General features: G+C 53.7%; 4 protein-coding genes across 9 annotated transcripts in view; all 4 read left to right on the top strand.

Annotated features, from left to right (window-relative positions):
• Positions 1–244, top strand: part of RAB7B (RAB7B, member RAS oncogene family) — a 3,819-nt gene extending 3,575 nt beyond the window's left edge. For all 3 annotated transcript variants that reach the window (XM_032133393.1, XM_032133391.1, XM_032133392.1), the window contains exon 6: positions 1–244. This exon is cut by the window's left edge and continues 432 nt beyond it. The gene's annotated coding sequence lies outside the window, so the exon portion shown is untranslated.
• Positions 245–9,658: 9,414 nt separating this feature from the next.
• SLC26A9 (solute carrier family 26 member 9) lies at positions 9,659–30,099 on the top strand. Its single transcript, XM_032133405.1, has 21 exons — positions 9,659–9,733; positions 16,123–16,249; positions 16,847–16,986; positions 17,169–17,279; positions 17,534–17,709; positions 18,035–18,199; positions 18,702–18,854; positions 19,199–19,281; positions 19,541–19,688; positions 20,364–20,477; positions 21,085–21,162; positions 21,654–21,749; positions 23,632–23,738; positions 24,252–24,321; positions 24,410–24,502; positions 24,920–25,036; positions 25,562–25,879; positions 26,094–26,148; positions 26,536–26,681; positions 27,445–27,522; positions 28,118–30,099. The coding sequence occupies exons 2-21, from the start codon at positions 16,125–16,127 to the stop codon at positions 28,163–28,165; spliced, it is 2,421 nt and encodes an 806-aa protein (XP_031989296.1). The 5' UTR covers positions 9,659–9,733; positions 16,123–16,124; the 3' UTR covers positions 28,166–30,099.
• A 754-nt stretch (positions 30,100–30,853) lies between these two features.
• On the top strand, positions 30,854–43,010 carry PM20D1 (peptidase M20 domain containing 1). The gene is made up of 13 exons (XM_032133310.1): positions 30,854–31,049; positions 32,721–32,807; positions 33,360–33,592; positions 35,130–35,216; positions 35,957–36,090; positions 36,533–36,652; positions 37,417–37,492; positions 37,704–37,765; positions 38,002–38,080; positions 39,077–39,148; positions 39,674–39,842; positions 40,538–40,637; positions 41,391–43,010. Exons 1-13 carry the CDS (start codon positions 30,854–30,856, stop codon positions 41,518–41,520), a joined length of 1,545 nt encoding a protein of 514 aa, XP_031989201.1. The 3' UTR covers positions 41,521–43,010.
• A 5,203-nt stretch (positions 43,011–48,213) lies between these two features.
• SLC41A1 (solute carrier family 41 member 1) lies at positions 48,214–65,646 on the top strand. 4 transcript variants are annotated; one of them, XM_032133210.1, is made up of 11 exons: positions 48,214–48,569; positions 49,850–51,026; positions 55,672–55,779; positions 58,697–58,768; positions 59,206–59,350; positions 59,440–59,586; positions 60,273–60,420; positions 60,501–60,580; positions 61,323–61,457; positions 61,926–62,074; positions 63,110–65,646. In XM_032133210.1, the coding sequence occupies exons 2-11, from the start codon at positions 50,649–50,651 to the stop codon at positions 63,293–63,295; spliced, it is 1,548 nt and encodes a 515-aa protein (XP_031989101.1). In that variant the 5' UTR covers positions 48,214–48,569; positions 49,850–50,648; the 3' UTR covers positions 63,296–65,646. The 4 variants fall into 4 exon arrangements, with proteins under 4 accessions (XP_031989101.1, XP_031989103.1, XP_031989100.1 ...); XM_032133212.1 differs by having other exon boundaries at positions 48,214–48,579; XM_032133209.1 differs by lacking the exon at positions 48,214–48,569 and adding an exon at positions 49,287–49,332.
• The last annotated feature ends 1,545 nt before the right edge of the window (positions 65,647–67,191 follow it).

Below are 67,191 nucleotides of genomic sequence, written 5' to 3'. Positions count from 1 at the left end.
GGTATGGGCTGGCCTGGGGGGGGACAAGTGGGGCTGGTGGCCTCGGCACAGGGCCCTCCTGGGACCAGCCACTGTGGAGGCAACAATTCTGTGCCTCAGTTTCCCCTGCTCTCGCACATATCCCCCATCAAACACCTTCCACCTCCCACCTCGCTGGGGAGGATTCTCAAAAAAGCACTTTGTCAGGGGTACTTCTTTTTTTTTTCTGTTTTAAAGGAAATTAAATATTTCATTTTTATTTATATTTATGTGTTGCAAAACGCTCCCCAGATCCTGCAGCAGGAGGATGGGATGGGGGCTCCAGATTCTTGTGCTCCAGACTTTCCTCCCTGAGCCTGTTCAGCTTCTCGGGGCTGGGGGATGCATTTTGGTCTGCCTTTTTCTTTTTTCTTTTTCTTTTTCTTTTTCTTTTTCTTTTTCTTTTTCTTTTTCTTTTTCTTTTTCTTTTTCTTTTTTCTTTTTCTTTTTCTTTTTCTTTTTCTTTTTCTTTTTCTTTTTCTTTTTCTTTTTCTTTTTCTTTTTTCTTTTTCTTTTTCTTTTTCTTTTTCTTTTTCTTTTTCTTTTTCTTTTTCTTTTTCCTTTTTCCTTTTTCTTTTTCTTTTTCCCAGTGCAAATTTCGGGTCAGGGGAGAGAGGAGGTGCACAGTGGCTGTGCAGAGGTGGCGCGGGCACCCGGCCGGGGCGGCTGTCGGCAGAGGGAGCCCGCTGGGAGCAGAGCCAGGCTCCGCTTCCCTTCCTGCATCCATCCCGCTCCGCACCGGGCACCTTCCAGCAGCTCTGTGCGGGCACCGCCTGGTGCCACCCGCGGCTGCAGCATCCCCCTGGCCGGGTGGATGGACTCAGATGCCCAGGGAGGTCACCAGGGACCTCCTGGCCTCTCGCCATCCCCCTCCAGACCCCCCCACGCTGACCGCAGTGGTCCCACAGAGCCGCCCGGAGGCTGCCTGGCATCACCCGGACCGTCCATGGGGACAGCACCCATGGGTGGCAGTGGCAGGGCAGGGGGGTGGCAGGAAGGGTGAAACCTGAGCGAGGGCTGCAGAGCTGGAGCTGGACCACCCGGCTGCGGAGAGGAACGGAGAGTTCCCACCCTCGTCCTTTCGCAACGCTCCGCCTGTTTATTTGGGCACCGGGCCGGGGAGAGGATTTGTCCCTTCCTATTGGGAGGAGAGGGGCATTAACTATTTCCTCCCCACGTTCTGCACGCCCTTTCCCCACCCTGGGCCTGCCCGGAGCCCCCCTCGCAGCCAGCATCCCCCAGCCCCACCCTGGCACGGCTCCGGGCCGGGCACCGGCTGGGGCTGTCTGGACGCGGTGCTGAGCGCTGTCCGTGCCAGCAGCGATGTTGTTTCTGATCACGCCCTTTCCTCAGAAGCTCTCAGCACTGGCAAACAAAAAGCTGATCTGTTTTACAGCAGTTTGGACACCCAGGGCTGAGCAGGCCACACAAATGCACCCGGTGGAGCGGGTGCTCCCTCAGCCAGGGCTCAGCAGCCTCTGGCACCAGCCCAGGGCTGCTGTGGGTGCTGGAGCCTGTGCGTGGCCGGAGCTGGAGCCAGGCAGGAGCTGCAGACTTGACTCAGGGTCCACCTGCAGCCCAGGATGCCCAGAGAGGGACAGGCAGGAGCACCCAGATGGGCTGGGGTCAGACCTTGAGCTGCAGGCACAGCTCGCCCCAGAGCCTTTGGGCAGGCTCTGAGGTGCTGGGCTCAAACTGAGCAGGGCCCCAGCACTTTGTGCATCCACAGAACATCATTCCAGGCACGGGAATTAAGCCTGTGAAGGATGCTGCAGCCTTGGGAGCTGGCAGGATCTCCAGTGGCATCACCACCCTTTGGAATTCCTGGCTAACACACCTCGCAGATGTGCAGCACCGTGCTGGAGCCAGCTACAGCCCTCCAGCTTTTCTTCTCCCTCCATCCCTCCTGGGCAGGGTGTCCTGCTGGCCAGGCAGCCCTGGCACAGCCAGGAAGGCCAGGAGACCGAGCAGGGTGGCACGGTGCCAGGCAGGATGCTGGCAGGAGAGGCCAGAGGTGCTAAGATGGTAACACTATCCCGTGGCCGAAACCTGATAAAGGACAGGGGGAGGTTTGCAACGTGTGGGATTAACAAGGTCAGGTCGAGATTTTCTCAGGGTGAAAATCAAAGGGGAAAATATTTGCCTTGTGTGACTCAGAGAGTTCCTGAGCAGCCACCTGAGTGCCTGAGCTCACCCCGGCACAGGGCCCGGCCTGTGGCCACTGCTGAGGAACCAAACCCAAGCCCTCCTGCTCTCCTGCCCACAGTGCCCTGTTTGAAAACCAGAGAGATTTCCCAGCTGCTCTGCCATCTCTACAGGTTTTCATTCACTCACTGAAACCACAAAAATCAGTAAAATCCCACCCCTGATGCTGTCACCAAACAGGGACCATCCCAACCCTGTTGCAAATCTGCCCTCGGTATTTTCGGAATTAGCACCCCACACTCTCTCTAAATCCCTGACTCCCAGTTTGCTTCAGTGTTCTGAGGTTTAGTTACCACTGCTCCTTCCTGAGACACATCCCAGGGACAGGCAGCAGTGCCCAAGAACCACAGAATCCATAATTTATGTTGGAAAATCCCTCTGAGGTCATCAAGCCCAAGCCCACCATTAAATCATATCCCTAAAAATCCACCTACCCCAGCCTGTGGCACCGGGAGCTGGGTGGGAGTAAACTCATCCATTGAAATGTGAGAATTAAAATAAAGGCACTGGAAAATACCTTAAAAAGCTGCAAAGAAAATTTTAAAACCCCCAAGTTTTCCTATTTGGAAACAGAAGCCCCATTAACCTGGAGCTGGGACTGAGAGCGAGGCAGTGGCTGCAGGCACTTCAAAGCCGACCTGATAAACCCCAGAGGTTCAAAGTTCCAGGTAACCTTTCGAAGGCGTCAGACATGAAAAACAAATCCACGGCATCACGCAAAGCCTTATCTGTGCCCCGTGGTGCCAGCGGGCCGCAGGGCAGTAAACACCTCCGGAGGTGTCAGCACAAGGCTCTGCAGCCTCCCTGGGCCACCGTGGCCACTCCTGGTCCCTTGTCACCTGCGGCAGCGCCACTCACCCGGGAATGAAGGGCTCGGGGTGGTGGCCTGGCCTGTGGCACACCGAGATTTCTTTCCAAGAACACTCCTGGTGCTATTAACGACCTGAATGACTGTTCTCCCTTCCCTCAATCGCTGCCCCGGTGTTCCACCCCAGTGAGAGGGTGACGCCGATGGGATCGGTGGGACTGTCCCCCCGAGGTGTGATTGTCCCCCCAAGGGACACACAATCAGCCCAGGTTTGAAGCACAGCCGTGCCCTCACTGCCCACCCGGGCACAGCAAACGCTGGCGCTTCTCCCGCAGCCCCAGCCCACGGCAGCTGCTGGCACCGCGTCCCACCCCGTGGGGCTCTGCCTGGCCCCGGGGCTGGGGACAGCGGGGTCTGGGGACATGGCAGGGCTGAGAGCCGGCACGTAGGGAGGATTAGGGGCTGTGGCCGGTCCCGCAGTCAGCTCTGGGACATGCTGAAGTCAGCAGCCAGCCCGAGCCTCGGGCGTCCTTCCCGCAGCTCGGGACAGTAGCAGGATCAGCCCACTGGGATGTGGGGTGGGCAGGGTGGCCCCAGCCGGCCTGGCACGGGGCTGCCCCGCTGCCCCACCCCTCGCTGCAGCCCTTTTGTGTTTGCAAAGCCGTGCAGAGGTGCTGAGTGCTGTGGAGAGGATCCCACCGCCGGACAGACCCCAGAGCGGGAATGACAGCGGCAAAAGCACCCGGAGAAATCCGTGGAGGGCTGGTTCGAACAGGATGGGATGGTCCCTGTGCCAAGTGTCCCAGGCAGCAGCTCCGTGGTGGCCGAGGCAGGACCGAGCCACAGCAGGGCTCACGCGGGAGGGGTGTGCCCCTTGGCACGGGGATGGACACCACCTTCCCTAGGGAATTCCAGTGTTACGGGTACCTGGAGAGCAGCTTCAGCCTCCTGCTGTGGGTCCCTGCTGCCCGAGGAGGAGCTGACTACCCTCAGATTCCCCGATTTTGACTGGAGATTGTTTGGAAAGTGTGGACTTGCCTCCTCTCGCTGCCCTGGCTGAGCTCCCTCAGGTCTGCGTGAGGCCACCAGCGATAAATAATAGATAGAACAGAAATGTTCCGTTTTTCTTCAGTTGCTGAATGGAGTTTAAAGATCAAATGCTTCAAATTGTGTTAGGAAGTTTATTCCGGCCGATTTCCTTATCACCAGCATCCCTGGGGATGTGGCTGGACCAGACCAGAGCCAGGGCACCAACAGAGCCTCCCTCAAGCCCTGGGTGAGGCTCAGGGCAGTGAATCCTTCTCCCAGCAGATTCCACTTGGACACTGCATCCCTCTGGCCCCAAATGCTTTATTGAACTTTAACGCCCTTTAACCACCGACCCGCTCAGGCCAGGCTGGCACCTGAGCTGCCTCCCGGCCTCGTGCCACGGCTGCAGCACCAACACTCCTAAAACTCCTAAAAAAGGCAAAGCAGGCAGCGCTTTCATCTAAAATCTGGCTGCTGATCTCTCTGAGCAGGGGCGACAGGACCTCCTCCTCCTCCTCCTCCAGCACCGCGTCCTCACGTCCAACACCTGGGCTGCTCTGCAGGCATTGACCTCGAAGCCTGAACAATGAGCGGGCTCATTTCAGGGCTTATCTCCCTCCGTGGCTGGGCCTGCAGCGTTTGGGCCTTAATGAGTTGCCCAAGGGCACATAGCAGCAGAGATGGGACACAGCAGCAGAGATGGGACCACGTTCCCTTTCCCTCCCTGCTCTGCCTTGCACAGAGCTGGGGGAAGCAAGGAGAAGCCTCACGTTCTCCTCCACGCACCTTCCCACATTTTTTTGGAGGAAAAATTCCTTTTTTTTTTGAACTAGAAAACCTCCCTCCACAGGAATTCAATGGTTTAAGCGAAAAAGCCTCGTTTGGGTTTGACTCTCCTGGATCAGAGCGGGCAGAAAGCCTTGAGGGGTGGGGGAGGCAGTGCCTGGAGCCAGCCCCCAGCCCGGATTCCAGCAGAATGGGATGCTCCACGTGGCACCCCTTGGCCTGGGGGCCCCCAACGCTGCGGGGCTGCTCCAAGGGCAGGAATTTTTGATGCTGAGGCTGCTCCCACCCTGCCCCAGCAGCTGCTGAGCGCTGCTCGTGCCCCTGGGCCTTGGGCAGACCTTGCTGAGCACATTTGGAGTTCCCCTGGAGAAGGCAGATATCTTACACCTATTTCACAAATAAGATAACAGCCCTTGCTCAAGGTGATCTGAGGGCTGTCCAGAGAGCACTGGCCAGCCCCAGGTGAGGACACACAGCCCAGTGCCAGGCGCTCTCTGCGCGCTGGGCAGGGTCTTTTTGGGGGCGACGATTCCTCTGGAGGCCCTTGTGATGCCCCAGACAGAACCCGGGGTCGGTGCGGTTGGCTCTGACCACCAGAACGTGCTCTGCTCCCTGAGCCAGGATGTCTTACCCTGCCAATCCTTCTGTTTGGGGACATGTCCATGCCAGCCCTGCTGCTGCAGCCCCGGGAGGGGATCCCCCTATGAAGAAAAGGGCCAGCAGCGCTGTGGCAGGGCTGGCTCCACAGACACATACAGGTGACACGGTCTTAGCAGCAGGGTGGCCCTCCTCTTGCCTCTGGAGATGTCCCCACAGGGCTAAGGCAGGCTGGAAAGGCCCCAAGCAGCTGTGACCCAGCAATTCCCCCGGCAGACAAACCCCAAAGGCCCAGAGCCTCTCCCCAGCCCCGAGCTCACCCCGAGAACTGAACGGCCCCAACGCCCACGCGCTGCCGAGCACGGGGGCAGCTCTCCGCAGCCTTTCTGCATTCCAGCCTTCATCTTGGGGCTGTAAATAATCCTGCTGCCTCCCTCTGGGACATCGTGTTCCTCATTCCTGCCAGGATCAAGCCGCTGTCCCCTGTGCCAGCCGGTGACACCGAGCGGGCACGGCAGTGCTGGCGGTTCCCTTTCAGGTGGGAGCCGTGGCTCCAGCCCTGGCACCACAGAGCCAACGGCTGGGCCACCTCTGCCAGCGGGATGGTGGCACCCGGCCCGGGCCCAGGACCTGCATTCCTGGGCGAGCAGGAAACGGTGATAACCAGCCCCAGGAATCTCCGAGCTCCAGCCGGGCTCTGTGGGGTGACACAGGGTCCCCACGGTGACACTGGGGGTGCCAACCCCTGCCCACCCTCCCAGCAGCTCAGAGCATCCTTCAGCACCGGGCAAATCCATCACCTGCTCCTCCTCCACTACCTCATTCCCGTAGGAATTTGGCAGCCTGCATCTCTGCTTTCCCATCTGGCTGAAGGATTTTAAAAGCTCCTGAAGGGACAGACAGACAGACAGGGAAGCAAGACACTCCACCTGTGGCTTCAGCTGTGCCCTGTGCAGGTGTCACAGCCTGAGCAGCACATCAGCCATGAGGAACAACCTCCCAGCACGTCTCAACCTCTTCATCACCTCCAGATCATTGTGGAAGCACCAGATTCCCTCCTCAGAGGCTGCCCCGCTCCACCTGCAGCATCTCCACCCCAAGGCCTGCCTCCTACCCACGCCTGTGCCTGCACAAACCCCGTTTCCTTGGCAAAACCACCCTAAAGCAAGGAGCAGCTCTGGCTGCAGGTCTGGGGATGGGAGAGGGAGGGAAGGACGGAGGGAGGAAGGCTCCCTGCAGGTCCCATCGCCTCTCAGGATCCAGCCTCCTCCGCCCCAGGGCATGCGCTGCCTGTCCCTGCTGCCCCCAGCCTCGGGGCTCCACTGAGTTATTACCACTGAATTATCGCTCCCATTAAGTGCTAATATTAATCTTCTGTAAACAAATCTATACATTCCAGCACATGGAATGCTGCTATCGGCCCAGGAGATAACCAGCTCTGCAGTCTGTGTGTCTGAGGAGCCCCTGGGGTGTCCTTCCATCTCCCAGTTCTCCCCTGCTTCCCGGTGCTTCCCAGACACTCCTCCATGCCTTGCACACCATCCTGGATGCTCTTTTGGTGGACACAACCTCGGGCCACATGTGGGGAGTTTGGCCAGAGCAGAAAGAGGCAGCATAAGTTGTACTTATAGGTCCTGCAAATGGAATTTGACCGGACTGTGCCTCCCACGTCAGAAATGCCCCAGGACCATCGATGGTGCATGGGGCTGGGTTCTCCACAGGGCAAGACCTCGTTGTATCCCGATCACACCCAGCAGGACTTTGGAATAGCAGGTCCTGCCACAGGGAGCAGGAAACAACAGGGAATCCATCTGTGCAGGAGGGACACCGGGGCAGGGAAGGGACAGGGAGAGCCTGAAGTCATTCCCTGTGGGAAAATTACCTCGCACAGGATGGAGAACTTCCTTGGGGGGTGCAAAAATCCAACCAGCTGGACTCCAGCCCTGCCAGCATCCCAGTCCCAGCGCCAGCAACTGCGGCACGGAGTCACTTTGGGTTGGTTTTGTGTCCCAGTGTGCACAGACAGCTCTTCACCGCCTGTGCCAGGGGTCAGTGGCATTCCCACGGACCTGGCATTCCCACGGACCTGGCATCCCGCTGCTGACCTTGCTGGGCCCTACATGTGCCTGCCCAGGGCACAATGCAAAGAGCAGGTTGGAGGATGAGGAGCACCAGCTGGTCCTGTCTCCCTCATGCCGGGAGCCAGCTTTGGAATTTTACCTTTCATCTTTCCTCAGTGGAGCTTTGCTAGGAAAAATGCCATTCACTGATGGCAGGAGTCCATTTCAGCATGAGCCTCATAGCTAATTAACCCTGCACATTAGCCCTGGATGTTAATTAGCACCATCCAGGATGCTGTTGCCCCTCTTTCTGTGGTGCCTCGGGAGCAGGATCCCTGTGGATGCTGGAGCTCTGTGTTCCCGGGATTTGCCCTGTGACAGGGACCTCCGGGAACACTCGTGGGCTGCTCCCGCTGCTGTGTCACGCGCTCCTGTCCCACAGGGCTCCGCACGTATCAGGCTGCCCTTTAAAAAACCCACTCGATATGAGTTATTAATGATATCTACTGCTTGGCAATTATTACCTCTGTCAGTCAGATGGCAATGAATCAGCCCCCTTCCCTCTGGCACCTCGGGCAGGGTGTTCCTCTGGCGTGCTCCAGACACAATGATTGATTTGCATACGATGAGGTTTCTTGGCAGTAGCTGCCGATGCCTCGAGCATGCACAAGGTACCGGGAATTTTTCCTCTGGGAGCGAGCAAAGGCCACACCGCTGCCTTCTCCTTTCTCCTCACCCCAGCCGCGTGTTCCCTGCCCTTCCATCTCTCTCCCTGCTCCCTTTCCCCATCATTTTCCAGCGCTCGGAGGTAGCAGCACATCCCGGTGGGGTGGGTGACACCCGGAGGAGGGAGGGCAGCAGAGGCACCCCCGTGAACACCCCATGCCAAGCTGCCCTTGGGGACAGAGATCAATTCTTCCACGGCAGTGAACCCCCTGTAGCTTCCTTCTGCTGGCCAGTTCCTCTGGGGACATGTCCCTGTCCATTTCCTGCTGGTCCCATTCCTTGCCCCATTCCATGCTGATGTCCCTGTGTATCTCAGCACCTGCAGCATCCTGGCCGGTACCTGGCTCCTGCACTCTCAAATCCCTCTGGGAGGAGAGGAGAGGAGTCCAGGATCCTGGAGAGGAGTCCAGGAGCCCGGAGATGAGAGGAGTCCGGGATCCGGGCCCCAGCTCGGCACGGTGGCGTTGCCGTGGGTTGGACACGATGGCAGGAGGGGATGAGCCCTGTCCCCTGCTCTGAGCTGGCCGCTCCCTGACCTGTCACAGGAGCTTTTCCAGTCTCAAACGCTGCCTTTCCCAAGGCACTGGCAGCTCCCGCGCCAGGAGATCGAGCAGGACCTCAGGGGTGGCTCCCGAGCTGCAGCTCCCGGCCGGCCCATCCCGGCCCCTCCCCGCTCCATCGCTGTCCCCTGCCAGGGGTGTCAGAAGAACCTGCCAAACCCTCAGCGCAGGAGCGCGTGGCCAGGTGTGGCTGCTGCCTGGGGACCGTGCCTGCGAGGCTGATGACAGATAGCCCAGCCGAGCCTCCCGCACATGCCCGCGCCGCGGAGAGCTCCCACCGCATCCCCACGCCGGGACACAGAGCCCGACCCTCTCCCCTGGGCAGACAGCGGGGTTCGCCTCTCTTCCCCTCTCCTCTCATCCCTTTGAACCTGGAAATGAGAGAGACTCCGCTTTCCGCTGCCGATCCCATCCCCGGGCCGGCGCGGCGGGGTCGGGCGCTGGCACAAAGCGCCCCATTGTCCATCCCGGGGGCGGAGAGTCGGCCGGAGCTCAAAGGCCGGGCGGGCGCTGCCCACCGCGGCCAACAAAAGCATCTTCTGCTGCCCCCGGCCCGTGGCAGGGGAGGGAGGGGGCCCGGGGTGACGTGAATATGGGTTATTGTCACCCAGAGCATGGAGGGACCCGCAGAGGGGATCAAACGGCCCAGGCCGGAGAGGGAAGGGGTGGGGTGAGGGGGGACATCCAAAAAGGCTCTTCTCCCTCTTCAGATCTCTCCTTATCTCCCCTGGCTATCTCCTGGGCTCAGCCCGAGTGTACCTGCTCGCAATTACCTCCTCAAGCCAATCAGGCGCCGAGCACAGCCCTCGGTCCCCTTGACTGAGGTGATTTATAAATGACTCACTGGCTCGTTTGAGCGCAGACCTCTGCACACCTCCTCGGGAGCACCTCTCCTGCCACATCTGCACCCCCCTCGCAGGATCGGCCGCTCTCCCGAGGCGCAGGTAACTCCAACAATCGGGCTCTTTGTCTGGGTGGGCGTGGGGGATTTACACTCCGGTTGCACAGCCACTGGGTGTGAGTCGCAGTATTTGGAGAACTGCTACTTCTTTTTTCTTTTTTCTTTTTTTTTCTTTTTTTTTTTTTTTCCTTTTTCACCCTTCTCTTTTCCTCCCTCCCTCCTTTCGCCAAGGGGATTTACGGCAGCAGATTTACTCAGGAATTAGCAACACCAACGATCCAGCAGCTTGATTTATTATGAAGAGAGAGGCTGGAAGAGCCAAATATGTGAATTAATTATTGCTAGAATAAATCCTGCCATCTTATCCTGCCTGGTTCCTGCTGAGATGTGTGGAGGGATTTGCCTGGCATAGGAGAGGCAAATGATGAGAGACACTCGGTTTCTGGATTCTTGTTATGAGCAGAACTTTCTGTGCATGGGACTGTGGAAAGTGGTCCCTGCCCTGAGGATGTTGCAGCCCGAAGCGGGTGTTGCACATCCCGGGATGGACGGAAGGGATGTGGAGCCGTGTGCCTGCGGGCAGCGGTTGAGAAGCACTGGTTGTGCACAGGAATCCAAGCCAGAAAAGGGGATTTGGCTGTACTGGGCATCCTGGTGCTCACAGTCAGGTTAGGAGGGAATTTTAAAGCTGGGAATGAGGAGTGCTCCCAGATTGAGCCCTGTCACACCGGGTGCAGGGTCTCCAGCTCCTCCCAGTGCCGTTTCATGGGATGTTTAGGTCCAGTTTGGGCAGGCTCCTCCATGTATAAGCAAGAGGAAATATCCCCTCAGTCTTGCTCCATGGGGAAAAACTCCTGCAGCTGGGATGCTTTCTGCTCTGCCCTGATAAAATTTGTCCACACCTTATTTGTAAGCAGGCTGAAACCTGGAGCTGGGGACCTGTCCTAAAGCCCTTGCAGTGACATTTGTCCTGGTCACACAGCGTTTCTGCCTCGGGTCAGAGATTCCCGGTACAGAAATGCCGTCCCATCCTCCACCTCCGGGACAGGATGGACGGGATGACCCCAGAGGTGTTTTTCCTTCTCCGAGAGTGGATCCAGAGGGGCGGGAGCACGTGGAGGAATGAGGCCTCAGCAGGCATCCCAGATCAGTGCTGCAGGAATGCTGCAAACTTTTTAATTCCTTTGGATTTGCGTTGCCCACCTGCTCTTCAAAGGCAAGGGCAAGGTCGGAGACACGTGGGGAGCAGAGATGTGGCAGTGAGGGACAACAAAGTCTCACTTCTCCTTCCTTTAAATGCCCTTCCCAGTTCACTCCTGCCCATCCCAGCTTCTTTTTGCACAGGAAGGGGATGGAGACAGCACTTCCAGGGATTGGGCTGAGATGCTCTTGGGATCAGGCACCGCTCTGCCACACTCCGCAAGGTGACAGCCCTGGGGGACAGCAGGGCAGGGAAGCTGGTGGCTTTCAGAGGACCATGATGGGGTGTCTGGACATCCCAAAGCACAGCACCCCAGGCCGTGTGCCTGATGCCTCACCCCAGCCCAGCCCTTCCTCGCAGAGCCGCGGCGCTGGTGCGGCTACGACAGCAATGGAGAGTCGGGGTGGGGTTGGGAACGAGTGGGGAAATCAAACAAATCCCAGGGAAAGTGGGTCCCACCCGGACTTTGCTGCCCTGGTGTCAGTGCAGGGCAGATCCCCTGTGCCCACAGCGTTTGCTCCCTTGCACCAAAGCGCAGGAGCCGAGCTGCTGAATATAAACATTTCACTTAATAAACACCCTGTGAGCCAAACACTTTGGCTTCACCTTCAGTTGCTGGCAGATGCCTGCAGATTTTATTACTCTGGTTACCAGGCACAGAGCTAGTTTGGTTAGAAACTCGTGTGAAGTGGTACATCAAACATTGGCACCGGCCCAGCGCAGGCAGCACAAGAGCTCTGCCCGCTGCCTGCGCTGGGCTGGGTCACTCACAACGAGAAAAGGGCCATCTGCCTGATGGAAATCACCCATTTAACACTCCAAATGTTGGGTCTGAACAGAAAGAAAACATTGATTTCATGCCTGGCTGCTGTGTGGTGAAGGTGCAGGAGTGGAGGAATGGGATGGCAGATCCCAGGGGGAAAGAGGCTTGGGGCAGTGGGATGGGAGGCGGGAGCTGGAGGGAGGCAGAGGTGTCTCCTCCTGGCCCTGCACTGTGGCACAGGATCCATTCCATGCCTGCCCAAGATCCATCAGAGCCCGCTAGTTCCTCCTGGCTCCTCTCACCCCCTTCTCCCTCTGGCTTTTGTTCCCCCGGCCATCACGGTGGTTCCTCATGGAAAAGGGACTAGAACAGCAAAGTTTTGGCTGAACTTTATGGATTCTGGCATTTTGCCTTTTCTGAGGCATGGATATTTTTCAAAACTGATTTATACTCTCTTCTGGTGTCTTGCTCTTCTGTTTCTAATGAGTAAAGGTTAAGAAAAGGTTAAACCCTTTAACAAATGTGTGTGCCCAGTGCGTGGCACCAGCCCCTGAACACAACCCCTGCTTCCCTGCCTCAGCTTCTTCCCCCTTCCCAGATTACAGGGAATGATTTTTCCCCCAAAATACTCGTGCCAGAAATGCAGGACTATAGATGTGGCTTTACCACTGCCAGGTTCTCTTCCTGAATCAGTTCATTTGTAGGTGAAGCCTGCGGCTATCCATAGCCAAAGGTAAAACAAAACTAAATCAACCACATTTTAAATGTGAAAAAGAATTTGTGCCAAAATGCCCCAGCTGAATACTCTGGGGTGCCTTGGTGGTGAGCTCCTGGTGTGGGCCATCAGCTGGACTCGCTCCTGGCATGTCCCCAATGCCAGGACGTCGCAGGGAGTGACCAGGGAGTGCAGGGGCGGATCTGCCGGGCTCCTGGTGCCTGATTGCAGAGGTGAATTATACAACATCCCTCTGAAATACCTGAGCTGAGTGCGTGACAGCAGGAACCTCCTTCTCCTCCTGCCTGGGCGCTCGGAGAGGCGCGAAAGGGAGAGGGGAGCGGGAGTGTGGCAGGAGGGTGAGGCAGAGTTCAGTCCGGGGGAGCACCTGGCGCTGCAGAGCCTGGCACTGCCACATCTGGCACCAAGAGCCCAGCACTTGTGCCATGCATGTCTCAGGGAGCAAGTGGAGGCTTCCTCTGCTGACTTTGCAGGACCTGGGCCCTTTCCCTGTGCTGCCCCAGGGCTCCCGTGGCACCTGCAGCCGGAGCCGGGCAGACGTGGCACTGAAGGCACCGGTCCGGGGCCACGGGAGTCAAGACCTTGTCCTGGTGTTGCAACCAAACCCTTGCACCTGTGCCTGTGTTCTCCCACCAGACCTGGTCTGGGGAATAGGGGGGAGCTGCTTTTATGGCCCTTTCTGGGCAGTGGGGCCGGGAGAGGGGTGTTTTGGATGGAGATTCACACGGGATTGGGAAGAGGCTGGACCTCTGAACCCCATCCCGGAGCAAACAGCACAGAGGGCTGGGTGTGCCTTGCGCAAAGAGAAGGGGGATGGAGGGGGGAGGCAAGGGAGGAAGCATTATTCCAAGAGCACTGATTTTTAATCCCTAAAATGAAGAAGCATTCCTTGGATGTCCATCTCTAGCACTGGGATCAGTCTGGGCCCTTGTGTCCCACATAATGCAGCGATCAGGTGGCTCTCCCACCAAATTTCGACTCATTCCTTGGACTGGAGCTCGTGTTCTGTGCCTGCATCAGCGCAGGAAAGTGGCTTTGTGCCAACAGCTCCTATCAACACCAGCCAGGAACCTCAATGTGACTTTCCTCTTCCCAAACACAGCTATCACCAGCACAGGGACGAAAGATAAGAGCTCAGTGAGTGTGTTTGCAAGACGAACTCTGGGAGAAAAGGTCCATGCCCAGCATGCACAGCCTGGTTTGGGACTGGCAAGGCTGGGATCACCCAGGTCTGGACCAAGGGGACACTCATGACCTGCTGGGACAATGCTGGTCACCCACATCACGTCACTGGAGTGGAGCAGTTCTGCTCTCACGTGTTGCTTGCTTGCTCCAAGTGTTTATCCCATTTGTGCACTCAGACTTAGCGAGGTCAAAATTTTACATTTCCGAGCATCACTCACTCCAGCCAACCCCACTGCAGGGATGGGCTTCCTAAAAAACTTGTGAGTGCTTGGAGCTCTTCCCCCAGACCTTGTCCTTTATTTCCGTGCTCACACTGGAAGAGAGATCTTGAAAAACCTGGTCCCTGCAATGCAGCAGCTGCCTGGCACTCTGCTCTTCCCTCCACTCTCATGGAATTGCTCCAGGGTCCTGCCCCAGCTGCAGGGTTTAAACCAGCTCTGCAGCTTGCTGTGGGCTCATCCCACCAGCACCAGGCCAGCTGGCTTTGCCTTTTGTTCAAGGAGCAGCCCCGCAGCTCCTGGTTCTCTTTAATTCCCAAATCTCAGAGGTTTAAGCTGCTGTTTGAGCTAGGGCAAGGCCAGCGATAAGCCAAGTCAAGAACTTGACTCTGTCCGAGACGCTGACATCACGAGCCTGTTTGTTTAAGATGGAATTTAATCATGGGGATATTTTCCCCTCTGTACCTGCTCTGTTTATTATTTTCTTGATTGCCAGCACTTTCACTCAGCAGGGGAAATTCATTAAAGAGCTGGGATTTAATTGGCTGCTTGGGTCTGTCTGGTGGCAGGAGGCATGGAGATCAGAGAGACCACCAGGAACTCGGGTGGGCTTACCAGCCCTCAGAAGCTGTTGCTGAGTCTGGACCTACAAAATATTCACCAAGGAGACCTGGAAATTCCGAGCAGAGCTGTGGGGCCGGGGGAAAGTCTGGGAGCAGCCACAGGATCACGGGAAACATGGGAAAACCGTGACTGCCTATCAGACAGGCTTTTGGCATGAGGGACTGGGAAGAGCCCAGGACTCTGATTAGTCCTATTATCCAAAGGCAAAGCTTATCCTTGCTCTTGGAGAGGAATCTCCAGGGGAAAAGGAGCAGCAGGGGTGCCCTGCACGCCTGCAGAGGGCACTGGATGAGGCACCAGGCCCTGCAGGAGGAGGGACGTGTCTCCTCTTTGCTCCACAGCCGTGGGCTGGGGTCCCTCCTGACCCTGTGGGTGCAGATCGGAGCTGGAATCACCAACACCCCACTGCCGGAGCAGTTTTGCCCTGTGAACTCTAAAGAGTGGGGCTGATGACCTCCCTTTCTAGACCCATTAGCTCCTATTTGCATAATGATCCTGTTGACCTAAATTCTCCCCAAAGTTTCGGCTCTCTGCATCATCCTTTCCTTCCTGCCCTGCTCTGCTACAATCTGCTCCTGTCCTCACCCCAAGGTATCAGCCAGGGCTCTCACCCGTCCTGGGGAAGCACATTTTGCTCATCCCAGTGCCACAGACTCGATGTCAAGGTGTGCCCTGACTTCCAGCAGCACCCAGAGAGGGGAGGGGGGAAGATCTGGCACATTCAGAGCACTCCGTAAGCTCTCAGCAACCTGGATGTTGTTTCTTGGTGCATTCTCCTGCCTGAATCACCAGCTTTTTCCACCCCCTCTTCTCCTCCTGTGTTGGGCAATGACCCACTTAGATACACACCAAAACACAAATAATTACCGAGATCCTCGTTTTATATCTGACCACTTCCTCTCTCCTGCCCCAGCCCGGCCAGTTCGGGGTGATTCTCCCCTCTCCCCAGGCATCTCTGGGCATGGTAAAGTAAGGGTTCTCTGGAGTTCATCACCCCTTTGGTGAGACCCAGATACTGGGCAGGACTGGTCTGCCGGGATGTTTTGGCATCTTCATCACTGACATGAGCTAGCAACAGTTATCTCCTCGAGCATCACTTCCTAGAGGAAACCAGGTGCTCATCCCCAGCCAGCGAGCATTGGGAAGGCTGTGGAACGCTGGGCAGCGTGGCAGGAACACCTCGGATGGGATCCAGCCCTTGATCCCGGTGCCAGTATCTGCCACCGAGCCAAACCAGCCTGGCAAAGCCTTGCCAACCCCACCGATGGTGAAACCGAGGCATGGGAAAGGTCAAGTGCCTCGCCCGAGGCAAAAAGGCGCTCCCGGAGCCGGGATTAACACCCCTGCCCGGCTGCCAGGCGATCCGGGCCGCGCTCGGGTCCCTTCGCACGGCACCGCTCATTAGCATCGCTCATTAGCATCGCTCATTAGCATCACCTCCGAAGAGCTGGGAAAGCTCCCGCGGCCGGGGAGCAGCAGCAGCCCCTGGAGCTGGGAGAAGCCACTCCCAGGACCTGCCTCTCTGCCACGGGGAAACTATTTAGGGTGGAGGAGCTCGGGGAGGGCTCCAGACGCTGGAGGTGTCCGTTCTGTTGTACCGCAGGTGGGGCCAACTCCAGCCACATTCTTGGCTTTGCTCTTTCTTTTTATTTTTTTTTTTTTCCTTTTTTTAAATTTTATTTTGGGGAAAATCCAAATGATCCAGAGATGAGCCAGGCCAGGCCTCGCTATGTCATCGAACGTCCTGCCTACTCCGTCAGCCTCTTCGACGAGGAGTTTGAGAAGAAAAGCAGAACTTACCCCGTTGGGGAGAAACTGAGAAACCTTTTCAGGTAAGAGGGAATGCGACAGAATGTAAACCAGATTTAGCCAGGAACTGGGGGGGTGTCATTCACACCTGGGGGCACAGATCCCGTTTTTATCCTGGGAAACCGTGGTCTTCAGGGGTTTGATGGATGAAAGGCATGGGAGAAATGCAAATTGGGCTGAAGAAAATGAAGTTGGTGGCTCTTTGCTGGCAAATCAGCAGAACAGTCTGCACTGAGTGCATTTGGGATTTGGGGTCCTGCTTTCCAAGGGTTTTTTTAATAGTGGAAAAAGCACAATTGGTGATGCAGGGAATGGTGCGTGGATTGTTTTTTTAAGCTTTTCAGCTGGGATTTCCTTTTATCAGCTTTCTGATTGAAACCAATACCACCTTAAAGAAAAGTTTATAATTATGCAAACAAAGGTTAATAACCCTGCTGATCACTTTCTTGGAAATCTATCTCCATTCCTCAGAAGGAAGGCAACAACACAGGAAAGAGAGGGCTCAGAATATGGCGAGGGAGAACAGTTGAGACATTCGTAGGAAGATCATTCTCCAATTCCAGCTCATTTGCTTCCTCCCTTCTTTGCTTATTTGCTTTTATTTTTTATCTCCCCTCCAGATGTTCAGCTTCCAGGTTCAAGCTCACCCTCTTCCGCCTGTTCCCAATACTGGCGTGGCTTCCCAAGTACAAAATCAAGGACTACATCCTGCCTGATGTCCTCGGCGGGCTCAGTGCGGGGACAATCCAAGTGCCACAAGGTGAGGAGCGTCACCCTCTGGGTCTCCAAGAGGGAGTAACACTTTGCCAGCTCAAGTAAAGGTCTGCAGGTGATGCTGATGCCCACCTGGGAGGAGTTTCATATTTTTGCTGATGACCCCAAGCTCTCCTTCCAGCCTGGTGGTCCCTATATTTCCCTGCCTGTTTCCCTCATGTTTTCCAGGGATGGCCTTCGCCCTCCTAGCCAATCTGCCTCCTGTCAACGGGCTCTACTCCTCCTTCTTCCCCCTGATCACCTACCTCTTCCTCGGGGGCATCCATCAGATGGTCCCAGGTGAGGAATTGTCTGCACAGAACAGTTGAATGCTGGTGTGCCCCAGAACTGGGACGTTTGCTCTGCCAGGGGTTTGTGGGATCCCCGATCCTGGCTGCACAGCAGGATGTCACCCCAATGACCCTCTGCCACCTCCTGCCATGGGGCTGAGGATGGGCTGAGGGACTCAGTCTGCACAGCCTCGCCTGCCCAGGAGCCTTCCAGGACAGGACTGTCCCCAGAGGGAACTCCTGACCTCCCTGTGTTGTCTGCAGGGACCTTTGCTGTCATCAGCATTATTGTTGGCAACATCTGCAATGAGCTGGCTCCAGAGTCGGATTTCCAGTACTTCAACCACACCACCAACGAGACCAGCGTGAACACCACGGCCCTGGAGGCGGCCAGGCTGGAGATCTCTGCCACCCTGGCCTGCCTGACAGCCATCATCCAGGTGAGGGCTCTGCCGTGTCCTCTGGCCCACATGGAGCCAGCCAAGCTCTCCCTGGAGCACAGATGGTGGTGGCAGACGCTCAAAGAGGCCCCACTTCTGGGTGGACGATGCCTCCAAAATAGAGATTTTTGGAGATTTTTTGGTCTTGGGGTGGAATTCTCTATATGGACCACCAAGGATGGCACCTTCAGCCCTCCTGTCCCCATCCCTGCCCCAGGACACCCCTGCCATGTGTGCTCTCCCAGAGGATCACCCTGCTCCACACGGGCTCTGCGTCCCTCGGGGTTGTCACTGCTCTGCCAACACCTCCTCTGTCCCACCCTAGCTGTGCCTGGGGTTCCTGCAGTTCGGCTTTGTGGCCATCTACCTGTCCGAGTCCTTCATCAGGGGCTTCATGACGGCGGCGGGGCTGCAGATCCTCATCTCCGTGCTCAAGTACGTCTTCGGCTTGACAGTCCCGTCTTACACCGGGCCCTTAGCTATCGTCTACGTAAGTGGGGGCTCTGCACAGCGACCTTCCCCCCACCACGGCCTCACCGCCACCCCTGCCAGGGAAACGGGGCCCAGGAGACAAGGGAAGGGTGGAGGGAAGGGGAATCCCTGCCCCGGCACAGCCAGGCTGCTGCTGTGTTCCCTATCCAGCGTTATCTGAGCCCTGTGTGCGTGGTTTTAATGAGAAATGATGGAATGGGGCTGGGATCTGGGGTTACAGCAGGAGTCTTGCAGAGTTGTTAGCAGCAGGAAAGTTTCCTCTGAGCAGGTTTGCCCATTCCTGGGATTTCCTGCATCTTCCATGGATGTATCCTGTGCTGAACTGCATTTAAGCACCGGCACAGGCCCAGGGCCGGGGGCTGATCCCTCGGCAGAGGTTTTTTAGCACTTCACACATCTCAGAGTGTTGATTATGGTAACAAGTGCTGCCCGTTGTTCTGTCCATGTTGTCCTGACTCTCTGGCTCCCCGTGACACCTTCTCCTCTTCTCTCCCCCTCAGACATTCATTGACATTTGTAAAGGTCTGCCCCAAACCAACCTGGCCTCCCTGGTCTATGCCTTGGTCAGTGCTGTGCTCCTGATCATTGTCAAGGAGCTCAACCTGAAGTACATGAAGAAGATCCGGATGCCCATCCCGATGGAGATCATCATCGTAAGTGACACCTGGGCTGTCCCTGGGACCCTCCCCTCGCCTCACAGCCCCGGGACACTGCTGCTGTCAGCAGGGCCACCACGTAGGGCATCTACACAGCGAATGTGACACGGCCCCCACATGGTTTGGGGTCAGAAACTGGGCCATCCTCATGCTCATCCCTGCACCTGCATGCTGGTGATGCTGAGGGTGAAGAACATAACTCCTCCTGGGACTGTTCTCTCCTTTCCCAGCCCAGATTTGGTGCTGGTTTTATTCTGTCAGCTCTGGGAGCACGGCGAGGTTAATGCTCAGAGCCAGCTCAGCTCTTCCTGCTTGCAGCTCTTCATTCCCTGTCCTTTCAGGTCATCGTTGCCACTGCAATCTCCGGCAGCTTCGACATGCCCGACAAGTACGGGATGCCAATAGTGGGGAAGATCAGCATGGGGTAAGTGCTTGTGCAGGTCTGACTCACCTTCCAGACAGTTTTCCTTCCTCCTCCTCCTCCTGCAGCCTGGAAAACACCTCACTCTTCCCAGGTGTACGAGTCCCCTTCCAGGAGTGTCAGTGTGCCCTGTTACACAACCACCCCCATCCTCTGGAGCGTGGGCACGGATTATGTCATTCCTGAACCCTCCAGCTCCTCACCCACCCCCCCAGCCCCTGGACAGCGGTGTCACAACTTCTCACCTGTGCTCTGCATGCAGGTTCCCAGAGCCCACCCTGCCCCTGGTGAGCAAGTGGAAGGACATGGTGGGCACGGCGTTCTCGCTCGCCATCGTGGGCTACGTGATCAACCTGGCCATGGGGAGGACCCTGGCAGCCAAGCATGGCTACGATGTGGACCCCAACCAGGTACTGCTGGGGCTGGGGCAGCCAAGGGCTGCTCCCTTTGCTCTCAGGCGTGAAGGGAAAAGCTCACGGCGTGAACGGGAAGCGTTCAGACGTGCTCGGCTCAAAGCAGACGTGCTGCTCCCGTGGAGGCTCCATGGCTTTGTGCCATGTGGGGGGCGAAAGGACACGGCAGAGCCCTGTCCCGTGGGCTGCAGAGAGGCTGGAAAAGGGAAAGGAGCTTTAGGCTGGGCTCTCTGCCTTGCTCCCCCTCCAGACTCAGTGTTCTGGCAGCTTGCTGAAGCATGGCAAGGCACATACACCTCTCGGGGAGCAGAGAAAGACCTGGATTCCTGGTGTGTCACCCAGATACTGTGAGAGGCAGGACATTAAATAATCCTCTTTTGTCATCCCTGGCACAGTGGCAGCTTTCAACAACAGCCACACATACCACATGGAGCCCTGCCCTGAGTGTGTCAACACATGACAACGTGTTTGTGTGGAATTGTGCTTCCAGGTTTCCCTGCTAAGCCAGAGCCTATCCCAGACCTTACTGGAAGGAAAGACTCTGGGATGCACTGCGGGGAGCCCAGAGCCTGCCCTGGCCACATGAGCCAGACTCAAGCACCTGCTCTCTTGCCACGTGTCAGCAGGAAGGGCAGCTGTCCTTTCTGATGGACACTCTCCACATCTCCACAGGAAATGCTGGCCCTGGGCTGCAGCAACTTCTTCGGATCCTTCTTCAAAATCCACGTGATCTGCTGTGCTCTCTCCGTCACCCTCGCCGTGGATGGGGCAGGAGCAAAATCCCAAGTTAGTTCCTCCTCCTCCTTCTCTTCCTCCTTCTCTTCCTCCTTCTCTTCCTCCTTCTCTTCCTCCTTCTCTTCCTCCTTCTCTTCCTCCTCCTCCTTCTCTTCCTCCTTCTCCTTCTTCTCCTCCTCCTCCTCCTCCTCCTCCTCCCTCTCTTCCTCCTTCTCCTCCTCCTCCTCCTCTCCTGCCTGCGTTCCCTCCGCAGCACAAAGCGCTGCAGCTGCCACGTGCTGCCAGCCTGACGTGGCTGTGCAGCTCTGGAGAAGTTTCACACACCAGTGCTTCACGTCGCTGCTGTTAAAGCAGAATTCCCTCCCTCCCTCCCTCCCCAAGCCCATTCTGGTCCCTGGATGGTTCTCTGGGCTGGGCACAGAAGCAGAGCTGTCAATCCCCAGTCCCAGCCTGGCCCCCTGGACTGAGCAGTGAGGGAAGTTTGGGGTAATCTGTGAGATCTACAAACCCCAGCCTGTTTTCAGAGGCAAACATCCCCTCACATAAAATGCTGCAGTGCCCAGTTGTGCCCCTGGCTGCAGCAGCAGGAGGGGGAACACCCAGGGGAGCTTTGGGAAGCCCTGATGTTTGCAGAAGTGATTTTCTTTCCTCTTTGCAGGTGGCAAGTTTCTTTGTGGCTTTGGTGGTCATGGTGACCATGCTGTCCCTGGGAATCTACCTGGAGCCTCTTCCAAAGGTAACACAAACATCTGTGCAGGCAGAGCCGTTGCAACACACGCTCTCCACACCCAAACAAAGGCACAGCCTCGCTCCAAAAAGCTCCTGATGCAAACGGCAGCACGGGCCGGTTTGCTCCTGGCCTGGGGACCTGTCTGCACTGGGTGTCTGGAGGCAGGAATCACAGAACCACAAAATTCCAGGCTGGTTTGGGTTGGAAGGAACTTTAAACCTCATCCCTGACGTGGGCAGGGGCACCTCCCTCTATTCCAGGTTGCTCCAAGCTGACCTTGGGCAGGGATGGGGCAGCCACAATTTCTCTGAGCAAATATAAGTCTAAATGATAGTGAAAGAATCACCCCAACTACCCTGCCCAGATCCCAGTGAGATCTTTGTGAGCATCACCCTTGTGATGGAACTGGCCCAAGGTGGGCAGATGCTGCAGAAAAGCATCCCCTGCCAAACGTGGTACATCCATGTCCTGGCTGACACCAAACCTCTCCTCCACAGTCTGTGCTGGGGGCCCTCATCGCCGTGAACCTGAAAAACTCCCTCAAGCAGCTGGCTGACCCCTTCTACCTGTGGAAGAAGAGCAAGCTGGACTGTGTGAGTGCCTGAGGCGGCGGGAGGCATCACCCGGCCAGGGCAGGATGAGCAAAAAGTCTTTTGTGGGGTTTTTGGGGGGTATGAATCCCTCACAGGAGGTGGGTTTGGCTCTCTTGGTGGGATGGTGCTCCCTGTCCTGCCCAGCTGAGCACCCTGCTGCTCAGAGCACATATCATAGAGGCCTGAACTCTTACCTGCTGTATTTAAATGCCAATCAAGTGCAGAGCCTGTTTGCCCAGAACTAGCCAAACCGGCCCTGCTCAATATCTGGGAGTCATGACTTAAAAACTCACACAATGGCCCTCCAGGGTGAGGAGAGCCCTTCAGTGTGATAAGGACTCCAGGCACTGGTTGATGTATAAACCCAGGCAGGGGGTGGCGGGGGAGTGAGAACGGAATTTGGAAATGTCTGACAGAAAAAGACAGTGTTTGGACAGGACTCCCACGGCTGAGTGCCGTGTGTGGACACTGAGCCAATATCCTGTCAAGGCCCAGCAAACCCCCCCTTATCAGGGCAATCAGGACTCCAGAGGGGCTGGCCTGAGTCATGAAGAGCTTTCCCAAAATCCTGCTCAAACAGGTGCTGGAGGAGGGATGAGTTATCAATTTGGGCACATCTCTGAAGGGGCTCTGCTGCTGCTGCTGGCTGGGAGGGGAGGGGAGGTCTGTGGGCTCTGGCAGCTCAGGTGAGGGCAGGGGAAGTTGCTGTCCCTTTACCAGAGCACAGATGGAGGCCACAGGCTTCAGAGAGCCCAAAAGCCTGGGCAGACACTGAGCGTGAGCTGAGTGGAGATGGACAGTGCTGCCTGAGGAACGTCCTGGCAGATGCCAATGCAGTGAACGGGATTCCCCTGACCTTAATCTCCTTGGAATTTGAACTAGATTCAGTGTCCTGTCCCAAAACGGGGAGCACCGTTCCTGGGTGATGTCAGACCATTGGTGTTCATCACCTTAATGCTGGTTGTGTTTCAGGACAGCTAACTCCAGCTAATTCTAACAAAGCCTGGATGGATGGATGGATGGATGGATGGATGGATGGATGGATGGATGGATGGAGGGAAGTTCTTCCTTGCCATTTATACACTAAATGAATATAAATTAAGATTTTGAAGTCATCAAAGTTACCCTGATTCATCCAAGGTCAAACTTAGGTTTTATAAATCTTCAGGAAGGGATTAAAAAACCGGATAATGATTTTCAGAGGGGATGTTTAAATGCAGGGCAGGACTGATCTCATATGGAGGGAGATGCTTGAGTGCTAACACATAAAAATGACAAATGGCAGAGCTCTGAGCTGGAGTGGGGCAGCTTTTGGTCTCCTCTGCCAACTTGGCCATCAAATCTTCTCTGTTCAGGCCATTTCTAGCAGGTGCTCAGGCAGTTTTCAGAGAGATGATTGCCGATTTTTTCTGAACTGCTCTGACTGACAGCAGGAGCTGCTCGGAGCTGGAGCAGGGAGCAGCAGATGGTGGGATCTGCAGGAGCCCTTTCCTGACGAGCCAGGCCGATCCTTTTCAGATGGAACGAGCGGAGCAGGAGAAACGTGGAGAAACGCCCTGGCTGCTTTTATGGCTGAAAAGAAACTGGGGCTCCTGGCAAACTTCCCAGCAAGGATGGTTCACTCCAAAGCATCCAAACTGTAGCATTAGAACAGCTGCAGAATTCAGGGCTTGGCCTATTCATGTTGAGCTGGGAGGGTTTGGGAGTCCAGGATAGCAGCACAGAGCCGTTTTCCACCCATTTTCCACCCATTTTCCACCCATTTTCCACCCATTTTCCACCCATTTTCCATCTGTTTTCCATCCATTTCCATCCATGTCCTCTAGCCCATGGTTCAGCAAAATGACCTGCCATGTTTTTCCCTCCCCTTCTCTCCCTGCAGCTGGTCTGGCTCGTGAGCTTCCTCTCCGCTTTCTTCCTGAGCCTTCCCTACGGAGTGGCGGTGGGCGTGGGGTTCTCCGTGCTGGTTGTGGTTTTCCATACCCAGTTGTAAGTACCCCCGTGGCCACGAGAAGCACGGGAGATCTCCCAGGGGCAGAAAGGAGGGACAGATGATTTTTATAAGCGACCTCTGGCCCGCGGAACGCGCGGCAGGAGCCCCGGGGAGTGCAGGTGTCCTGCCCGGAATGTGCAAACAGGAATGGCAGGCGCTAATTTACTGCCTGCATTCCTGCTCCCGTGCACATCCCAGGGCAAGGGGAGTTGCAAGGAATTTGCTTCACCCCACACAGTTCCCAGCACAAAGTCCTGCTCACGGAAAGAGCGAGCCCTGTCTGTGTGCAGGGCCCCGGCGTGAGGTTTTCACACCATTTTTAATCCATCAAAGCCCTTTATTAATATTTCCCAGTCTGGCATCTCAAACTGCTGATTCTTTCTTTTGCCCTGTAGACTCTGCAGGGATGAAATGCAAGTGATTTCATAAGGCAAATGTTCAAATCCTGGGGTGGAATGTGAAGCAGAAGCAGTTTTCTTCCCCTAATGCTGATCCCTTCTTTTCTGCAGCCGCAACGGCTCTGCCCTGGGCCAGGTGACTTCCACTGACATCTACAAGAACCCCAAAACCTACAACAAGGTGAGCTGAAGATAAAGCATCCTCAGAGAAAATGCTGTTCCTTGCCACTGGTGCCCAGGCTGGCTCTGAGCTCTTGTCTCTGGTGCAGGTCCATGAAGTTAATGGGATTAAAATCGTCACCTACTGCTCGCCGCTGTATTTCGCCAACTCGGAGATATTCCGGGAGAAAATTATAGCCAAGGTGAGCAATTCCTCAACAAATCCCTGCCTGAAGCTAATCCCAAACCGCCCTCGCTCTCTCCTGTGTTGCTACATGGGGATAATTAAGCTGTGGATGATCATGAACAGTGGTCACATCCATCCTCTACTCCTCAGTTCTCCTCTCCTTGACCCTCAGGGCTGTTTGCAGAGCTCATTTTAGAGGTTGTGCCTGAATCCTGGCAGGCTCCTCCTCCAAGCTCTGCCAAAACGGGCATCCTGCTATTCCAAGTCTGTCCCTGCATGTGCAGGTACTCTGAGTTCCAGGAGATGTTTGGTTGCCACCAGGATCGCCCCACTCCAGTGCACAGCGGGTGCCCAGGCTGGGAAATGCCAGGAAAGGATCAGCAGCTCCTGACTCTTGGAACAGATTTTAAAGACTAATCTCTCTTTCCCACAGACAGGGGTGGATCCTGGCAAGGTGTACTTGGCCAGGAGGAAATTTGTGAAACGGCAGGCGAAGGGCACAGCACAAGCACCAGCAAAGCTCCCAAAATTCCTGCTGAAGGAGAACAAGGTAACTCAGCTCCTGAGTTCCCAACAAGGTCCCTATGTCCCCATCAAACAGCTCCTCTTCACGTGGGATTTTCTGCACTGTTTTCCTGGCCGCATTTCTCATCTCTCACCTCCTTTCCTCCCCACCTACATCTCCATTCCTCCCCAAACTTTGAGATGCAGGAGAACCAGGAGTGGCTGGGAACAGGAAAGCTGGAGAGGAGGCTGGAATGGAAATATGGTGAACAATCTGCAGAAACCAGGCAGCTCTGGCCTCTTTCTCTGGGGATGTGTCAGCTCCAAGGTGCCCTTTCAAAGCCCATTTCTCAGTCACTCCAGCTCCATTTGCTTGGCAATGCTGAGCAGTTCTGAAAGAAATGAATCATGAAAATTATCCTGACTATATCCAGCCCCAAGGGACAGACAGTCTAGCACCAGGCTGGAGTTAGTCCACATTAAAACACTTCCCATCAGTGGGTAGAGGTGCATTCACCTGCCAGGACCTCACCTTCTGCCCTGCCCTGACTGCATTTCCTCTCTGCTGCAGACCTTGTCTTTGCAAGAGCTCCAGAAGGACTTTGAGAGCGCCTCCCCAACAGACACCAACAACAACCAGACAACTGCCAATGGTGCCAGCATCTCCTACATCACATTCCGCCCTGCTGCCCACGGGGCTGGGCCAGGCCAGAGCCCCGGGGAGCTGGGCAGCACCACCACCCTGCAGGGCAGCACCTTCAGCGTCCTGCCCACGGCAGACACCGACCCTGTGCTGACAGCACCGCCCTACATCAGCTTCCACACCATCATCCTGGACATGAGTGGGGTGTGTTTTGTGGACCTGATGGGCACAAAAGCGCTGAGCAAGGTTAGTTCTGTACTGCCAACGCAGCCAGGCAACAGCTGGGTACCTTCTGCTCTCTCACATAAAGGTGTTTATGTGCCTTAGTTGTTTGGCTTTGCTCCTTCTGCATCCCAGATTTTCTCCTTCAGCCCCAGCCCTGAGAGAAGACTTTATGCATAAACATGAAGCTGGAGCAGCAGGGTTATTAATCCTCTCTCTCCCATCTCATCCCTTCCAGTTGTGTTCCAGCTACCAGAAGATTGGGATTAAAGTGTTCTTGGCAAACGTGCATGGTAAGAATCCCCACAGAACACATTTCCACGTGATCTTCCCCCATTTCTGAGCTCCTGACAAACAGCACATCTTTTTCTGTTCTTTATTCAAACTGTGAGATGTCAGTCCTTTGTTGGACCAGGCCAGAACAGAGAAAAGAAGAAAACAGAAGAAAGGAAAGAGAATCACTGACGTCTGTGTGTGAAATCAGTGCTTTCATTTGGGAAGTGATGGGGCTGGAATATCTCCACACTCAGCATGCAGAAAAACAGATCCCCACACTCATTACTGCTGCAAAGCTGCATCTTCTGAGCCTGGCCTTAGCTCAGAGGACCACGCCAGCCACACACAGCCCCAGAATTCCTCCTCTCCTCTCCTCCTTGTTCAGCTGCCTCTCCTTTCTCCAGCCCAGGTGTACAACGACATCAGCACAGGGGGAGTCTTTGAAGAAGGAGGCCTGGATCGAAGTCACATCTTCCTGACCATCCATGACGCTGTTTTGTTTGCACTGGCCAGTATCAGAGAAGTTGTCCACCCGCCCATCTTGGAAGAGGTAAATTTGCTCCCCAGTCTTCCCTCACCCCACAGGGTTCTCCTGTTTGCTTTCCAGGCTGCGCCAGCACAAAGCAGGAATAACAAATCACTAATAACTGCACCTAATAAAGCTTTTTGTTTATCTTAAGTGGTAAAGCAAAACCCAGCAAAATATTTAATATTCCAGTTGTCATGCACGGGCTGGGCACCTCCTGATGGAATGGATTTCCACGGGAATTCAGAAGTGTCAATGTTTTACACAGGCCCTTAGCTGAGGGATGAATGTTGTCCCAGCCTGGACGAGCCAGAAGAGCTGTTCCAGCACTGTGCCCTCGGTCTGGTGCCGGTTGGAACAGGCAAAGGCAGAATTTGGCCCTCAGAAATGAAGGCAAAGCTTGTGCACCTGGAATAGTGCCGGCATCCACGAATGCTCCACACGAGGAATTCCAAGGCAGGAATGTGGCCCATGCTGGTGGCACAGCGTCACACAGGCTCTGTCCCCAAACAGGGGTCGGTTTATGGTGTGGCACTTGGAGTTGGCACCAGTGGCAGCCAGTTATCTCCCCAGGACGAGTTAAGGTATCTCATATCAAACCAGAGAGATAGGCCAACGCCAGCCCAGTCACAGGAGATAAACACCTGGAGCAGGATTCCTTCTGTGTCCCTTCTCCTGGGCATTTCCCTTGAGCCTGTGTCACCTTTCAAGCCGGGCTCAGCCATTGTTTTCATTCCTTTTGACCCTGCACTCTGCTGATTTGTGGACCTGACTCTTCCCTGCACAGAGGCCGAACCAGACAGAGCTCTCCATCTATGACGAGTCTGTGGACGAGAGCAGCGCAGAGTACAAGAACCTGGAGGAGGTGAGTTGTAGTGCCAGGGGTCACTGCAGCCATGGGTATGAAGCAGAAATCAGAACTTCTAACTGGGATTGATTAGATGGGAAATTCCCTGCGCCACTGCAAGTAACTGCAGTGCTTCAGAAAGCAAATTGCAAACATAATTTTAAATCCCTGTCTTGAGGAGCTCTGGAAGGCAGCTGGATGAGGAGCAGGTAGGTTACCCCCCAGAGGAATCCTTCAATCCATTCTGGGCCACACAGCTCAGGTTCAGGCAGAGTTGTGGTCTCCACGCACTGGGGGGAACTTGGAGAACCAGGTTGGGTTCACGCCCGGAAGAAGAAACATCAGCCAAGATTTCCAGCATGGACTTGGTTAATGCTGCAGCGATTTGCACCCACATCTGGGCCCTGGCAGGAGATCCCCTCCAGGGCTGACCTTCCCCATGCTGTCCATGCCCAGCTGGAAGCAGAGCAACCTCCAGCTTTCCTGCATGGAGAAGTGCTGGGAAGGGTTGGAGCTCCTGGGGATGTTTCTGTGTGACAATGACACTGAGCTGTGTCACTGGGGCTGTGCCCTGGCACCAGCCCTGACCCTGCTCCTCTTCTGTGCCCTTTAGGAGATGTTTGGAAGCATGTTCCACTCAGAGACCCAGACAGCTCTGTGAGCACGGGGAGCACCGGGCAAACCCTCCTGAACAGACTCCTCTCTCCCACCCCTCCGTGGAGAGCTGTGCTTCTACCTGGGGATGCAACGGGTTTGCAAAGAGGCCACCACCCTCCAGAACTGCCAAATCCCTCCCTCCTCTCTGCTCTGCTCGTGGCGCTCAGAGCAGCGGACTCTGGAGCAGGCAGCAGCCATCTGGGGAAGCAGGAGCTCAGGAGATGCCATCTCTGGGCTGCAGAAGTGGAGTTTGTTTGGAGGCAGGTGCCTGAACTCAAAGGGCTTCAGCCACCCCTTTGTCCCTCACAATCCTTCTGCCCACGCTGGAATTGCATCATTTGGGCATCCTGCTCCTTCCCTGTCCCTGCTCCCTCTTTCCCCACTGCAGTGAAATACAAGCAAATATTAAAAGCCTTTCAGGGCTTGGATTCCCGAGCAGCAGTGGCTCTGGCAGGCGTGGCAGCGCAGCTCTGCCCGGTGCTGCTGCTCTCTGATTGCACTGACCCCGGGGGTGTCTGTGGCTGCAGCCCCCCGGATTTCCCTGTGTGTCTCTGTAGCCTCTGCCTCTCCTCTTCTGTGTCCCAGCATCCCAAAAAACACTGCCTTGAACCAGCGCTGTATTTCTGACACCCCAAAGACCTCAGTACTCTCTCAGCAGGGCTAATTTCTTAAATAAATAATTTTATTTTTATTAATAGGACAGGCTTGGAATCAGAAATAAGAACTCCTTGTTACATGCTCATCGTCCTGCCTGCCCAGTGGGTTGAGTACATGAAAGTGGATTTTATTTTCAAATGCTATTTCTATTTTATTACTCCAAAATACTACAAATGACAGTTTTGAAGTACACAGACATTATTGAGCTGATTGCTGAAGGCTTCCTGGGAAGAGAATGTGGGGCTTTCCTACAGCTCCCAGATGTCTCATTTTTAAGGAAAACAGAGCTTCCTGAACCATCCTTGCTAGAGAGTCACTAAAAGAAACAACATCAGCACCCTGCCCGTTTGGTTTTATGTAACATCTCAATTGCTAAGTCACCATTTCTCTACCTCAACTTCTGATTATGTGGTGCAGGCGAGAGTAATAAAACCAAAGGAGGGTAGAAAACCCCACTAGCCGATGGTTATTACTTATTTTAATCTTAGACAGCAGTGGTTTCTCCAGGAATCTCCAGGTACAGCTTGTTCTACAAGGTAAAATCGAGAGATTAAGCCTCTTAAATGATCTTTGAGGGCGATTCCTCATGGTCTTTTGTACTGCCTGAGAGCTCCTTTCATTTGCTGGTTTGAAAGAAAGGCAACAAAGAAATTGGTACAGAGCAACAAGAAATTGTCCTGATCAATATTTTTGGGTCTCTGAGGTGGCATCACACTAAAAGAGGGAAGTTCCAACTCCCAGCTCTTCACTCAGGGCTCATTACAGGAGGTTGATTTCCCAGCCTGGGGTCTGACAGGCCAAATGCAGGAATCCTCAGAGAAGAGGCATAAAACAGATAGTATTTCCTGAACTTCCTACAAAAATTGGGATGGGATGTGAAGAGAAACAGCTCAGAAACAGCAGCAGTGGCTCTCCTGCAAATCATGACCCAGGCACAGAGAAATCTCATTTCTGTAGCCAAATTCTGGGCCAGCTCTGGCAATAAATGTAATATCAGCAGGCAAATGGCACTGCTGGAGGCACAATGTGGCCAAAGTCATCATTCCTAAGTACCTGGGCAGAGAATTAGGGAAGCTCAAAGTCACATTGGTGAAAAATTTTAGCTTCCAGTAAAAAAATCCCCCTTATTGCTCTTAAGTAACAGTGAGGTTGATGTGTTTTGGCTCTGAAGCCTTACTTGGTAAATGCATGATGTATAACCAGCTCAGAAATGTTTGTAATTTATTTAATTTAATGTTGGTTTCGTTCTTTTTTTGATAATAAAGAATGTGTGAACAATCATCGGCTTCTTCTGCTGACTCAAGGGCAGGATTTCCATGGCTGCTCCCATCTGGCATTTGGCATCCTGGGACAGTTAACACCAGGGGAAGGTGGGATAAATCTTCTCATTTAGGTCAGAACAGCTGTAAAGAAGGGAATAAGAACTGTTCCATCGAGCTAGCTGGTGGAATCAAGGGAAGAAGTGAAACATTTTGAAAAGCAGGTAGATTTAAAGTCTGTCAGGAGCAGGGCTGGCACGACACAGGGACTTCCTGGGCTGTCCCTTGGCCCAGTCCTGGCATCCTTCTGCCTCACTTGTGGCCCCAATGAGCCTCAGGGTTGTTATTCCCCACGGGAACTCCTTTAATCCTCATCCTTTTTGGAGCAGCATTCCAAGATATTGGGAAGAAATTCTTTCTCATGTGGGTGATGAGGCCCTGACACAGGGTGCCCAGAGCAGCTGTGGCTGCCCCACCCCTGGAAGTGTCCAAGGCCAGGTTGGACGGGGCTTGGAGCAACCTGGAACAGTGGAAGGTATCCCTGCCCATAGCAGGGGTGGAACGGGACGAGCTTTTAGACCCTTTCCAACCCAAACAATTCCCTAACTCCTCGCTCGCCGCAGCCCTCCGCCGTGCCGGCTGCAAACTACAACTCCCAGCAGCCCCGGGAGCGCCCAGCCCGCCCCCCGCGCAATCCCATTGGCCGTCGCTCCGGCGGGGCGGGTGGCGATTGGCCCCGGGCCCGTCCGTCAGCTGCGGGCGTGCGGCGCTCAGCGATGGCGGGCGGGCGGCGGGCGGCGGTGCTGCTGCTGCTGGCGCTGGGCTCGGTTGTGCTGGCGCTGGCGGCCGCCGTCCTGCTCCGCGCCTTCGTCCTGCGAGCCCCGGCCGGGGTCCCGCGGCTCTGGGCACGGAGCGCCGGCACCGCCGCACTCAGTGCCGGCGAGCGGCGGGAGCTCAAGGAGGCGCTGCGAGGTGAGGGGGCCCGAGCGCTGTGAGCCCCCCTCGCCCCCGGACAGGCCCCTCCTGAGGGGGGGATCCAGGGCACGGGGGGCCGGGTGTGGAGGCGGCCGCTCCCCAGGTGCTTTCCAGAGGAGGAACCGGGTGTTGGCTCTCAGCAGGACTAAGGAAGTGATTGAATATCTGTGCTGGGCACTGCTGAGGCCACACCTCGAGCGCTGTGTCCAGTTCTGGGCGCTGCAGTTCAGGAAGGACGTGCAGGGGATGGAGCGTGTCCAGAGAGGGGAGCGGAGCTGGGGAAGGGGCTGGAGAGTCCTGAGGGAGCTGGGGGGGGGGGCTCAGCCTGGAGAAGAAGAGGCTCAGGGGGAATTTCTGGCTCTGCACAAGTCCCTGACAGGAGGGGGCAGCCGGGGGGGGTTCGGACTCTGCTCCCAGGGAACAGGGACAGGAGGAGAGGGAACGGCCTCAGGCTGGGCCAGGGGAGGCTCAGGGTGGACAGCAGCAGGAATTTCCTCAGGGAAAGGGTGGTCAGGCCTTGGCAGGGGCTTCCCAGGGGTTTTTGGAGTGCCCATCCCTGGAGGTGTCACCTGGATGTGGCACTCAGAGCTCAGGGTGGGGATCGGGCACAGCTTGGACTCGATCCTGGAGGGATTTTCCAGCCTCAGTGATCCCGTGGTTCTTCTGAGCCAACTCTTGCCCTGTGTTGATTTTCTCCACTCTTTCCTGCTCGTACACACAGAATTTTGCCAGACACCCATGACAGCGTTTCCAGACATCCCTTTGTCCACTGGATAAGTCACTGTCGGAATTTTTTCCCTTTCTTGCTCACTGCTGTGACCAGTCCTGGGGTGTTTGTGCTGTCTGACGTAGAAGATTTAAGGGGTTTACCTCTCAGGAGGGCTGGCACTGTGCAGGAAACCACAATCTGGCACGAAGTGATAAAACCCTGTGTGTAAACCTCATACCTTGTTGGTTTGTAGGATTTATTGCCTAGCAAATCATGTTTGCATTCTTTTTTTAATGGGAAAATGAAAGCTCGCAGTAGATTTTTGTGTTAATTCATGAATCACACGACCTCAAAAGAATCCATAACCTCGCCTGGCAGCTGCTCTTTGGAAAGGCAGCTGGGACTAAGTTATTCCCATGTTCTGCAGGACAGGGACTGGATGTTGGAGAGTCTGTTTGAATGACAGGGCAGACCAAAAGGGCCAACAAAAGCCCTGTGTGTTTATACATGTTAATTTATAAAGCAGTAGAAAGGTGTAATAACCATCACAACATGCCTTACTCTTGAGAAAGAACCTTGGACTGCCAACTCAGCAGCCTGTTCAGCTGCCAGAGGAGTTCAGGACTCTGAGGAATCAGATCACCCAAGCAAATTGCAGCTGCTCTTGGACAGTAGCATTTCTAACAATATCGTTCAACACTTCAGCATGAAAAGTGGAGTCAAATTATCTGGAGAGATACCTTGGCTGAGCTGTTAGGAAATGCTGGTGGCTGCGTGTGCACAGCCCAGCTGAAGCACATCAGTCTTTTTTTGATTGTGGCAGCTCGTGCTGTGCTGTGAAATAATGTTTAAAGTCTGGAAAATATTCAGGAACATAAATACTCTTCCCCTTTTGAAGTGCAACTGGAGCATTGTTTGATTTCAGTGCTGAGTGATTTCTCTTCTGTGTTTCTTTGAAGGGGCCATTAAAATCCCAACCGTGTCCAGGTCTCCAGAGGATTTGAATACAACTGCCATGGCAGAATTTGGGACTTACATTCAGAAAGGTACTGAACTTCCATCCTTGGCAGTGTCTGCTGCTCTATTCCATTTTCATAAACAAATAGAAGAGAGCATATATCATTCCTGAATAGAAGGGAACAGATCTTTATATTTTTCCTGAAGAAAGGCCTGTCAGGAATGTCACACGTGTGTCCCCTCTGCAACAGTGTTTTGGGGGTATCAATGACCCCAAAAGGTTTAAAAGACTTTTTGTAATGGTGGTTTTTGGTCCTTGAGATGGTTAAATGCCATGAAAAAATAAAAGGAGGATGACTGCTGCTGCTTCAACCTAATTTTTTGGTAGTTGCATCATTGCTCCCTGCAAAAGAGCTGCAGCACTGCTCAGCGAGAATTCTGGGTTTGTTTAGGAAAGTTCTAAATACAAAATGAGATGGATTGGTAAAAGTGTGAGAACTTCTATTCTGTTGTGGTCAGTCTTATTTACAGTTCCCCCTTGGTGCTACCTAGGTGACAGCTCTATGGGATAATGCTAAAATTGGCCATTATTGTTAACTTTTTCTTTTACATGTGTTTTTAATTTTTTTTTTTCTTAACAGTCTTCCCGGCTGTATTTTCTTCAAAGTTCATCCAACATGAAATTGTTGGGCAATACAGCCACCTCTTTACAGTTCAGGGCTCTGCCCCTGGCCTGCTGCCCTATATGCTGCTGGCACACATGGATGTGGTGCCTGCTCCCCCCGAGGGCTGGGATTTCCCTCCTTTCTCAGCTGCAGAGCACGAAGGTTTCATCTATGGACGAGGAACGCTGGATAACAAAAACTCTGCCATTGTACGTGTGCTTGGTAATGTCCTTCCACAAAGACACAGCCTGGACAAGGCAGAGGGGAGAAATCCATCCTCTTGAAATTCACTGTGTTGTGTCTCTCGCCCCTCTTTCTGTTAGGCAGAAATTCCTAAGCCCTGCAGTTTTCTCCCAGGGAGTGGAGTGACCACTTACTGAAGAAAAGAGGGTTAAAACTCTTGAAGAATCAGGAGAATCATATTCAAATGCAGATGTATTTGGTTAAATGCCAGTTTAAAATTTCATGGCACAGGTGCCCAGAGCAGCTGTGGCTGCCCCATCCCTGGGGGTGTCCAAGGCCAGATTGGATGGGGCTTGGAGCAGCCTGGGACAGTGGAACGTGTCCCTGCCCTTGGGACTGGATGAGCTTAAAGGTTCCTTCCAAACCAAACCATTCCATTATTCTCTGTCAAATGCTGTGCTTGAAGCCAGGGATAGACCTTTTCCTTTTTCCCAGGTGTCACACAGGCACTCAAAGCCAAAATTGACCCTTTGAAAAGGCTTGAGTTTCAAATTAAACTGTTTATTTAATAGGATCAGCAAATAACTCTGCATCTTTTATCCAGCCTGGGGCAAAACAAAGAGCTGTTGTACTAAATGCATTTGGGAGGAATGTATTCAGAAAAGATTGATCTGTGAAGGTTTTCTCATTGGGAAAAGGTTGTTGGAAAAATTATTAAAGAAAATGGCCCTTTGTGACTTTGAGGATTACTTCCATGGCAGCCCTGTATTTAAATTTGAACAGATGTTTAGCAAGCCAGTCTCACACTGGACACACTCTTAGAAAGTTTCAGGATGTTTAATCATTAATTTCAAAGCATTGAAACTTAAAAGTTTGGGGTGGTGCTTCCTTCTGCTGTGAACTGCACAAGTAACTCCACAAATGGCCAAAAAAAAAAATCAGCAATTTCAGTGAACATGGCAAAAAATGGGTGCTGACAAGATAGAGGTGAGATGTGCATAATTAAGTAATTTAAATTGAAAAAGAGAGATGGAATAATAGAGCAAATACATTGGTTTTTATATCTATTGCCATAGCAAATGATAGATTTGATTTCTCATTCTTCAGATTAAGTTTTTTGTTCTGTTTCTGTCATCTTAGCACTTCTTGCACAAAACATGCTGCTCCTTAAAATCCCTGGATTTGGTAGCTCCAGTGAAAGCCAATCTGGGTGTGTGACAGGTGCTTTAGGGGAGCAGTGAATTCCTTGGATAATTCGGACTCTGTGGTGCTCCCTGTGCAGTTTGTCCCTGACAGCAGCAGCCAGAAGCAGCTGCTCTGTATTTCACGTCCCTACCCTGGCACTGTGGCACCTGTCAGAGCATTATTGATCGAGACCACTGCGGGGTCTTCTCCAGGGAATGGGAATATCCCCAGTGGGAGCTGTAGAAATCAAAGCTTTGCTGTGAACAGCACAAGGGCTGTGAGAGCATCCCAATTCTCTTCCATCACACTGCATTCTTTTGCCTTTATTCTCCTTGTTACCACACAGGGATGGCACACCACGTTCTGCTTTTCCTGCAGGGCATTCTGCAAGCTCTGGAGTTTCTGCTGAGGAGGAATTACAGACCCCGCCGCTCTTTCTATGTTGGCATTGGCCACGATGAGGAGGTATTTCCTTTCCTTGCCTTTCCTTTCCTTGAAATAACAACCTGTTTGCATTGTTCCTGTAGGTAACAAGGCTTAATTTTTAAACACTGTTTAGCTGGAAGGTCTTTCCTGTTTTTCTTGGTTCTGTGGGTAGATACTGTGTCAGGCCCCAGGTCACAGTTATGTGTTGACTGTTTGTCTTGGAGTGACGTTCACAAAGGGTTTGATGTGATGGGCAAGGAGAAAAGAACACCGGAGGGTGTCACTTCAAATTCTTTTCTGCAAGGAAGGTGCAGCAGGAATCCCGTTTTGGAGACAGGAAAAGCTGGGTTGAGGTTCACATGGTTGTGCCAAATGATGAGGAAGAACTGGCAAAAATGTTCCAGTGGTACAGAGAGATGGGTGAGGAGGGTTTGGTTATGCATTGTCAAAATCCAAAGAGAGAGATTTATTCATAGTTGAAATAAATAGGGCTGAAATTGCTAATCTAGGGAGTTTATAGCTCTGAGATATCATTGAAATTAAAGCAGCAGTCAGTGACTCATCAATGAGAGCACTCATCATGGATATAAATTCATCTGCTATCAGGCCATTAACAATCTCCAATTAATTTTCCTGGATGGGTCTTTTGTTGTTGCTCTGGAGCTGTTCCCCAGGGGATTTCGTGCATTCTTTGTGTGTAGCCAACAGCAAGGTGTTTTCCAGTTCTGCTCCCAGTGTTCTGGCTGGATCTGATCAGTTCCTCTGCCTGGATTCCACAGGTGTCTGGTCTGAAGGGAGGAAGGAAAATTGCAGCACTGCTGGAAGCCAGAGGAGTGAAACTCTCCTTCCTGCTGGACGAGGGAAGCGCGGTGCTGGATGGGATCATTGCAGGAGTGAAGAAGCCAGTGGCTATGTAAGAGTGACCACGATGAACGTGATTAATTTCCAGTCATTAATTAGTGATAAATGATATAGTTAATGCCCCTACAGAATGTTTTCAAAGCATGTGGCTGTGTTGGTGCTGCTGGAGCAGCAGCAGTGGCATAAAGGGCAAGGCAGGGACCTTCAGCCTTTGCTTGCTGTCCATCACAGCTGTGCTGGCAGAGGCAGAATGTTCTGCTGAGCATTTTAATTCTGTGCTGTAGAGCTCTGCTCGCTGGAGAAGCAGCCAAGACATCAGTCCTCCAGAGATCTAAACACTGGGTTAATGATTTGTTGTTGCTGCTTGAGTGGTCTTTATCATACTAAAACTATGCAGAGTAGCTATTTTTATCTACATTCTGTGCATGTGTGTTTGGAATTGCATTAGTCATTTATTTGTTGATTGATTGATTGATTGATTGATCATTGACCAGGATCGCTGTCACAGAAAAAGGTTCAATGACACTGAACTTCACTGTGGAAAAAGAGCCAGGACATTCATCCTTTCCTCCTAAGGAGACAAGTATTGGCATTCTGGCAGCAGCCATGTCCAGGTGAGAGCTTCCCTGTCAGCCAGTGTCAAAGACAGTCCAAAAAACTCCAAAGTCACTGATCTATGACTTTTTTATTTTTTATGTTTAGAGTCTTTTTCAAATTCCTGTTCTGTATTTGAAATTGCAGTTTGTAGCTTCACTTTGAAGGGCAGAAATGCAACTCCCAGCCAAGGGACAATTGCCAGGTGTCTGCAGAATCTTTTCACTTCAGCTCTTCCGAGTGTCAGCCAATTCTTTAAAAGCAAGACAAGTGCTGTCTGCCCTAATTTACTCTGTAGCAACAGAGATTCCTTTGTTTGGGTGGCAGGATTTCTCTGGAATTTGTTCTTGCACATCCCTGCTACCTCAGCTGGTAATTCTCCAAGCCAGTAAACATGGAATAGAGTCGTAATGTGACTGCAGAAATCATCTCTTTACAGCTTTGTGTAGATATCAAATTGGCTAAGAAATAACATATTTTAGAAAATCCAAGTATGTCCAAACATGGTTGGATTTGTGTGCTATTTTTCTGGGTTTCTGTGTATTTATAGGAGTCAGGCTTTGGGATTTTTTCAGCTGTTTTTCAAAGGAAATCTTTGCACGTGACTGGAATGCCCAGAAATCCGTGGAGCTGTGCTTGCACATCTACTTACGAGGAGAGGAGAGTGTGATTGCATCTCCAGTAACAGGGATACATGTCACAAATCAAATTCCTGACAGCCTTCTGGAGCGATAACAGCCAGAGAGTTGTTTTCTTACCTTTTAAATGTTGATTTGTTTTGTAGGCTGGAGCAGAGTCCCTTGCGCAACCTGTTCGGCCATGGGCCAGAGCTCATGACTATGGAGCACCTTGCTGCAGAGGTGAGGAGAGAAGCAGGATTTCATTCCCAGATTGCCATGAGAGTAACCCAGGGATGAATTTAGAGCACAGTTATGTAGGAAGGATAAAAAAGCTGGCCTTTCTCCCAGATTATTGTTTCTGCTGGAATTGTTTCATCCATATTCAAGTGACTCTGCCGTGCTCTTGACAAATAAAAACTTCCTGATTTGTGGTTTTATTTCTTCTCCTTAGTTCAGCTTTCCTCTCAACATCGTCATGAGCAATTTGTGGCTGTTTTCACCTATTGTCAGCAGGTAAGAAAAGAGATGCTTGGTAAACATCCCCAGCCTCTCACCCTTAAAAGATGAAGCCATTTCTAATCTTCCCAGGAAATCAGTTATTTTATGGTTTAGATAATACAGTGGTTTCCTGTTAATAACCACTTTGTTAATTAAACAAGCCATCATTCAGCTTATTGCCTGTGAAATTATGGTGCTTATCTTTTAGCAATATTCAACTTCTTTGAAAAATTTTGTTTCTTTTTTTGCAGAGTCCTTGCCTGGAAACCTTCCACCAATGCCTTGATTCGAACGACCACTGCAGTCACCATGTTTAATGCAGGAATCAAGGTACTTTCATTGGGATTTTTCTCCATGTAATTGTGATGAGACAATTAGGACATTTCATTTCCAGCTGTTTATATCCAGTTATAGGATCAGTGTGGCCCCTGTGTGTTGCCACAGTCTCATTCTGACCTCAGATGTGGCTTGGATTTGGCTACAGTTGAAAATCACTTCCTTTCAGAAGTGTCTGATCTTCTGTTAAAATTGTTAATATTTTTTGGATAGACAAGAAAATGTGGTTTTTGTATAATCTTACAAAGTATCAATGGCAATATTTGAAACTGTCACAGTCACAAACACACTTCCCTGGCCCCCAGACGTTTGTAGCACAGGTCCAGTGTTTGCCTTAAGTGGGTTAAATGTGCACCTTGGACTGAGATAACAGCTGCTGGCTGATACAGCCAGATCCTGCCCTGATAAGGAGGTGGAGCTGTCCAAAAATACTGAAGCCCCGGAAAATAAACAGCCCGTGTTTGGTGTGTTCTGAAAAAAATCTGTGACTGAAAAGCATCACTGGGCAAGGGAGATGCAGTGGCTGAACAGTGACACGGAGTGGCCAGAAGGGAAGTGACACCCTGGCTCCTTGGGGTTTTTTCTAAGATTATGCTTTTTTTTGTTTAACAAAGTTGTAAATATTCAGTCTGTAGATAAGAAGAGTAACATGACAATGAGGTAAAAATACCACTTGGAAAAAAAAACCCCAAAATAAAGTTTCACATTTTCTCAGTATAAATTTTCTGAAGGGAGAGGGCTTAGCTCAAGATGAAAACTTCTATATAAGTAAGAGCTAACTTCATTTTTGTTGATTTGATGAGTATGTCTTTGTGTATTTATCTGCATTTTAGATAAGATTTACAGTGTTTTAACACAGACAGAGACATCACACTTGGTGGAAACAGTGAAGCATCTGAGGCCTGCAGTTGTTTGAGCAGTTCTGAGTTTGCAGTTGGCATTTTATTCATTTTAACTTCCTTTTAAACTTTGGTCCTTCCTTTTTCCCAGGTAAATGTCATCCCTTCCTCTGCAAGAGCCACGGTGAACTTCCGGATCCACTCGGCCGAGACAGCTGCTGAGGTACCCCTGATCAGATCCCACCAGTGTTTGTGCCAAAGAGCACATGGATCATGTGTGATGATGGAATGGGAGCACTGAGTCTGTGACCTGTGAGAGTTTGGGAATCCTGCACACTTTAGCAGGGCTGACAGGCCTGTCCAACCCAGGGCAGCTGTGAAATGTTGTCAGTACAAAACATCTCCCCTTTCCAAGCCTTTGCTGGAAGTTTCTCTCTCTGGAAGCTTTTTCTGGATTATTTGGATGCCATAACTTCCAAGAGCAGCAGGCTGAGCACTTGTCTTCCAGGACTGAAGCAGATCAGGAGTACCTTGAAGCAGGGCTGTGCATCTGATTGAAAAATTCAGCTGAACTATCAGCCATCCCCTCAGAAGAGGAAGAGAGACTGACACAGTTTCAGTCCTTATTTACAGCCACAACTGACAGTTCACAGACAAATGTTTTCTGGAAAGCTGAACATCTGCTGATGTCTCTAAGGGCTGCATTCTCATTTCTTGTGCTCATTTTATCTCTGTGTTTCACCCACAGGTGCTGGAGACAGTCAGGAACACCATTGCTGATGACAGAGTGAGGATCGATGTGGTGGAGGCCTTTGACCCCCTGCCCATCAGTCCTTGGGATGAGCAGACATTTGCAGTCCATATTTTTCAAAGAACCATCCTGGACACTTTCCCAGATGTTGACAGTGTAGTCCCAGGTAACAGCAGGCACATGATGATTATTGTTTCCTCTTCTGCTTTTCCCTCCCCCGGCACTGCCTCGTTTCCATTTGCTGTGTACTCCTCCACCCCAGCTGCTAACTACTGGAAACAGCTGTTTTTTCCTCTTTTTATTCCGTTCCCTCTTTTTGCTTTAAAGGTTTTAATGTTGTTTTTTAGTAGTGGAAGTAAAAAAGCAAACAGGAAGCTGACAGAAACAATGAGCCTTGAATTGGGCTCTCTGCACATACAAAGGGGTCTCTTCAGGGAAGAAAGGAATTGTGAGGGAGAGGAGGAGGAGGTCTTCTTGCTTTAGTTCTTCTTTTATTGTTTTCATAGCTGGCAAAGCCATTCCTGCTTTTCTGTATTGTTCCTTATGATCCCAGCCCCTTCCCTTTCTTGCAGCTCCTTCCTAGCTCTGTAGCTACTGGATTGAAGTTTGAAGCTTAAATTTTTGGCGAGGCTGAGTGTCAAGGCTGTTCTTAGGTTGAGTTGTGTGTCCAGCTCCTGTTCCTGAAGGAGAGAATGTTCTCCAGGATGCGCCAATCAATGTTTCCAGTGATGCTTTTGGTGCAGGCAGTGGTTATACAGAGCTGTTACCAGATGCTTTTCCTCTCTCCTGGGGAAAGGTGGGTCATTCTTGAAATTCCAGTTGTTCCTCTCCTGCAGAATAAACCTGAGGTTCGTTTTCCAGGCACGTGCATTGGAAACACAGACAGCAGGCACTTCACCAACGTCACCAAGGCCATTTACAGGTTCAACCCTCTGCTCCTGAGACAGGATGATCTCCCCAGGTACTGAGCTCTGCACGTGGGCAGCTCTTGGGGTGGGCCCAGGGAAAGAGGAGGAGATCCATGTGCAGTGGGCAGAGGGAAACCCAGCCTTGTGTACCTTGGCCTCCCACTCTGTCAGGCCACCCATTTCCTGTAGATTTGGGTGCTGCACGAGCAGGGGATGGAAATAGCCCTGGGACAGTGTCAGCCCTGGCTCTTTGTTCCTTCAAATGCAGGCAGGGTCATTTAGGTGTTTGATCCAGTGGTTCTGGGGAGCTGAGTGGATCCTCTGTGTGCTGCAGCAGTGTGAGAGGTGCTGTTCTGGTAGTTGGCCTTGTCCAGGAGATTTATCCATGTATTGGGACACTTGCCACTCTGAATTGATTTGCTTCTTAAAACTGGAAATTTCCTGAAGCAAAGTGGTAACAATATCATCTTGCAAGGGATTGTTTGTTTAGAGTTCTCATTTTATTGAGGTGCAGATGATGCAGGAGTTGAGTGTTCTAGCTATACAGGACAGTGACAGAAATGGCCAAGAAATGGGCCATTAGGATTTTTTCCAGATTTTTAGATTTTTTTCCAGACTTAGTTGTTGGGCTCTGAGCCTTTGAGTCAAGTACATTTGGGTTGGTTACAGTGCAGTTTTTGGTGTATATTGCTGTGCTTTTATGTTGTGCACTGTTCTTTGAAGTCAACAGCCAAGCAGGGTGCTGGAGATATGTGTAGGTGGGTCAGAAATTCACCCTGGACTGAAAAATGTCCTTTCTCTTTCAGGATCCATGGGTTGAATGAGAGAATCTCCATTGAGAATTACGAGAAACAGGTGGAGTTCCTCTTTCAGCTGATCAAGAACTGTGACATTGAGACACTTCCAGAGCCTCACGCCAACTCCCACGAGCTGTGAGAGACATCTGGGAAGAGCAACTGCTCAGGTGGACTCTGGGACATGGGGCTGACGATGCACTTGGGTGTTGTGTATTGAGCTACAGCTGGAATTTGGGGGTTTTTATGTTGTGGTTTACATACAGATGGAAAAAGTGCTGGTTGTGTGATAGGAACCTGGCAAAACCCAACAAATAACCCTGATTTCTGCTCTCTGTGGTCTGATGTGCAGCCCTTAATCTGACACTAATTTTTTTCGGCCCTTTAAGCCTCTGAAATTGGTAATCACAAAAAATCTCAGTTATAATCAGCAGCCACTCACCAGTAGAAGGTGAATCATCCTGTTTGGCAAACTCGTTTTTTATGGTGAATGGATCTTTCTCAGGTGAGGTGTCTGCCAGAAGCTCATGTGGAGGAAGGGTTCCAGTCACTGGTACGGTCACACCGAGAGGTTCTTGCACTGCTGCTGGGCATGGGCTGCTTCCCAGGGGATTCCCAGGGGATTTTCCCAGGCTGCTTCCAAGGGGCTGCTCTCACCAGCATCCATGGTACTCTGAACCGGTGTCAGTGTTCACTCCATGGCTGCACTGATTTCTCACTCTGTTCTCAGGTACTCCAGAAGTTCTGTGTTGTTGTAAGTGATGAGGTGCTGAAAATTTTCCTTCCCATCTTTTTAGTGATTTCTTCCCCTCCCTGACTCATGGTGTGGCTCAGGGTCTGTTGTGCAACTGAGTGTCAGAGTAAGGGATTGCAGCCTTAAATAAGGAATTAAATCCCTGTTGTCTGCCCATCTCTTTTCTCACTAAATCAATTTATGCTTCTCCTTTGCTGTTCTGAGAACTTGATTGTGAAAGATGTGCAGCCCTTCAGTTTCTTCCAGATCAGAGGGATCAGAAGTTTGTTCCTTCCCTGCCAGTGCAGGCAGTTTCCACTTCCCTGCTGACTCAGATTTTTGGGAATCCTGGGGTAGACAAGCCATGGATGTTGGCTCTGCTTCATCTTGCACTTCTTGCCTACCTTTGACAGCACCAAAGGGTTCAGCATTCTTTTGGCCTTGACAGTTGGGGTTACTAGTATTAATTGGACAAATAATTTATTTAATTAGTTAATTAAATTAATTCCATAAATAAATAGTTAACCAAGTGATGTTAGCCAAAGAAAAGCCTGAAAGCTGCTGTGTGACACTGACAGTCTCTGTGCTGCAGGGCCCAGTGCAGCTCCTCCTGCTGCAGAGATGTGTGTCTGTTTTTCAGAACTTAAATTATGCACTGGAATGGGTGGATGTTCTGCTCTAAATTCATACTGTGAAATGTGCTGGAATGTACAGGAAATACCCTGAAATGTATCCTGAAAAACACTGATGGAACTGTGATTCCAGTTCTTTCCGTTCACCATTCTCTTATTTGTTTGCAGTTTGATCTTATCACTGGCCAGAGGGCTACAACTGTATCACCTACTGAATAATTGAAACAAAACTGGCATTTTCATCGAATAAAACAAGGAATATGAATTCTTTTCTGATGATCATTTAATCTTTTTATGTGGCTGTGTAATTGCAGTGAAGTCATTTCCACACCTGAGCAATCCATAAAGTTTCCATCAAAACAAACCCACCTATTTTCCAGCCAGCTTTAATCTTTGCCCCCTTCCTGCTGCTCCCTTTTCTACACAAAATCAGCTCACCCTGGCCAGGCATTATTGGGCAGTAAATAGTTTGCATCTTTTCTGGTTTGCTGCGCTCTGTGTGTGTTCCCTCCTGTCAGGGATTTGTTCAGCCACGTGTCTCTGGCTCTTTTGTGGAGGTGTCACTGCTCCTGCAAGCTCCTGTTTGCAGGCACAGCAAAAGTGATGTGTCAGGGCACAGCACTGAATGAAACACAGCCCTGGGAGTGGGAGGTGCAGAGAAGGGGTTGTTGTTGGTGGTTTTTTCTCTGGCAAATCTCTGTAAAACTGAGTTTAAAGCCTTTGCTTTGCCTGTGGCTGTATGCGGTCAATATTGTTGTAACACCTGATGGTTCTGCTGCCAGTCAGAGGGACCTCGACAGGCTGGAAAAATGGGAGAACAGGGCAAAAATGAGAAGAATCTCATGAGACAGCATAGGTTGTAAAAATCCTAACCTGGGTCATGCTGTTGTGGTGTGGAAGGAGGGATTTGCTGCCTCTTGTACCATCAAATGAGTCCTGAGGACATAAAACATCCTTTATGTTTTGTAATCATCTCCCAACCAAAAATCCCTCACCTCTGTTTGGGTGAGGATTGTTTCTTTAAAAGAAGAAGATTCATTTTGCTGCTGAAGGAAAAGTGAAGGGCAGAGGCTGCTGGGAGGGCAGGGCTGGGTTTGGCAGCTCCTGTGCGAACGTGTGCCATGAGATTTGGCTGGGGCAGCTCCTTGCAGAGCTCATTAAGTGCTGCTCATCAGCCAGGGCTGGGATCTTGCGGTGCCTCTGCACTGGGGACGTGCTCAGCAGAGCTTTGCTGCATCCTCAGAGGCCACTAAAGTGCTTTAAACAGACCTTGTCCTGCAGGATCCACTGGGGAAACAGCATGTTCTCATCTCTGCCCATTTTCCCAGTCACTTCTGATGAATATCTGTGCTTTTTCTGTGGGGCAGCTTTACCTTTGTGTTCTTAAGCCCTTTTATTTTATCACATTTGCTGCCAGGTCGTGGTTGTGTGACACCATTCCAGAGAGTCGCTCAGTGGTTTGGTGTCTGCACACACCTCCTGACAGAGCAGGTCTCTTCCCACCCCTTTTCACTGTTCCCAGGAGATGTTTCTGGGAATGTCTCCCTTCCTGAGTGGTGTGTGGAGTCTTTGTGCGTCGCATAAATAATGTGAATAACACGAATGATGCCTTTTCTGTCAAGATCAGATCCAACCTTGCATGGTGTGAGCAGTTACTTGATAATGCCAAGCACATCATGAAAACACGGATTAATGACTCTGGGAGCTATTCTTTTTGTGTTGTAGTGAGTCACTGAGCCTCAAGCATGGAGAGCAATTACCTCTGACTCAGAAGGAAGGAAGAGCCTGATTTTCTGCTCTGAAGACAGGTAACAGTCATACTGACAGATGTGATTTGAACGCTGTGTTAGTCCAATTCCAGTGTGTGTTATATCCATAGCAACTTCCTTTTCTCCCTGCTTTTCCCCAAGTCTACAAAGTTGACATTCTTGTGCCAGCACTGACTCAAAGTGAGGTGTGTGCAGTTGTCCAGCCTGCTGTGGGCCAGCTGAGCTGGGGCCATGTGGGCCTGCTGCACCCTGGAGAAAATGTCACATCCCACACCTGCATTTTCTAAAGAAAGCTCTGTTGCTGGGCTCTCTTTAACAGAACTTGGTTTATTTTCAGCCCCAAGTGGCCGTGGGGAGTTCAGGCACTGAGCTGGAGGAACAAGGTGTTTACAGAGTTGCTTCCTCCAGCTTTGCGTTTGACGCTTGGGTTCTTGGCTCTTCTTTTGCCGTTTCATTTGATATTCCATGGAGCTGGTAAAATCCATTTTCTCCAGCAGGTGCTGTGAAAATTTCCCTGTGTCAGTGCTGTGGAGGAACACTTCCACTGGGGAATGTGGTGCCCTTTGCTGTTACAAAGGAGCATTCCTCACCTGCAGCTCAGCCTGGGACCCCGAATCCTCTGCTTTTCTGTGATCTTCAGGCTGCTTCTTGAACCCTGTACAAATTCCTGCTAATCTATTCAGTCCTTGCTGGTGCTCTGGAGCTTTTACAGACATTTTTGTCCCTCCAGTCCCCAAATTCACGCTCTTGCAGCAACCCTTTATGTGCTGCTGTGAGGTCTCTACAGCACTGGCAGCCCTGTGCCACCATCTCAGGGCCTGCAGGGGTGCAGAAGTGCTGTCCAGGGAATGATTTTCCCGGCTGAGCAGCTCAGGGAGGGCTGTGTGACACTGGAGCAGGGGCTTGGCTCGGCTTTCCGGTCCCACAGCTTCCCGGGGCAGCGGGAGGCAGAGATAAAGGGCTCAGCGTGGTGGGGAAGGGAGGGCCCTGCTCCCTGCAGGTCCCTCTGCTGATCTCAGAGCTGATTTCAGAGCTGTGGTGGGGGGCCCAGAGGAAGCTGCAGTCACTTCTCAGCAGGAAGGAAAATGACCACATGGAAGGGTGGTTAAAGCAGGGGGCAGGGGACAAAGAGAAAATGCTCTTTGGCACTTGGGGATTTACCATGGGGTTGGTCACAGCCTGGGCAGGGGGTTTTACAAGCAACGTTCAAATCATGCAGCTTTTCCCAGGGTGCTTTTCATGCCTCTTTTAATTTATATTTTTAATCCAACACAATGGTGTGGTTTATTGAGCCCTATAAATACTCAGATCCCTTGAACACTGTGCCTGGTCTTGCACTGCAGAGTTGATCCTGGGGAGGGGCCTGGGTCAGATATTCTGAATCTGATATCCTTCCACTTGGATTTTTAAATGTTGGCACTGCAGGACTGCCTAGTTCTATGTGAACATGTTAATCCGAAGTCCTCTTTGGGATTTTGAGAAGTGAGAGGATCTTGATGGAGCAGGAGATAGGGGCGAGTTAAGAGATTAATGTGTATTTTTTTTATCATCAGTCTCTGGTCGGGCCAGCCTTGTGGGATCAGTGTTTTCTTCAGCCTAATTCTGAATATAAATGAATTCCCTCCCAGCCTATAAGTGGAACAAAGCTGACACGTGAGGCACATCCCCAGTGGCTCCGTGACAGGTGTCCCTGTCCCTGCTGTCCCACCGGATCTGCTGACCTTGTGGAACACAGGAAAACCAGACCCAGGTGCTCTCACATGGCCAAGAGCCCCCGGGAGGGACCTGCCAGGGGCTGCCCTCTGTTTGTCACAGCACGTGGGGGACACAGGAACACAGCTGGGAGCAGTGGTCACATGGACCTTGGAAAAAAGGATGGAGATGGGCTTGTTTGCTTCCAGGCTGGCAAAACAGAACTTCCTGGATCTGCATTTCTCCCCCAGCTCAGGGCCAGCTGCTGACATTGTTGCCTGCCCTCGTGAGCTGCTTTGCTCTGGAGTGACATCTGAAGGGGCAAGTGCTGCTCCATAACCTGCTCAGGTTTGTTTTCCTGCCAAGATTCCTGCTCGGAAGGAAGTAAGAACCCAGTTCCTTCAGGATCCTTGGTCAGAAGCAGCTGGGACCCCATTTAGATCCAGGCAGTGGTGGAGCAAAAGCACCTCTCCGGGCACTGACACCTCAGTATTAGGATTTTTTGAGTCACTTTGGCCAAACCCTTTTATTCTGCTGGATTCTCCTGTGGAAGCGGCCCCAGAGGCCATTCCTGAGTGCTGGCCCAGAGCTGGGCAGTTCAACAGTGCCAGAATCACGTGGCTGCTGTAAAACACATGGGCACGACATTCCACGAGACATTCCACGATCCAGCACAGCTCAGTGGTCAACTCCTTCCTTTCCAAACATTTTTGTTGCCTTTGCTACCTGTTCCCTGCAATTGGAAACTCGTTTCCTGCCCTTTCATCCTCTGCTTTTTTGATCTCAGCCTCGCTGGTGGGGGTTTTATCTATTTCTGTTTTCTTGTCTCAGGCAGCTTTTGTCCCCTCACTTCTGCTTCCTGAGCCTGCAGCTGGGGAGCAGCAAGGTCACATTTGGGTGCACGTTGTTTTTGGGGAGGTGAGGGAAGAGTGGAGGCTCCGGGGGAGGGATGGATGGATTTTCCGTGTCAGGAAGGAAAGATGAAGGTGGAAGCAGAGCCTTACAGCCAGGATTGTTCGGACAAAGCAGAACAGAGGCCAGGTTGGAGGCTGGATTTGGAGCTCCAGTCCCAGCTGGAGCATGGCAGTCAGCTGTGGCTGTAGTTGAGATGTGTTCTGGATGTCTCAAGTTTTCCATGAGGTCTCTTTGCTGGTGGAGGTCCTGAGAATGAGTGGAACGACCCCAGAGGCTCCTCATGCCTTGAAATCCCAGAATCTCAGGATGGCTTGGGTTGGAAGGGACCCAGTTCCACCCCCTGCTGTGGTGGGGACACCTTCCACTTGCTCCAAGTCCTGTCTAGCCTGGCCTTGGACACTTCCAGGGATCCAGGGGCAGCCACAACTTCCTGGGCAACCTGTGCCAGGGCCTGCCCACCCTTCGCAGGGAGGAATTTCTTCCCCAAATCCCATCTATCCCTGCCCTCAATCAGTCTAAAGCCATCGCCCCTTGTCCTGTCACTCTCTGCCCATATAAAAAGTCCCTTAGTGCCACCTTTGTGCTGCTTTCTCTAATGATCCATCCATGTTCCAGCCATCCTCTTCTCCCAAGCACCAAATATTTCAGGAAAGCACCTCTCTGTGCCCAGTCCTTGATGGGAGCAGACAGAACCGAAGCAGCAGAGCCCACAGCTTTGGGTCACAATGGATCCCTCACTGCCACTGCCCACAGCTGCTTCGTTTTCCTTCAGAAATGAAGTCACCAGCTCCAGGCACGCTTGATCCCTGTATCCATGCGGGAATGCGGCTCCTGTGCCGCCCTCCCCTTTCCCCCCACACACGTTCCTGTGTCACAGCCACCCTTATTGGCCCAGAACCTGTCTCCAAGGCCTCGAGCTGGGGGTCACGTCATCACTCTGAGTAATAACTCGCTGCTGACTGTTTCCTGGGAGGAAAGGAAAGGCAGGAAGGAAAAACAACTGGTCAGAATTTCCACTCATGACCACAAAAAAAAAAAAAAAAAAGGGAAATAAAAGCAAAGCATGAATCAGAAGAGCTGGTTTCATTCAGGAACACAGAATTCTACAGAGCAATGAGGACTTGACCTCTGTAGCAGGAGTTTTTATGCTCTTTATTTATTTGTTGTGAGACAGTTTGGCATAAACAGGCAGAGTGTACGTGACAATATTCCTGACCTTTTGTTCTGAGCTCCAGCAGCCTGGCAGAGACCTGAAATCCAGTGGGTACCACTGAGCACGTTGGTGCTCCTTGGCCTGGATCCAAGGGGGGTCCGTGGACGCACCCCTGGGGCTGGGATCACGGGGCAGCTCTGGCCACCTGTGAACCCCCTGTCCCCAGGGCGCACAACGAGGCTGCCCCAGCGAGGGATCCCCAGCTCTTCGTGCCTTTCCTTCAGCTCCACAGCCCAGGTGAGAACAGGTAAAGCCACGGGGGGGAGAGGATGGATGGAGGGATGGAGGGATGGAGGGATGGAGGGATGGATGGAGGGATGGATGGATGGAGGGATGGATGGTGGGATGGATGGATGGATGGATGGATGGAGGGAGGGATGGATGGATGGATGGATGGATGGATGGATGGATGGATGGAGGGATGGATTGTGGGATGGATGGAGGGATGGATGGAGGGATGGATGGATGGATGGACGGAGGGATGGATGGATGGATGGATTGTGGGATGGATGGGTGATGGATGGATGGATGGATGGATGGATGATGGATGGATGGAGGGATGGATGGAGTGTGGGACGAACGGATGGATAGTGGGTGGATAGATGGACGGAAGGATGGACGGATGGAGGGATGGACGGACGGACTGAAGGCAGGATGGATGGAAGAATGGACGGCAGGGTGGAGGGAAGGACGGATGGAAAGATGGACAGCAGGATGGACGGCAGGGTGGACGGAGGGACGGACTGACCGCTCCCGCCCGCTGCGGACTCAGCCGCACGTGACCCCGGCCCCGCCCCCGCGGTGCCGAAGGGGCGTGGCCGCCCCGCGCCGTGGGCGCGCTCCACGCCGGGGGCGGGGCCGGGCGTGACGCCACGCGGGACAGGCCAATGGGAGCGCGGCGCGGCGCGGCGGGCACGGCCGCCATTGGCCGGCGGTGATGTCAGGGCGGCGCGGGGCGGGGCCCGGCGGGGCAGAGCGCGGGGCGGCGGAGGAGCCGCGGGTGCGCAGCGGGCGGGGAGCGACCGGCACCGGGCGGTACCGGCACCGCGGGGACACGGGCGGGTGGCGGCGGCACCGCGGGGACACGGGCAGCGACACCGCGAGGACACGGGCAGCGGCATCGCGGGGACACGGGCGCTCGGCCAGGGGACCGACTGGGCGGCAGCTCCGCTCCGCTCCGCGCATCCCCGCGGGGATCGCTCTGGAAGTGGCGGCTTGCGGGGCTCTGCGGGCGCTGCGGCAGCTCCGGCGCTGCGGCAGCGGGAGGCGGGGGGAGCCCCGGCCGCGGGGATCGTCCTGCGGGTCCCTCCTGGGTGCCCCTTTCAGAGGGCGGCTCTGCCCCCGCATCCCCCGGCACAAGTCCTGAGGGTGCCCAGGGCTGTGGGAGAGCAGCCAAGGGATAGTTCGGGGTACGGCGAAGGCTGAACCTCAGCATCTGTCGGAGGAAGCGGATCGAGCTGCCTATGCGGGCTGCACAGGACCCCACAGAGTATCTGCTTTCCTCCCGTGTGTTGCAGGTGAAAGACGAGTTCTTGGAAAACCACGTTAAATCGCAGGCTGCCCAAATGCCAGCCCCCACCCTGCAGCCTGCCCAGCTCCGTGAGTAACCTTAACTGGGGACCTGCTACTACTCTGAGTAAGAACTGTGCTTGCCTCGTGCTGCTGGGTGAGAAATTCTTCTTCTGGAGGAGGAGGACGGCAGTGACACTTGAAGCCTGCTGGAATCGCTGGCTGTTCTGGCAGAAAGCCCTCAGGAGCTTTCAGACTGGAATTCTGCAGAGGGACAGTGCCACTGGAGGAAGTGGCAAAGCCCTGGTAGCAAGAAGAGCCTGAGTGGGATCATCTCTAAAAGCCAGTCCTCTGCTCCAGTGCTCAGTGTTTAAGCTTCTGTGTTCTTTACTTCATCTGGTTTTCCTTCTGCCCCATCACAGCAGCCGTGCTGCTGGAAAAAAACTGGGAAAAGATGCACTAAGGCATCACACATCAAGGGAGGAAAGCTTGGATCCTGCCCCGGTGGCTGCTGCACCACACGGCGCTGGAGAGGAGGAGAACCAGAGGGAATTGCTGCCGTTCCCAGCTCCTGCCGTGTCCCTGCTCGCTCCGTGCTCCGTGTCCCCCATCCCTGGACGCTGCTTGATGGGGATCTCTGCTGCAGGAGCAGGCTCTGCACTCCCGGGCGGGCGAGCAGGGCTGGCAGAGGTCGCTCCTAGATGCTGGAAAGGCCATTTGGATAAGCTGCTGGCAGAAGATCCCTTCTGGAACAGCTGCTGGCTGTAGGCCCACTGAGCGGAGGGTCAGGAGAGCCGGTCCTGCAGCATGACTTCCAAGCTGGAGCAGAAGGAGACCCCGCAGGCCAACGGGGCCGTGCTGCCCATCGTGCCCGGGGACTGCCTCACCAGCCCGGAGCGCGGGCAGCGCGTGGAGCCCGCGGATTTCCTGGGACCCGATGGCACCGGGGTGGAAGTGGTGGTGCTGGAGTCCCGTGCCAACGCCAAAGGGGTGAGGGAAGAGGATGCCCTGCTGGAAAATGGCAGCCAGAGCAATGAGAGCGATGACACCAGCACGGACCGGGGTCCCGAGCCCGCCTCGCCCCTCAAGGAGACCTCCTTTTCCATCGGGCTGCAGGTCCTCTTCCCGTTCCTCCTGGCAGGCTTTGGGACAGTCGCTGCTGGAATGGTGCTGGACATTGTGCAGGTAGGATTGCTGCTCCCCTGGCCCGGCGCTGGGCTCTGGATCCTGGCTCTGTAGATCTTGGCTTTATGGAATAATGGAATGCCAAGGCTGCTTCAGCAACAGGGAGGGGGGTGAACAGTTCCCTGGTGTGCTGGCTGGGGAGGGGGAGCTGAGGAGCCCTCGGGGAAGTGTGGAATGAGGGAGGGAGAGGCCAAGGGAACCCCTGCCCAGCTGTGGCTCAGAGGAGAAGGTGAAGCCAATGCTACTGCCTGGGAACTGAGAGCACTCTGTGCATCACAGCTGGAAATCAATCCTTTCCCTGCTGCTGGCTGGTGACACCCCAGCCCCGGGTTCTGCTTCCTCTTGTCCCTTTCCCGCCTTGGGTGTTTGCTCTGCTGTTCCAGGCTCGTGCCAGCCAGGTTAATGTTTCTCTCAGTGTGTGCCAGACCGTGTGGCTCATTCCAGAGCTTCCTGCACCACTTCCTTGTGCTCTTGAGACATCCAGGGATGTCAGGGCTAACGGAGCTTTCCTCCTGAGAGGGCTGTGGAGGTGATTTTTAGGAAAGGCCGGCAGGGAGCTGGCAGTTGCCTCTAGATGAAAACCAAGGTGTTCCCCGTGGCAGGTGGCGCCGTGGGAGTGTGACAGCCTGGTTGTGCTTCCATGTGGGAATGGTGCCTTTGCAAACCGAGGCTCCTGTGCTGGTCTCCACCACATTTTCCATGCATGTCTGGCAGCAGATCAGCTTCTCCTTTGCCCTGACCCACAGGCTGGGCAGAGCTGATTCCCACCCCTGAGGCACAAAGCTGGGCTCATCCATAGGTTTGTGAGACTCCCTTGGATGGGGACGCAGCCATTTTGGAGCTGTGGGCAACCAAAAATGCTCTGCTTGGAGCCTCTGTATTCGCTGGCTGAGGTAAACAAGCCCTGGTGGTGTGGGCAGAGCGAGGCTCGAATGTCAGCCCCGTGAGCTGCTGGCAGCTGGGGTCAGCCCAGCCCGCTGCCAGTAAGTCAGAGGGGTTTTTTTGGGATTTGTGGGTGGTCAGACAGACACTCCCCGTGGTGTCCTGCCCAGAGCAGCAGTTTCCCTGCGTGCCTGAGCACTCTGGTCATCCTTGCAGCCTCTCTCGGTGGAACCTGTGGGCAGAGCTGGGAAGTGACTCCAAACAGGAAAGGCCAGACGGGGTGAATTAATCCGGGAGAGATTTACCGGAATCGTTTTCTGAAAAAGAGACATTTCAAGCATGTTTTCCCTTCACAAGGTCCCTGCAAACTCAGGCCTGGCTCCTCTGGAAGCTGCCCAGAGCAGTTTGAACCCGACCTAAAGTTTTTCCTGGAGAAGGCTCAGCCCCTGTGGCCGGGCAGGGCCGGGAGGCTGCGGCTCGGCCCTGTGTTCTCCTGCCTTGATTTTTATGGCCCTTACGAATAAAACTTTGTCCTTCCCGTGTCCCACAGCAGCTCAACTTGTGACTGGGCAGCCTGTGCTGCCAGCAGCTCTAACTGGGGATTAAATGAGCCGTGGAGATGCCGTAGGGTGGGGAAGGGGGAAGGGAAGCTCGGCTGCAGGGGCTGCTCCTGGGGGCTGCTCCAGAGGCTCAGGGGTGGAAGGAGGGAGCGTGTGGAGCTGCAGCCCCGTTGCTGGGATGGCTGGGGACGGCTGGAGGGCTCCGTGCACTCCGTGCCCCCCGTTCTGGATCACCAGGCTGATGATCCCGCTGGAACTGGTGTCCCCGCTGTGCAAAGCAGCAGCCCTGGCCACGCTGTCCCATTGATGTGTCCCTGGGATTTGCCTCTCAGGAGGAGAGTTTGAGCTCTGGGATGGGAGAGCTGGTACCTGTGAGTGCCCCAGCTGCTCTCTGTGTGCACTGGAGGACCCTGGGCACAATCCCCTCTCCCAGCAGAGCCCTGATCGTTGTTTTCCAGACTCCTTGGAGGTTCTTTGGATGGGCTGGACAGGCAGCGAGCCGGGAGGGAGCTGCAGAGCAGCACCTGGGGGTTGATGTTTCTCCCAGAGCCTCCAGCAGATCGAGGTCCAGTTCATCCCTCCAGTGCTGCGTGGGACACACTGGGATCCTGGGCAGAGCCTGAAGGATCCTGTCTGCTGTGTTTGCCTCCCTGAAAACAGCTTACTTCCAAATTTCAGAGGGGCTGTTACAGTGATTTTAATGGCTCCATGTCCTGAACTGAAATTTTTATTTCCTCTTCTCTTTCCCTTCTATTTTTTTTTTTTTTGGCTTTTTTTGGGGTTGGGTTTGTTTTTTTTCAGACTTCCCCAAGCAGCCTGGCTCTGGTTGTCCTCGTGGAGCCACACTGTGGGCAATCCTCTCCACAGGGAGCTTTGTTCCTTGCAGGAGCCACCAAGGCCTGGGAACCCCACAGACGCCCAGTGTTGTATAACATCTTATATTAAGAAAGCTGGCAGGAGCCCATGGGTCCTGCTCTTTGCAGCGAGCGAGCTGCTGAGCTCTGCAGAAATCTCCTTGTTTTCCTTCCCCGAAGATGGCTTTTCTTCCTTTCTCCAGGAGCAGCCCTGTCTTGCTCAGGGAGCTGCTGCAGCAGGCTCCAGTTACGGCTGCTGCTGGCACCAGTTTGCAGTGCAGCCTCCCCTAAAGTTAAATTTACAAATTATTAATTTAAATTCAGGGTTGGGACGAGGTGAGGGAGAGCTGGAACTGGTGCCTGATCCTGCCCCTGTGAGCTCTGGGAACTCTGGAGCCGGGAAGGTTTTGCACAGCCTGGCTAATGACGATGTTCCTCTCGTTAGGTGGCTCTGGTGACACCCAGCTCGTCCTGCTGGGCAGTGGCAGCGTGGTGATCACTGAGGGAGCCCTGGGTCCTGCCAAGGGAAGTTGGAGTGAGGGATTCACCCGCTGGACACGCAGCAAAATCGTCCCAGAGTCTCCTAAAAATAGACTGGGGAGAGCCGAGCTTGGCTGCTCCTGGAGGTGTCTTAAAGGAGGCACAGCCTGTGCTGGGTGAAGAATTTCAGATTCAGAATCTCAGTACTGAGCTCAAATCACACAGAATCCCAGAACTTAGGCTGGAAAATCCCTCCAGGATCGTCGAATCCAAGCTGTGCCCCATCCTCACCTTGTCCCCAGCCCAGAGCACTGAGAGCCACGTCCGTGGACACCTCCAGGGGTGGGGACTCCAAACCTCCCTGGGTGACCTCAGGAGCCTCATCCTCCAGCAGGGAGAGGGTTGTGGTTATGAAAAAGCCGAGCAGATCTAATCTGTGTCCCTGAGAGTCAGCTTGGCACAACATCCCAGATGCTTTGGATTGGAGGGACCGTAAAGCCCATCCAGTGCCAGCCCTGCCATGGCAGGGACACCTTCCCCTGCCCCAGAGTGCCCCAAGCTCAGTCCAGCCTGGCCTGGAACACTCCTGGTGACGGGGCAGCCACAGGGCAGCCTGTGCCAGGGCCTCTCCATTCTCACCTTGCTTTACCAAGCTGTCAGAAACTTTAAGGGGATTTTTATAACTGGGAAACACCTTTTTCATATGAAGGAAAACGGTCCCAGTTCACCCATCTCAAGTTTGCCTCTGCTTTTCTCCCCAACGACTTTTCAAGGGAGTGCAGCACTGCAAAGCACCAGGAAACTGCAGCTTGTTGGCTCAGGGGTGAAGGATGGAAAAACAAACAAAGAATAACCGAAGTCCTTCCTCACAGGAAGCTGTTAGGCAGGCAGGTAGAGCGATTTATATCTGCTGATGGCCTTGCTTGTCCTGGAGAGAAATCCACATCCCTGGTGAGCCTGGCAGGGTGGCACTGCCAAGGGCAGCTCTGGCAGAGCTGGAGCCTCGCACAGATGACGTTTGCAGGTGACATTTGCAGGCACAAAGCTGCAGAGGGACGTTCAACACGTCCAGCACTGCCCCAGCTGGGATTCCTCTGCTCCTCAGCATCCTTTAGGGAGTGTGGCAGCCAGGCAGAGTGGCAAACAGGAGAGATTTTGGACCCTGGCAATAAAAGCGGGGCAGTGAGGTTTGGGTGGCTCACAGGGGTGTTTTTAAATGCGGCTCTGAGGGGTTTTGGAGTGGTGTTGTGTTTTCAGCTGCTCGCCTGTAAGGCTGCTTACCCTGCAGTTACTCTTTGTTTTTTCCTAAATAACCATGGCTGCCTCTGTCCCTCATCCCAGGGCAGCTGGAGAGCCAGAGGAGTTGGGAAATGCCTGAGCTAACACAGGTAGCAGGGAAAGGTGGCCTCAGTGGGCTGGGGTTTGGATCAAAATATATCTGTATTTTTATATTTGCATGACACACACATAGGAAAGGCTCTCAGCTGAGGCTGACCGAACTTCAGCACCCGAATCTGCCAAAAACTGCAAGTATTGGGCAAAGCCTCTCCATCTTTCCCTGTTTTGGCCTCTGGGTGTGTAAACATTTTGTCAGTGGTGGCTCTTTGGGGGATTTTTCACTGAAAGTTGCTGGCTCAGAGCTGTTTGTTCAGCCCAGCAGGAACATGTGGTCACTGCTACAAATGGCAGAAGTGGGAAAACCACTGCAGAACTCCAAGTGTGGCAGCAGGGAGGGCACTGGGATGTCTGCTCAGGACAGTGCCACGTGCCAGAGGTGACGATGAGTGGGTGACACTCAGCCTGGAGCAAAGCTTGGTACCAACCACAGTTCTGTTTAATGGTTTTATTTAATGTGCTTTGATCTTGCAGCACTGGGACGTCTTCAAATACGTGACTGAGGTGTTTATCTTGGTTCCTGCTTTGCTGGGCCTGAAGGGGAACCTGGAGATGACGCTGGCATCCCGCCTGTCCACAGCTGTGAGTGGCCAGGGAGCTGAGGGTACCTGCTTTGGGAAGGGCTGGGAGGGGTTTGTGTGTGGGGGTGGTGGATGGGCAGGCAAAATTCCCAAAATTCCCTGTGTCAGTGACAACAGACACCAGAGCCTGGGGTTCAGCGTGCTGGGAAGGTGTTTTCATCCCGCTGGGCTGATGGGATTTGAAGGATTAATGGTCCTTAAGCTTTGCTGACAGTTCACTTCCTCGTGCAGTGCTGGCTGCTCGGGTCCTGGGGGCACAGGGTGGGAGCTGGCTGGGATCCGGCTTTTCCACCAGGAACTGGGAGCAGGAATGTCACCAGAGCAGGCTGGCAGGAGCCAGGGCAAGGAGAGAGCCTGGGGACAATTGTAAAGCAGAGGGGACCTCGCAGTGAGAGCTCACGAGGGGATTGACAGGCTCTTGAAGTGATGGAGATCACAGCTGGGCATTCCTCCTGCTGGAATTCCCTCTGGGTCCTGGGGAACAGGGAGCTGCCTGTTCCCTGAGGATCCCTGAGGCCCGTGAGGGCTGGGGCAGGCTCTGGCAGCTCCTCAGAGCCCTGTGTTAGTCCAGCTGCCCATGAATTGCTCTGTGTCTCAGTGTTCTGCCCTGGAGCTGAGCAGGGCTGGAGAGGGACCCACAGCCTCTCCTGGCAGGGACAAGGACAAGGACAAGGACACTCCTCCTTCTGCAAAGCACCTCCTGCCTCATGTCCCTACGTCCCCGTGGTGGGAACTTGGGATCTTCCAGCTGCAGGGTGTTCTCTGCCTGCTGCCAGGAGATTTTAACCCTCTGGGCTGGGAGTTCCTGAGGGGAGCCCTTGCAGGAGGCAGCCTGCTCCTGCCCTTGGAAGTGCTGATGTTCCTCGGCCCAAAGAGCTGCTTGGGAAGGGCTCACTGAGGTGGAGGGATGGAGAACAAACCCTGCTTGGCTCTTTCCCTTGCTCTCAGCCCTGCCCTTGCAGCAGGAGAAGGCACAGCGTGGTTGGGCTGGTCTCTCTCTGGATCTGCTCTCCCAGGTCCTCTCCTCTCCTTCCCTTTGGAGATTCCAGCTGTGACTCTGCTCCTCAGGCTCCTCTGCCCAGGCTCGGGGAAGACAAAGCTGCTGGGCCCAGCTGGGCTGCAGTGCCAGGGACAGAGGCTGAGCTTTGTTCACCCCTTCGCTCTGGGAAACAAATCCCTTTGTTTTATTCCCTCTCCATTGTTGGGACCATGACAGGATCCTTGCTGTCCCAGACACGGGGACCTTCTCCCTCCTGGCCCTGGCCACCTTCTGGCCATGGGCTGGGCAGGGGGAGTGCTTGGGACAAAGGCAGCGTTGGCACTTCTGTGTCCCCTCCTGGGGCTGACAGGAGCAGCTTTGGGGCAGCTCTGGCAGAGGAATAAGACTGTGGAAAGTCAGGAATGCAGAACTTTGCCCAGTCTGCCCTGGTGGCTGCAGGAGGGTCACGGGGACACCAGCACAGGGAGCACCCACCAGCTCCTGTCGTGGTGTCCCCTCCTGACCCTGAGCCAGGCTTTGGCCTCTGCCTCCCCTCCTGTGCTGCCTCCTCGCACTCAGCCTCCTTAAAATCATGGAATCACAGGATGGTTAAAGCTGCAAAACACCTCCAAGATCACCAAATCCAACCTCCACGTGCCTGTGCCTGGTGAGACAGGAGGATCTCTGGTGCCAGGCCCGCGCAGGGAGCTCCCCTCTGCCCGGAGCTTCCCGGTGTGGATCCCGTGCTCTCCCCACAGGGAAGCAGCCTGGAGTGGTTTCTCAGACTTTGGGTTTCTAATTAGTGCTGCTTTAAGGCGCCTCAGAAATTCCTTTCACAATTAAGAGGCAAAACTCCCCCATTAGTTAAAGGATTAAAATCCCATTGCCAGTGGCTACAGCGAGGTTATGTTAATCCCAGCCTAATTGCCATGTGGCTGGAATTTTAAGGTCAGGCTTCATATGGAGCTCAAATTCCTGTGCTGGATGTGCTGCTCCAGTCAACTTTTTGTTGCTTTCCCCCCATTCCTTCCTCCTCTCTGCCCAGAATGATTTGCCCCAGAGATGGGGGCATCTCAATAAAACAAGCTGGCAGCTCTCAACACATCCAGCAAGGAGAGCAGGGGGATTAATTAATCAATTATTTCTGGTTTGCTTGTTTTCTTTTCCACCTGAGAGGAGGAAATCGCTGCTGTGTTGCTGTGCACGAGTCTGGTGCTGTCAGGCAGCACCTCCAATGTGCATTTCCCACTCCAATGTTTGAGCCTCTCCCTTATTTCCTAAATTCATCAGCTTCTAATGATGGAAATTGGATAGAAACATATCCATTCTTCCCATAAAGACCCGGGAGGTGGGAGGGAGGAGCAGAGCCCGTGCCCTGCAGCAATTCCTCTGCGTTATTTTGGATCCTATGCCAGGAATTAAAGCAATTTCCATCTCCTGGTTATCCTCATCAGCCTCTCCCGGTGCCAGGTGACCCCAGTGCCAGGGCTTCCCGCTCCTCTCCCTGTCCCCACGTGGCACCAGCCTTGTTTGCTCAGCTTTTATCAGGGACAGGAGGGTGTGCTGCCAGCTGTGCCCCACGTGCTGCTGCTCCGGCCTCGCTCGGTGTGGGAGCAGGGGCTGACCCGAGGCTCTGCACCCCTGGCCCCTCCTGCCTGGCTGGCCTGAGGGGCAGCTTGACCCCCGGGATGAGCAGTGGAGTGAATTCCACGAGAAATGCAGTGTGTGGCTGCAGGACACAGAGATCTCGCTGCTTTTGCAATATTCCCGTCAGATTTTTGGTTGATGTTGATGCCCTTTCACCTTCCCCTTTCTGCTGAATTACTCCCCTGTAAGAGCCGAGGGTTCGAGGTCCTCCCCTGCTCCTGGCACAGGAATTTGGCTGTTTTCGGGTGTGAAGTGCTGCCAGTCTTTAATGGTGTCGCATTTCCTCCTACAGGCTAATATTGGCCAAATGGACACACCCAAAGAGCTCTGGAAGATGATAACGGGGAACATGGCTCTGATACAGGTGAGGACAGCGAAGGGCAGTATTTACAGCTGGGGCAAGCCCAACTTTGGCAGTGTGGGAGGTTTAAGTGCCTGGGTTTTGCTGTTCAGTGTCAGTGTTCTGTGTCTGATGGGGAGGCAGGTGGCACCTGTGTGTCCCCCGGCCACGTTGGCCCTGCAGGTTGGACTGGGTGTTTCCATGCTGGATTCTAATCCCCCTAGGTGGTGCTTTCCTCTTAGACTCACAGAATAAAGTCATAGAGTGGTTTAAGGGACCTTAAAGCTCCTCTTGTTCCCATGGGCAGGGACACTTTCGCCTATCCCAGGCTGTTCCAAGCCCTGGCCAGCCTGGCCTTGGACGCTTCCAGGGATGAGGCAGCCACAGCTTCTCTGGGCAACCTCTCTTCACACCCTGGGGCTGTTTTGGTGTCTTGGTGACCCTCTGGTTTCCATTTCCAGGTCCAGGCCACTGTGGTTGGCTTCCTGGCCTCGATCGCAGCCGTGGTGTTCGGATGGATCCCAGACGGGCACTTCAGCATCGACCACGCTGTCCTGCTGTGTGCCAGCAGCGTGGCCACTGCCTTCATTGCCTCCCTTGTTCTGGGTGAGGCTCACCCCCTCTGTGCATCTCTTCCTGAAATATTAAGCTCCCCTTGGCCGAATCCTGGTTTTTTTCCCTCTTTCTGGCTGCAGGCATGATTATGATTGGGGTCATCATCGGCTCCAGGAAGATGGGGATCAATCCTGACAACGTGGCCACACCGATTGCTGCCAGCCTGGGGGACCTCATCACGCTGGCTCTGCTGTCAGGGATCAGCTGGGGCTTGTACAAGGAGCTGGGTGAGGAGCAGCAGAAGGCCTCTGTCTCTCCCTGGTCCTTGCGCGGGCTGCGTCTCCCTCTCATTTCACCCTCCTCCTCTGCCCTTTCTGTTCTTGGGGTGTGCAGGATTCCCGCTCTGGAGCTCCTTCAGTTGGGCCTAGGTCAGGTGAGGGAGGGATTGGACCTTCTCACTGCCTTGCACACCTCCTCCTCTCCAGGTTGAGTGCTCAGGGAGAGGTTATCCCCTTCCAGGTGCCAGGCTGGGGCTGGAGCAGTGGGAGAAGGCAGCTTGGGATTTCCTCTGCGGTGCTGTCAGCTCCAGCTGGGGATCCTCAGGGCAGGGCTGCAGCTGGAGACTCCCCAACTTCCTCCTCCTTCCCCTCCGCCTTCCTTCCCTGGCAGCCAGGACACAGGGATGTGACTCAGCCAGGTTCATCCAGGGGTGAAGCAGCACTGGGAGATCCTGCCCAGGAGTGGGAAAAGTGGGGATGAGCAGCTAGAATTGAAAGGATCCCGCTCAGATCTGTTACTAAACAGATCCAAGTGTTTTACTGTCACCCCTGTGAGTACAGCTCACCCCCTGTGAGAGGGAAACCCCACGGCCTGCAGAGTTCAGGCGTTTCCCTGCCCTTCCTGGAGCTCCTGAGGTTCAGATCTCTGCTGCTTCTTCCCCTTGATTTCTCTGCTTCTTGTCCCCCCCGCCCAGAGAGCAAAGCCTACGTGAACCCCTTGGTGTGCGCCTTCTTCATCTCCCTGCTGCCCATCTGGATCGTCATTGCCAAGAGGAATTCTGCCACCCGCGAGGTGCTCTACTCGGGCTGGGAGCCTGTCATCATTGCCATGGCCATCAGCAGGTGGGACTGTCCCTGTCCCCAAACACAGCCTCCCTCTGTGTCCTTATTCCTGCACTGACCTCTCCGGTCTCCCCCTGCAGCGTCGGGGGCCTGATTTTGGACAGGACGGTGTCGGATCCGAACTTTGCTGGGATGGCAGTTTTCACACCAGTCATCAATGGTGAGTCCTGCCCCGCCCTGGGGCTGCAGCTCCTGGCAAACAGTGGAGTTGTCTGGGATTTCAGGCAGGTTAAGGGCAATCGTTCTCTTTTGGGGTGCTGGGGGCACACAGGTTTGGCTGCCCCTGTGCCACCCTTTCACTGACAGGCCTGGGAGGCTGTTCCCTAAAAAAACACATTTCCAGGGACTTCTTCATTTTCTTATTCCTCCTGTCTGGTGGAACACCCCTGTCTTCCAAAATGTTTGCCTTGTGGCACCTGGTAACACAAAGATTTGTATTTGCACCTCGGAGTCAGGAAATCCGATCGATTCTGGTGTAAAGCTTTCACCTCCTTTCTGCCTAATGAACCAGGGAAACTCATTTTTTAATTGTTTTTTTGCAATGGGTGGAGTTAATTCTGAGCCAGTGCATCTTGTGCTGGTGGCTTTCACAATTTCCCTGTGCCTCATGTGAAAAATAATAGTTTTGAACTTCCTGTGTCTGTTTCGGTGCCTGACTCCTCATTTTTGTTTCACATATTTCTTCCACCCTGAGCTGCAGTAACAGAACTGCTTCAGCTTCACTCAGGGGCCTGAGGGGAAAAGCCACAGCTTTGTCGCAGCTCCTCACATCCTGCAAAAGCGGAATTGGGGTCAAAAATACACTGTCCTACATAATTCCAGCACTTCCAGGTCTGCTGGCTCTTGAAAGGAGCTCTTGGAAGTGTCTGGGACATCACCTGAGTGCTGTTTGTGACCTGCAGGTGTGGGTGGCAACCTGGTGGCAGTGCAGGCCAGCCGCATCTCCACCTACCTGCACATGAGTGGGGTGCCTGGAGACAGCCCCGAGACGGCCCCTCGGAAGTGCCCCAGCCCCTGCAGCACCTTCTTCAGCTCAGGTACCCCAGGCAGCCGTGGGGGTGCAGGGCTTGGTGCCAGCTGAGCTCCCTGTGGCAGTGGCTGCAACGTTGTCACAGCACAGGGGGGCCCAGCCCTGCTCAGGGGCAGCTCCTGGCTCGGGATGGGGCTGGGGGTTCCCTGCCCTCTGCAGATGGGCAGAGCCCCTGTGCCCAGGGACAGGGCACTGCTGGGTGGGGAAATGTGGGTATGGAATGTCCTGAGCTGGAGGGGACCCACAGGATCACCCAGTGCAGCTTCTGGCCCTGCACAGACACCCCAGAATCCCTGACAGCCTGGGTCATGGAATCATGGAACGCTTTGGGTGGGAAGGGACCTTAAAGCCCATCCAGTGCCACCCCTGCCATGTGGCAGGGACACCTTCCACTGTCCCAGGTTGCTCCTAGCCCTGTGCAGCCTGGCCTTGGACACTTCCAGGGTCTAAATCAGGCCTGATGTCCCCTTTGCAGACGTGAACTCCCGCTCTGCCCGTGTGCTCTTCCTCCTGGTGGTGCCCGGGCACTTGGTTTTCCTCTACACCATCAGCTCCATGCAGGGGGGACACACCACGCTCACCCTGATTTTCATCGTGTTCTACATGACAGCAGCACTGCTCCAGGTGAGCTGGAACCCCTCAGGGGCTGGGCTGGCTCAGGGCACACTGGTGTCACCTGCAGTGGGGACCTGCTCAGCACTGGAGCTGTAGAGACAGGGCAGTAACCCTGGCCCTGCCTGAGAGATTCCTGTGCTGGGCACAGGGGTCCCAGGCAGAACTGAGTGACTCCTTTGTGGACACCTGTACACACCATTTTTCCATCCTACCGTTCTTGAGGAGTTTAGAATCTGCCTTTTGTCTCTTTTAAGTCTTAAGATAGCCAGAGTGTTTCCCTCTCAATCCGTCCTGGGGGGTGATTTGGCAATTTGCAAAGGCCTGGTGATGAAAACAGGGTGTGGAATTTGCAGGGAACGTGTGCCCTGCCCTGCCCTTTTCCCTGGCAGTTCCTGGAGCTGTGGGAGCCCACAGGGATGACTCTTGTGACCAAGAGCTTGAGAGGATCCACTGCAGATTTCGTGTCTTTAAATACCAACATGAGCCTCTTGCTGCACTGGAGCAGATGGAGGAGAAAATCCCACTTTGGCAGTTCCAGCTGCTGGGCTGGAAAGTTACTCCTTTGGAAGTTATTCCTTTAAAGAAGTTACTCCTTTAAATTCCTCTAAAAACCCAGAAGTTACTGTTTTATTTCTGGCAGCCAGGTGTTGCTGGCCATGCCTGAGCAGTCCCCTCTCTGCCCCACATCTCCTCAAGCTTGTTCTGGGTAGAGCTGAAAATTCAGGTGCAAAATTGAGCCTTGTGGGTGATGAGGTGGCAGTTTAAGCCCAAACTGGGTGGTGACAGGAAGCTGAAGGAGGACAGGCAGGGGCTGTGAGGGACACAGAGGATTTGGGATGCTCAGGGAGCCACCGAAACTCCCCAGCTCCTCTTCGTGCTGCACTCGTTGCTTCGGGGATGCAGCTGCAGAGAGCAGCACTGGGAACGTGGTTCCAGCCCCGTTTTTTGGGATGTGGTTGTGCTTCCCTGAGCCAGGCAGAGCTGATCTGGCATCACAGGGGTCAGGAGCTGTGGCTGACGTGGCTCTTCCCTCGCTGCCCCCAGGTCGTCATCCTGCTCTACATCGCTGACTGGATGGTGCACTGGATGTGGGGCAGGGACCTGGATCCCGACAACTTCTCCATCCCATACTTGACAGCTCTGGGGGACCTGATTGGAACAGGGCTCCTGGCCCTCAGCTTCCACGTCCTCTGGCTCATCGGTGACCGGGACTCCGATGTTGGGGATTAACTCTCCCCACTCCCCCCTTCCCACAGTTCTCCTCCTCCTCCTCCTCCTCTTCCCATTTGTTGTTTCTTTTCCTCCCCCCTTTGCCTCTCTCTGCTTCCCCCTCCTCCCACCCCGTCTCTCTTGAGACTTCATCTTTGATACTGGATTCTCATTATTTTCAATGGGAATTTTACATGGTTTATATTTCAAGCTGAGTTTGTACAGAGGATATATCTAGTTTTAGGAAGGACAAACAAACAAACAAACAGAAGTGTAACGAGACAATCACTAAGTGCAATTTTCACAGCAGTTATGTCTGAACCAAGGTTCCAGTGAAGTTCCTGCTCAGCCAGATCATGCAGGGAGCCTCCCCTGCTCCACTCCCTCGAGGTGAAGGGCTGCTTTTTTCGCTTCATAAGCGTTTTAAACCCTGGGCGTCGAGCTCAGCTTTGTTTTACTGAGCTGGCACCTCCAAGCAAAGTACAACCTCATGGCTGAGGGCACAGAGTACCCCTGCCTTGGCTCTCTGAAGCTCCATCCTGGGCCCACATCCAAAAATTGGGAGTTTCTGGGAGAGGGATGAGGAGGATGGTGAGGAAGGCTCCTGTGAGTGATCTTGTTTGAGAGCCCCAGGCCCTGGCTGGGCTCTGCTGGCAGATCCAGGCTCCCTTTTGCCACCCACCCCAAACTGCAGAGTGCAGGTTCTGCCTCTGCTGAGCTGAGTTCAGCTGCTCTGAGCTTCACCCAAGGGGGCTGGGAGCTCTCCCCATCCATCCCCCCCCCTCCCACCTGCCAGAGATCCTCTGCAGGACCTGCTGGAGCCCTCCCTCTGTCTCCTTGTGCTGCACGATTTTCACGGCTCTCCTCAGTGCAGAGGGATGGATGGAAAAGCAGCTCCTGTTTTTGGTGTCCAAGTTTCCTTTCGGTTGCTGAGTGCTGCTGATGGGCCCCTTGCAGCCAGGAAGAAGCCACCCAGCACCTCCCCCAGCTGAGCCTGAGGTGCTTCAAGCTGGGGAGGAGCATTTTGCTCGTGGTGTCTGTTAGGAAAGGACATCGTGGGATCCACGGGATTTCTCTCTCTGCCCAGGTGCCGGCTGGAAAACAGCTGGAAATCCGGGCACAGCTGGATTGCTGGAGCCCTGGCTCTCGGTGCAGCTCTGTGGCACAGGAACCCCCCTGCCCATGTGTAAAATCTGGGATTGGGGCTGCAGCCCAGCTGGGAAGCCCTGGCTGAGCACAGGGAGTGCAGGGTTCCCTCCTCTGCTCCTTCTCATCCTGCTTTTTGTGCTGTTCAGCTCCTCCGTGCCGGCCGAATTCCTGCTCTTCCCATTAGGCCGTGTTGGGAGCGCAGCAAAAACCACACACCCAGGTGGGCAAATCGTGACCAAAGTTAGTCCAGGATCATTGTCCCAGGCCAGGGATCTGGGTGCAGAGCTGGGCTCACTCTAGAGATGGCCCTGTTGGAAAGGAGGGTCAGGATCAGAGTTCTGGAAGTCCACGGGAGCAGGTGGATCCAAACCAGGGCTCTCGGCTGCTCCAGGCCCTCTGTGGAGTTTTGGAAACCCTTCCCTGCTGCTGGTGGTGTGCAGGAGGCAGAGGTGGGCTCCAGGCTGCTCCTTCTCAGCCCCTCAGAAGAGCAGGAGTTGTATTTCTGAGATGATTTTCCCCTTTTTCCCTTGCTAATCCAACATCAGGCTCACTCCCCTCCTCTTTGCTCCGTGTCCTGTGTGGGAGCAGCTCTGACCCTCCTCTCCCCACCCTCACTTCTCACAGATCTCCTCTGGCCAAAGCTGTGCTCAAAATACAAAACCCAACCACAAAACAAACCCTGTCCCTGCCGTGCTGAACTCTCAGCCCAGGGACTCCTGGAATATTTTTTGGAATATTCTCAGCTGCTCACCTGATTTTTCTGCCTGATGGTGAGGAATAAATGCAGGACTTCCTTCCATTAACACTTCAGCTTTTATGTGCATAGAAAGAAACTCTGCTGGCCTTCCAGGTGTCACATCACCACTTAATTCCACAGGAAAAGATTCCCTGCAGGAGGAATCTGCCTCTCGTGGTCAGGGCTGGTGGGGCTGGGGGGGTCTGTACATGAAACATGGTCAAAGGTGTGCTTGGGGAATGGTCAGGGAAGAACCTCACTTAAAACTGAGGAATATTGATGGAAAAAAAAACAACAAAACCTCTTCCCACTGGTTGCACTCCAATGCATGCCGACTCCACAGCTGCCTGCAGATGAAAATCCTGGTTTACTGTTTTATTAAAGGAAAAAAAAAAAGACTGTCTTAATTATTTATAGTTCCTATAACTGACAGATGTCGACCTAATGGATAAATTATATTTGGTTAAATAAAGATGACATTTATTTATGTGGACTGTGGTGGTTTTTCCCTTCGGGTTGAAGGTCCCTCTCAGGTTTTGGAGCTTATTTTAGCTCAGGCTGAAGCTCTTTTGATAGGAGAGTTACGAAAATCAAATAAATTGCTGGGCATGAAGCAAACTGGGATTAGTGTGAGTGCCAGGTGACCTCGGCCGTGCCCTTGGTCAGGTCCTGGCAGCTTGTGGGGGCTCCCAGCAGGAATCCAGGTGTTTGTTCTGGCCCTCCCTGGATTCAGAACCCAGGCCCTGCTCCCCGAGAGCTGCTGGCACGTGGCCCCTGCCCGTGTCTGCTGATTGCGTGGGACAAAAGGGTTCTGCACCTTCCAGGGTGCAGAAAAGGCCCTCCTGGATTTGCAGGAACTGGTGGCTGTGGGCTGTGTTTCCCTGCAGGGCTGTGCCTCCAGCTCGCCCAGAGCAGGATCTTGGTGCAGAATCCCAAAACAAAGCCCCTGGGTTTGGGGAGCAGCCACCCCAAATGTGGCTTCACACATCACTGGGGTGAATATTGGGGTGCTGGGACACGGGAGGGGCCATGTCCTGGTCTCCTGGGGCTGAGGGAAGGAGCATGAATTGCAGAAAGAAATGCCCAGGCTTTGAGACCTTGGAGAAATCCCAGCAATGGGGGAGCCTTGTCTGAAAATTGAAATACATTGGTGGGGGAGTGCAGATTGTGGAGTCTTTTTGTTTGTCTGGGGGTTGAAAAGGAGCTGGGGGTGCAGGGGTGCACGGGACTGGATCTGGGGGTACAGGGGATGTGCAGGGCAGGGTTTGGGGCTCCATGGGGCTGGATGTGGGGGTACAAGGAGGTGGATCTGGGGGTGCGCGGGGCTGGAGGTGCAGAGGGCAGGATTGGGGTGTGCAGGGCAGCGTTTGGGCGTGCACGGGGCTGGAGCCGGGGCTGCACGGGCTGAATCTGGGGATGCAGGGGATGTGTGGGGCAAGGTTTGGGGGTGCATGAAGCTGGATCTGGGGGTGCACAGCGCAGGATCTGCGGACACAGGGGATGTGCAGTGCTGGATCTGGGGGTGCAGGGCCAGGATCGGGGTGTGCGGGGCCAGGATCGGGGTGTGCGGGGCCAGGATCGGGGTGTGCAGGGGATGTGCACCGGTGGGTCTGGGGGTGCAGAGTCAGGATCAGGGTGTGTAGGGCCAGGATCGGGGTGTGCAGGGCCAGGATCGGGGTGTGCAGGGCCCAGATCGGGGTGTGCAGGGTCAGGATCGGGGTGTGCAGGACCAGGATCAGGGTGTGCGGGGACAGGATCGGGGTGTGCGGGGCCAGGATCGGGGTATGCAGGGCCAGGATCTGGGGGTGCAGGGCCAGGATCGGGGTGTGCAGGGCCAGGATCGGGGTGTGCAGGGCCCAGATCGGGGTGTGCAGGGTCAGGATCGGGGTGTGCAGGGCCCAGATCGGGGTGTGCAGGGTCAGGATCGGGGTGTGCGGGGACAGGATCGGGGTGTGCAGGGTCAGGATCTGGGTGTGCAGGGCCAGGATCGGGGTGTGCGGGGACAGGATCGGGGTGTGCAGGGCCCAGATCG

Source organism: Corvus moneduloides, chromosome 24, assembly GCF_009650955.1.
Source record: "Corvus moneduloides isolate bCorMon1 chromosome 24, bCorMon1.pri, whole genome shotgun sequence".
NCBI lineage: Eukaryota > Metazoa > Chordata > Aves > Passeriformes > Corvidae > Corvus > Corvus moneduloides.
Note: the sequence above shows the minus strand (reverse complement) of the source record. Positions and strands in the feature narration are given on the sequence as shown.

Excerpts from the sequence above, each read along its gene's own strand:
- PM20D1 (XM_032133310.1), top strand. The coding sequence starts at position 30,854 with ATGGCGGGCGGGCGGCGGGCGGCGGTGCTGCTGCTGCTGGCGCTGGGC. Across the intron at positions 33,593-35,129 it reads ATAACAAAAACTCTGCCATT|GGCATTCTGCAAGCTCTGGA; the intron begins GTACGTGTGCTT and ends CTTTTCCTGCAG. Across the intron at positions 37,766-38,001 it reads TTTTCACCTATTGTCAGCAG|AGTCCTTGCCTGGAAACCTT; the intron begins GTAAGAAAAGAG and ends CTTTTTTTGCAG.
- SLC26A9 (XM_032133405.1), top strand. The coding sequence starts at position 16,125 with ATGAGCCAGGCCAGGCCTCGCTATGTCATCGAACGTCCTGCCTACTCC. Across the intron at positions 18,855-19,198 it reads TCCCGATGGAGATCATCATC|GTCATCGTTGCCACTGCAAT; the intron begins GTAAGTGACACC and ends CTGTCCTTTCAG. Across the intron at positions 21,163-21,653 it reads ACCTGGAGCCTCTTCCAAAG|TCTGTGCTGGGGGCCCTCAT; the intron begins GTAACACAAACA and ends TCTCCTCCACAG.
- SLC41A1 (XM_032133210.1), top strand. The coding sequence starts at position 50,649 with ATGACTTCCAAGCTGGAGCAGAAGGAGACCCCGCAGGCCAACGGGGCC. Across the intron at positions 55,780-58,696 it reads CATCCCGCCTGTCCACAGCT|GCTAATATTGGCCAAATGGA; the intron begins GTGAGTGGCCAG and ends TTCCTCCTACAG. Across the intron at positions 62,075-63,109 it reads TGACAGCAGCACTGCTCCAG|GTCGTCATCCTGCTCTACAT; the intron begins GTGAGCTGGAAC and ends CGCTGCCCCCAG.